At 39.2% G+C, this 72,089-nt stretch overlaps 1 protein-coding gene across 1 annotated transcript; it reads right to left on the bottom strand.

Moving 5' to 3' along the window:
- Positions 1-28,308: 28,308 nt before the first annotated feature.
- On the bottom strand, positions 28,309-52,824 carry dera (deoxyribose-phosphate aldolase (putative)). Its single transcript, XM_062443378.1, has 9 exons — positions 52,644-52,824; positions 51,248-51,345; positions 49,812-49,959; positions 45,837-45,932; positions 45,583-45,717; positions 43,141-43,269; positions 32,563-32,675; positions 28,938-29,087; positions 28,309-28,824 (listed from the first exon to the last, which is right to left on the bottom strand). Exons 1-9 carry the CDS (start codon positions 52,672-52,674, stop codon positions 28,768-28,770), a joined length of 957 nt encoding a protein of 318 aa, XP_062299362.1. The 5' UTR covers positions 52,675-52,824; the 3' UTR covers positions 28,309-28,767.
- Positions 52,825-72,089: the final 19,265 nt, after the last annotated feature.

Genomic DNA, 72,089 nt, shown 5'->3' with positions numbered 1-72,089 from the left:
CCAATACCTAACTCTGACTTTGTTTTCTTTGTAGATGGTTCAGCATCACGTGATCCTTCCACCGGAATGAACAGAGTTGGTTATGCTGTTGTCACTGACTCCGATGTTGTCTCTTCTGGCCCTCTTCCATGTACACTCTCTGCCCAAGGAGCTGAGCTCATTGCATTGACTGAAGCCTGTAAGGCCGCTGAAGGTAAAACAGTCACAGTACACACTGATTCACGCTACGCTTTTGGTGTAGTGCACGACTTTGGAGCACTCTGGAAGCATAGACATTTCCTCAAATCAGATGGAAAACCGATTTTGAATCACTGCCTAGTTTCTGAGTTGTTGGAAGCCATTCTCCTACCCAAAGCCATAGCTGTTTGCAAATGTGTGGCACACACAAACCACACTGACCCGATTTCCAAAGGTAATGCTAAAGCGGACGCTGCAGCTAAATGTGCAGCCTCCGTCCCTCTTTTGACTGATTCCTCTCACTCACTCATCTTCTTCTCAGACACACATGTGCCTCCTCCTGACCTAATTGATCTCCAAACTTTTGCTACTGCACAGGAGAAACGCCTTTGGCAACAGAGTGGATGCTCTCCTGATCCTGGAGGTGTATGGTGCAGCCCTAATGGCCCCTGCCTTCCAAGACATTTTTACCCGCATTTTTGTAAATTGACACATGGACTTGATCATGTGTCTAAGGGTGGAATGATGGAGATGATGAGAATATATTGGTTCACAAAAGGATTTACATCCTATGCAGAAAGATTTTGTAAAGCGTGTGTAACCTGCGCACTGCACAACACAGGCAGAGCAATTAAACCTACTGCATTGGCAGCACATCCACAACCAGAAGCCCCGTTTGAACACCTTATGATGGATTTTATTTAGTTAAGCCCATCACAAGGACAGAAACATGCACTTGTTATGGTAGATATGTGGTCAAAATGGGTGGAGGTGTTCCCAATAAACAGACAAGATGCTAGTGCGGTCACAAAAGCTTTATTGACAGAAATTATCCCTAGATGGGGAATCCTGAAAAGACTGTCCGGTGATAACGGATCACATTTTGTGAACCAAGCAATCCACCAACTAAGTAACTATCTTGGTATAGATTTGAGAAACCACTGTGCTTATCACCCAGCTAGTGGGGGCGCAGTGGAAAGAGAAAATGGCACACTAAAAAACAAATTGGCAAAGATTTGTGCAGAGACCAAATTAACTTGGACACAGGCTCTCCCACTGGCACTGATGTACAAAGAACGAGAACAGGACTCAGTCCTTTTGAAATCCTGTTTGCAGTTCTTCCTCCTGTAGGAATGTCAATCGCTGACTCACTTTCTCGTTTCTCTTTCCAGAAATTCAGATGCTTAGCACCAGCCGCCGATCACCTCCCGACTCAGGTCACTTACCATTTCCTGTTTTGTCACATCTGTCTAAAGATAACAACCACAATCCAAACATACATCAGCGGAATCAACCTTATCATTAAATTGTCCTCCGGAGCTCCATGTCCTAGCTTTTCCCACTCTCACATCCAAGTACTCCATAAAGCTGAACCTCATCCCACGGCAAAACGTTCACCTTCTCACACGTTGTATCAGAACCCTCCGCACCGGCTACCTATCCCCGTATAAGGTTTTAGAATCCATGTTCCTACTAGCATTCTTCAGTTTCCTGCGCTGTTCTGAGTTCACCACTTCCTCTTCTCACTACGACCCATCGCAAAACGCTGCCATATCTGACATATCAGTCCACCCTCCTGACACACTGACTCATCTTCCACCTCAGAAAAAGCAGAACTAATCAATCCGGCCAGTGACAACCCGTTTTCCTATTCCGTTCGAATTCATTCCTGAGCCCTTACGAACCCATTCATGACTACATCCGATTAAGAAAAACCAGCCGCACACCCCCACTTGATCTACTATTCATTACTGAAACAGGTATAGTAGACCACACGTTTTTGGTTCCACTTCCACCTACGGCAAATCCTAATAAAATCCGGCATATCCCCAGAATCATACTCAGGTCATTCATCCCACATCGGTGCCGCCTCCTCAGCTTCACAACAAGGTATCCCGCACAACATCATTAAAATTCTCGGACGTTGGAGATCACTCGCTTACTTAACTTACATCCGCCACAACACTACAGACATTAAAAACGCACACATGCTCCTGTCGTCTGGAAGACATTTTGGGGGTCTGCAACACTGACCAGATATCGAGACAGCTCTCCCACCCAGAGTCTCATCCCGCCCCAGTTCCCTTTATACACCCAACTAGAAGACGGGTACCGCGTCCTGCGCCTCCTCATCAACCCGGCACCCGGCTTCAACTTTCATCCACACTACACCGTACACCTTTCTTTTCCTCCTCCCCCTCATCCCGCCCCGGTTCCCTCCACACACCCCGCCATTACATACAGTAGCTAAATCCTCAAAAGACCTAAGATTGTCATTATTAAAAATGTCTGCCAGGATAAAATTACACCTAATTGATCATGCTGAGAATGAGAATAAGAAATATCCTCTTGTACAGTGTGCCGCATTGATAGTAGAAATTATATAATGGGACCTATTCAGACTTCAGCTTGTTTGAGTGTAACACCTGAATGAACTAAGTCTTCTAGTCTACAAGGAGAGGTAAGTTGTTCTTCAGTTGATTTCCGACACACTGATGCATTAGGATTAAATCAAGTTTCAATGCACATGACCAAAAATTGTTTTTTGAAATTGTGTACTGAAAGACCACGCTTAGATTTATTTCTATGTAAAGTGGACATCCTTACCTGTAGATTGTTTGCCCCACAAATAAGTTTGAGGACCAATGCTTGCATTTTTTCCCAATATTTGTGAGGGGGAGGTTGGGGCAATATAGATTAAATAAAACTGACCCTGGGAATGGTGTCCATTTTTATAACTGACATCTGGGCTTGTAAAAATTTGAGGAAATGGGCCTATCTTTCAAGATCTGACTAAATCCCAAAGGAAATATAGAAGGAAAGCACAAGGGGAGTGAATAACTTTAGCAGTATGTATAATATGAAGTAGCTTATTTTCTCTAACTGATTGTGTTTTAATAAATCCTGTTTGAGCACAGTGGACCAATTTGGTCATGTGAGGGTCTGTAACTATTATATACAGTCAAGCACGAAATTATTCATACCCCTGGCAAATTTTTACTTAAAGTTACTTTTATTCAACCAGCAAGTTTTTTCTTGATTGGAAATGACACAGGCGTCTCCCAGAAGATAATAAGACGATGCACAAGAGGCATATTTCTCAGCTTTTATTTACATTTGAACAAAAAGTGGCATGTCCAAAATTATTCATACCCTTCTCAATAATCAATAGAAAAGCCTTTATTGGCTATTACAGCAATCAAACGCTTCATCAACTCTTTCAGGTTGGAGGGTCTCCTTGCTATCACCCTGATATGTAGCCCCTTCCACAGATTTCTCAATTGGATTCAAGTCAGGACTCTGGCTGGGCCACTGCAAAACGTTAATGTTGTTGTCTGCTAACCTTTTCTTCACCACTTTTGCTGTGTGTTTTGGGTCGTTGTTGTGCCGAAATGTCCACTGGTGCTCAAGGCCCAAGTTTCTCTGCAGACTGCCTGATCTTGTTGTTGAGAATCTTGATGTATTGCTCTTTTTTCATTGTGCCATTTACTGTGATTAGGATCCCTGGTCCATTGGCTGAAAAACATCCCGAAAGCATTAGGTTTCCACCACCATGTTTGACAGTGGGGATGGTGTTCTTAGGGATGAAGGCTTCTCCTTTTTTACGCCAAATAAAGGATACATCATTGTGGCCAAACAATTACATTTTTGTTTCATCTGACCATAAAACAGAAGACCAGAAGTCTTCTTCTTTGTCCAGATGAGCATTTGCAAAGGCCATAGCGGGCCAGGCAAGGCAAAGCGGGCTTTTGTGTGCCTTATCTTGAGAAGTGACGCAGACCTCCTTGGTCTGCGTCCGTGGAACCCAGCAGTGTGCCGTGTCCGTTGGACTGTCTGCCTTGAGACGTTGCCACCAGCAGAGCCCAGATTCACCAGGATGGCCATGGTGGTTATGACGACCCCTCCCTCTGTTTTGGTTGTCATTAATTGTTTTGATGCAGGCTCCTTGCAGGTAGAGGGGTGGAGCTGCTGATATGAAACGACATGCACCTGGGCAGCCTGGGCCCAGGTTATTTAGTTGCCTCTGCATCTTCACTCTCTCTCTCTCTCTGACCCTTGCTGCCTGCTTGGTTTGTGTTTGTGTTTCTTTGTTTTGTTTTAAACATCACCACACTCCACTCACTTACACCATTGCATACATTACTGACCTTACAGATTACAGATCTCTTTATCATGATGATTTTTGGTTTGTATCTTTAAATACATTTTCAGTTTAATTTACTTTAAACTTGTGTGGTCTCCCCCTTTGTCTTGCTCTCTGAGCCAGGGCTATGACAAAATGGGGGCTTGTCGACCTATATTTAGACTTGCTATTTAGTAGATTTCAGTAGGTTTGTGCCAGGTTGTTTATCCATTTTGGACTGTGGATTGTTCAGGGTGGTAGATTTCAAAGTTGCCACTCTGATTTGTTACTGGTGCATTTGTGGGAGATTCACACATGTATGATTGATTTTGAGATTTTTGGTATTTGGTTGAGGGAGAAATTGTGGTTCTGTTGACTGTTTTGATTCATTGTGTTGTGTTATATATTTTCTAGATTTTCTGCTGTGAACTGGTAAGGAGAACCATGGTTTACAGGAGTTTTTCCCAGGTAGGAAAAGGGATGAATCCTGTTTAGAGGGTTCACCGTGCTCAATTCTAGGCCGGTAGTGAACGTGGGTAGAGCAAAGCTCGGGAGCATCTCCGTGGCTGTGGGAAGGTGGCCAGTTGCTGGTTATTTTCTCCACTCCACTGGTTTGGCTAGCATAAGTAGCCCCCACATGTGACTGCCAGAAGACTAGGGTTGAGTTAGTTAGGTACGTATTTTTGTGTGTGTTAGGTAAGGTTAGTGGGGAACTCCTTGTGAATTTTTTGGTTTTCCAAGTGCTAGTTTGCATAGAGAAATTGGGGAAATATATTGTATTGTGTTTGCTTAATCTATACCTTAAATCAGGGGTTTGATAATGACGTCAGTGGATGAGTTTTTTCACTCTTCTGATCACCTTCTCAGTCAGTACACCAAGGATCAGCTTTTGAAAATAGCTTCCCCAGGAAGCAGCAGTACTGGCAGATGAATATTTTCTGACACATATAAGTACTTTTTGTGATGACAGCGTTGCACAGAATAGTTTTTCGTCACGTGCAGGTAAAGGTTTTCTGCCCCATGGGGAGTCAAGTTCGTCCAGGTTTGAGCGTAGCTGGAAGACAGGTGATCCCAGTAAGGTTTGCAACTACTGTCAACGTAAAGGGCACTGGAAAAATGATTTTCCTGTGCTTAAAGGGAAATCAAAGTTCTCAAGTAGCACACAGTTCAAACCAGCTGCTTTGGCTGCCTCTGTTTCAACCCAGATGGCACTTCACACTCTCAGTTCCTTGGATGATCTCTGTCCGGTGGATGAATCAAAAAGGGACGAGGATGACTTTTCACCCTTTATTTCAGATGGTCAAGTCTCACTGTTCGGGGAGGAAGTCAGAATCCTGAGAGACACTGGGGCAAAACATAGTTTTATCTGTGAGTCTGTCCTTCCTTTCTCCTCAGAATCAGATACGGGAGATTTCATTTTGATGCGAGGAATGGGTATGACGATTATTCCAGTGCCAGTACATAAGATGGAGTTGTCTTGTGGTTTGGTCACTGGGGAGGTGGCAGTTGGGGTGCGTCTGGCCTTGCCTGTAGAAGACATTGATATGATTCTTGGAAATGATCTGGCAGGAAGTAGAGTTTGGGCTAATGTTCCACCACCTTATGTTATCACTCAGGTTCCTGTTCTACCACCAGTACAGACAGAGGTGAAAAAAACAGTTGAGGTTGTGCCTGAGATAGAGTTGTTCCCAGTTTGTGCAATAACTCGAGCCATGGGGCAGAGAAGAGATGACGCTGCACAGCAGGAAGTTGTCGAATGTAAAGCAGTGGTTATTCCTGTGCCTCTTGAGTCCATCTCTCATGGAGAGTTAATTGAGGGACAGAAGTCTGATCCCTCTATAAAGACTTTTTGAGTTGGCGTCTCCTGTGGGGGACATGGAAACTGCAGTTCAGGGTTATTTTGTGAAAGATGATGTCCTGGTGCGAAAATGGTGTCCACAAGCAGACAATGGTGTGGGAAAACCAATTGTACAAATTGTGGTGCCTGCCAAATTTAGAGAGATGGTGATGAAAGCCTCTCATGATAATGTAGAAGGACACATGGGGGTTCAAAAAACATACCATAGGATCTTGCTTCATTTTTTTTGGCCTAGGTTGAAAAGGGATGTATCTGCTTTCATCAAGACTTGCCACACTTGCCAGTTAACGGGTGATCCTTGGATTCTTATTCACCTCTTTCACTATCCTCCTGGCCAGCACAGGTGTCACTTTTGGCTTCCGACCACGTCCTCTGAGATTTTCCACAGTGCGGAACTTCCTGTATTTTTTAATAATACTTTGCACTGTAGTCACTGGAGCTTGAAAACATTTAGATATGGCCTTATAGCCCTTTTCTGACTTGTGAGCAGCCACAGATCCTCAGTGAGCTCCTTTGTCTTAGCCATGACTGTCCACAACTGCAGAGAGCTGTTGTTTTTCACTAGTTGAGTTGATTAAAACAGCTGTTCCCAATGAATCAGGGTAATTAGGATGCTTTAGAACAGCTTGGACTATTTGGAATGTTATAGAACTTTGGATTTTCCCATAGACTGTGACAGTTTACAAAGGGTATGAATAATTTTGGACATGCCACTTTTTGTTCAAATGTAAATAAAAGCTGAGAATTATTTTTTCCCACAATGATGCCTCTTGTACATTGTCTTATTATCTTCTGGGAGTCGCCTGTGTCATTTCCGGTCAAAAAACAACTTGCTGGTAGAATAAAAGTAACTTTAAGTCAAAATGTGCCTTTTCAAGTGAATAGTTAATCATATCCAATAACCGTTGTCCACGATTCAAAAATGTGGAATATACCTCAGGAGCAATCCCATCCCACCCAGGTGATTTACCCCTTTTCATTCCCACAATCACTGATGTTAGCATATTTCTCACATTTTGCAGTCTTACAGCTTAGTCTGGATCAGCTGAAGTAATAATTAATCTCCTACTTGCATCTGGAATTTAAATCTATTTTAACAGAGTCAATTTACTTTTTACTATCCTCTGAGAAGAGTGTTGGTCAAAATAAAATCAACTCATACTTACTTATTTGACCTAACCTACTTTTATTGTGATAAGATGAAAATGAAATTGTTGTATTCCCTTGATGTAGGCTACATCCCTTGATGGCATTCCAGAGAATTCATGGATCTTCAGTGGTCCTAACACAGACATAGAAACAGTGATGGTAACCCTAAAATAAAGCAGCCACTTTCCTGCACACATCTCCCACTGAGGGCCCCGGTTCAGATGGCTGATGGAAACGCCACCAGCAAAGAGCCTCATGGACAGAAGAGTTTGGTTTTGAGAATGTTGTGTGCAGAACGTCAAGTGTTAAGAGCGATCCACACTGAGAACAATATATAACATCGTAACGTCCTGTAAATAGCTCTGTAAGGACAAGCTGCACGCTCCAGCTGTTTCTGCAATTAATTATTGATGAGCTGTCACTGCTGTACGATGTATGGAGAAATAAAAAGCAAAAGAGTTCACAGGTGTGTGGTGATTCAATGTGTTGATCAGAAGTATTTTTAGACACTAGTTACTGTGATGTTTCAGTATTTACAGAACATGTGTGTGTAAAAGTGCACCGCTGCAGCAGTAACACACAGTATGAGCAAAGATTTGCTTACAGATCAAAACAAATTACAAGGACTGACTATTTTCATCTGCGTAACATTACAAGAATCAGACACATTCTGTCTCAAAATGATGCTGAAAAACTAATCCATGCATTTGTTATTTCTAGGCTGGATTATTGTAATTCATTATTACAATCATTAGCCATGAGTCTCTAAAGACTCTCCAGCTGGTCCAGAATGCAGCTGCACGCGTTCTGACAAAAACTAGAAAGAGAGATCACATTACTCCTATTTTAGCTTCACTGCATTGGCTTCCTGTAAAATCTAGAATAGAATTTAAAATCCTTCTCCTCACTTTTAAAGCTCTTAATGGTGAGGCTCCATCATATCTTAAAGAGCTCATAGTACCTTATGTACCTACCAGAACACTGCGCTCCGAGCATGCAGGCCTACTTGTGGTTCCTAGTATCTCTAAAAGTAGAATGGGAGGCAGAGCCTTCAGTTATCAGGCTCCTCTCCTGTGGAACCATCTCCCAGATTCGGTCCGGAGGGCAGACACCCTCTCTACATTTAAGAGTAGGCTTAAAACTTTCCTTTTTGATAAAGCTTATAGTTAGCCAGCTCCTAGTTTATGCTGCTATAGGCTTAGACTGCCGGGGGACTCCTACCTCCACGATGCACTGAGCTCCTCTCTCCTCCTCTCTCTCTCTATCCATCCATCTATATCCAATAACATTCATGTACTATTAATGCATTCAATAACCTAAACTTCTTCCCCGGAGTTGTCTGTGCTTTCTCATCTCACAGGTAATCTGGGCCTGTAGACGTCCGGATGACAGATTCCAGTCCCGGACCTTCTTGCTTCAATGTTTATTTTCTATGTGCTTCTCTCTCTCTCCTATTCTTCCTCTCTCTCCTCTCTACCCCAACCAGTCGAGGCAGATGGCCGCCCACTTTGAGCCTGGTTCTGTCTGAGGTTTCTTCCTGTTAAAAGGGAGTTTTTTTGTTGCCACTGTCGCCAAGTGCTTGTTCATGTGGGAATGTTGGGTCTCTTTAAAATTTAAACCCGACGAGTACGGTTTAGAACCTGCTCTATGTGTAAAGTGCCTTGAGATGACTTTGTTGTGATTTGGCGCTATACAAATAAAGATTGATTGATTGATTGATTACAAAATCCACTAACTTTGTTGTTGTTATTGTTTTACATTATAATAGAGAACAAAGTTCCAGCATCTTTGTAATAATAAGGACCTATATAAATAAATCTTGTCTGGGTGTCATCCTGCTCCGATTTATAGCGCGTCAGAGGTGAGAAAGGAGCAAAGCAGCATTAAAATAAATACACACTGCAACAAATTACCTGTAGAATTTACAGTAAGTAGCAGGCACAAAAGTTGCCAATAAAGTCCTGTAAAAGTGTTGTTAAAGTAAAAAATAATTACAGTATATTACTGGATACATTTTTACAGTTTTTTGATGTATATAAATTACAGCAATGTATTGTTTTTTTTATATTAGAAACAACCATTAATTGTATTTTAGTTTACAACATTATCTTGTATTCCATTCAAATTATATGAGTTACCTGGCAACTAATGTTGCCAGTAAATAGCTGTAATTTTTCATAATTCAATATCTTATTGTAAAATGTTTTTACAGTTAATTTTTGTTTGTTTGTCACATTTAGCAAATTAAGCACACTTTGATTGCTTATAATCTAAAATGTATCAACACTACATTAGATTATAGAGTCAGTGCTGCAACAAAACAACATTTATTAATACTCAATACAGTGAAACGTGTAATAACTAAGGCAAGGCAAGTTTATTTGTATAGCACAATTCATACACTGGGCAACTCAAAGTGCTTTACAAAAGCTGAAAACACATTAAAAAAATACAATGTTTAAACATTATTTATTAGTAGAAGAAAACAAAATCACTTGCTCTGTTCTTGAGCAGAGAAACTAACCAGGTTTTTGGAACTTTGTTAGTGAAATAAAGTGTCATTGTCCTGTCTTTTGTGACAGGATCAAAGCAATTCAAAGTCCATACATTTTTTGAGGAGTGCAGAGACATGAAGGCCTACACCGCTGTTCCTCTTCTGCTGCACCTTCCCACTTCTTGGACTGATCCACTTGTTCACCTTTGTGCCAATGATTGGGTTGATCCTGATGAAGCATCTGAAGTCACAAAATCTGAGAAAAAGACAATGAAATACATTGTTTACAAGCGACAGCAGAACCCATCAAGTTCTGGAGACAAGCTTTTCAGTTGATATAGATGAGACTTGAAGGCTACAAATTTTCTGAATAAACAAGAACATTCAGGGACACCACAGGTAAAAGTGCAGTTTGGAGCATTACTGTGAAGTTTCATATGATGAGTAAATCCTATTATAGTTTTACTCTCATGGGCACACTGTTTGCACTGGTACATCTCTGGGCTAGGAAGTAGGCCTACAAAAAAGAGAAAAGTAATGCCAAAAAACAACAACACAAATACAATAAGCAAAGCTTTATGTAACCACAACTTTAACTAACCACATCTGGCTGTGCCATCATTGGTGTTATAATGTAAAGACTAGTATTTCACTATCCACTTAGTACAGCAAGAATAGTAAACTTGGCTTACATGAGTTCGCTGAAATGCTAAATTAGCACAGAGGTTGTGCTGAATCTCAACTATGTCAAATTACAGAATCTCACAGAAAAGGATAACATGGTCAGCAATCTAAATGTAACTGACAAATTCTTACCTGAAAATCGTCTTCACATGTGTGGTGATGATCACTGTGCCACCTGCAGTAGCACTCACTGCTCACGGTTTTCCTCTGCACCTGTAGCGAGACAGCAGTTCAGCAGCAAAACATATGCTTAATTAGGCTTGGGCTGGTTACTGATGAAGTAGAACAATTGAACTGCTTAGCCAATGTTAATTGTGCCTTTTTCTATAACATAATTACGCTTTCACACACAGATGACTGTTTGACTGCCAACAACTACTTTTTAATGGACATAATTTTGGAGAGAATCCCAGGGATATATCAGATTCTTAGCAACAAAACTCTTCCAGTTCTAATTAAACCAAATTAAAACTCTGAGCCACAGTGGCTGCTGAGCAAAAGAGTCAATGTCAAGTATTAGCCGAGCTCAAGCTCGCACAAGCCTTAGTTTACATAGAGGTGTGGCTGAGAGACTGCTGGCAGAGCAGATTGAAATATGCCTGCAAGTTAGTGCTACTGTAACTGCATGGCTATGTTTGGTCATAATGCATTCCCTCAGATGAGTATCTGACACACATGATGCTACTTTCAAGCTGAAACCAGGTTATGTCTGCAGCATAAGTTACCATGGTGATCTAGCCAGGTTAAAACAGAGACACCTTCATAGGGTGGCCATTTCCACAACACCAAAACGGGGGACACTTTGCAGCATTTAGTGTAAACTGAATAATCGCAACATATAGGACTCAAGTGTACTTCTAACTACAATAGTTTTGTCCATTATAACGATGGTCTCCTGATACAGTGATTCTGATACTCACTGCAAGAACATTTTATCTATGTTATGTTATGATGTGTGTAACAACAGGAAAAATGTTCCTGATATGGTGAAAAGTATTTTGGTCACAGTATTTTATCCCATCCCATGAAAATGGCATCCATCCATTTCTAAGCCCTTGTTGTGAATAGACGGGAAAATATCTTTAAAATGTTCATGCATGTGGCCTATATGGATGTTTTTGTATTTTGTGTCATAATTTAACTTGGACTTATTGTTGATTATGACACACTCATTAACAAGAAAATAAAAAACTGGCACTCCATTTCAAAAAGATTGCCTAACCCCGCTTTAAAGTTACGCAGTATGTAGAAGATATCTATGTATACATCTATGTGTATAAACAGCACCTGAAATGTTTGCTTAGTATAGCCTCGCTTGATCTTATCTCCTTTTCAGGAATCAAGCATTTTAAAAGTAATTTGCGTGTTGCAGGCTTTTTACAAATCAGCATCATATGTAGTTGTTTTGATCCATTTATTGCAATTAAATCACAGCAAAATCCAAGTTTTGAGAGTTGATAATACATCTCTCAAAGCATATTTTAAAGTGGAATATCATGAATGGGATGATAATGAATTGATTTACATATCTACTGATGTAATATACATTTATATAGAACAGCAAGATTTATTGATGCTCTTGAGAAAATTTTAAAAAAATGTGTCAAGTCCTCTAACATCATATGTTAAGCTTTTACTTCATACAGCATTTTATCATTTATTTCCTAAATCAATCTTTTTTTGTTGACTTTTTCCCTCTCAGTTTGACTAAATGTAAAATGATACTTCACCCAGTGGACATGAGAAATAGGGTTAGGGTTACACACACTGACTGAAGTCCAATGGCAAAGCTGCATCCTGGTATATTATTAAAAGCATGCACATGGTGTTTCTTCAGCAGCCACAAAAAGCATGACAAATCAGAGCTGCCACTCATAATGGATAGTCAGGCCATTACTAACACGGTCCTTCGCTCTCTCCTCTTCATCATAAACTACGTGTGAGGTGTTTTTCACACCCACTGCAGGCTAAAGAAACACTGATGAATTAAACAATAGGAAACCAATCAATCTGAGCGAGACGATTTGTCAGTTGTGCAAGACTGGATCTCCACCCTGCTGCTTGGGGGTTTATCCAAACCACTGTGAACCTCTAAGAAGGTGGAAGTGCAAACAAGGCTGCATACTGTCAAATAACACACTGTCTGATTCACATCAAACACTCACATCAAGTTATCCAACATCCTATACTACTGCTGCACCTAACCAACACTGTGATCAATGTTAGGTCAGCGTTGTCAAACTCTAACTAGAAAACCTTCTCTGTGGCAGATTGTATAATAATTAATTTTCATGTATTCCTGTTTTATCATTTCCTTTGTATTGATTGTTATGGACTGTAATCTGTGGGCCCAATTGACTGTTTTGGACATTAAGGCTTTATTCTACTCTACTCCAAATAATTGAGATGAAAATTATATTTCCTAGGTTTTCTCATCAGTATTAAGCACTAAGAACAAAATGCATTCAATCCAATTCAGTTAACTAACAGAAGTTATATCAAGGCACTTTTCATATAGAGCAGGTCTACACCATACTCTTTCACATTTTCACATAGACCCAACATTACCCCATGACCAAGAACTTGGCAACAGTGGCAAGAAAAAAAATCCCCTTCAATGGGAAGAAACCTAAAGTGGAACCAGGGTAGGCATCTACCTTAACCATTTGGGTTAAGACAAGGAGAGGGAGAGAGGAGAGAGAGACAGTGAGTTAGAGAGAAAAAGAGAGAGATATAAAAAGAGAGACATACAGAGACATACAGAGAAGAACATTATCACAGTGTTTCTGGCAGACAAACGCCAACACGTGAAGTTTTCACTTCTATCAATTCAGTTGCATCAACTTCTATCTGATGCCGTCTGACACATCATCAGTGATCTTCCTGGGATCATTGGGTGTTTCAGGTCTTTCACCGTCATACTCCCACCCCTCAGGGAACCTAACAGAGGCTGATCAGTCCCCTGCCCTGCTTGTGTCCAGTTGGCAACAGCTAAATGCATCACACCCAGGATTGGTCTTTCTTCAGCCACTACCATGTAGAAGCTCTTCCTTCATTGCCCAGTGTGCTGAAGGCTCTGGCCAGTGAAGAGGTAGAAAATCCTTGTCTGCCAACTTTTATTAGCAGACAATACCCCTTCCACCCTGATTCTCTACCCTGACTGACTTTTCTCTCATAGGCTACACCAGGGGTGGGCAATTATTTTTTCCATGGGGCCACATGAACAACAGAAAATATTGTGGAGGGCCGGGCCAAAAGGCTCATCTCAATTCTGCATAATATTAATTGTATTTCTTTATAAAAAGCAGTAAATAGCATTGGTGAGGCCATGGAGAACGACTTCCGGACGGCTTCGAAGAGGTTCTGGACCACCATCCGGCGTCTCAGGAGGGGGAAGCAGTGCACCGTCAACACTGTGTATGGTGGAGACGGTGTGCTGCTGACCTCGACTCGGACGTTGTGGATCGGTGGAGGGAATACTTCGAAGACCTCCTCAATCCCACCGACACGCCTTCCGGTAAGGAAGCAGGATCTGGGGACCCGGGCGAGAGCTCTCCTATCTCTGGGGCCGAGGTCGCCGAGGTAGTCAAAAAGCTCCTTGGTGGCAGGGCCCCGGGGGTGGACGACCGGTGTCAGAGCTTGGTCCGCATAGCTGGTAGTAAGTCGGACTCGTTTCTGGTGGGGGTTGGACTCCGCCAGGGCTGCCCTTTGTCACGGATCCTGTTCATAATTTTTATGGACAGGATTTCTAGGCGCAGCCAGGGCGTTGAGGGGTTCCGGTTTGGTGACCTCAGGATTGGGTCACTGCTTTTTGCAGATGATGTGGTCCTGTTGGCTTCATCAGACCGTGACCTCCAACTCTCACTGGATCGGTTCGCCGCCGAGTGTGAAGCGGCCGGGATGAAAATCAGCACCTCCAAATCCGAGTCCATGGTCCTCAGCCGGAAAAGGGTGGAGTGCACTCTCCGGGTCGGGGATGAGATCCTGCCCCAAGTGGAGGAGTACCTCGGGATCTTGTTCACGAGTGAGGGAAGGATGGAGCGGGAGATCGACAGGCGGATCGGTGCGGCGTCTGCAGTAATGCGGACTCTGCACAGATCTGTCTAGGTGAAGAGAGAGCTGAGCCGAAAGGCGAAGCTCTCAATTTACCAGTCGATCTTCGTTCCTACCCTCACCTATGGTCATGAGCTTTGGGTAGTGACCGAAAGAACGAGATCGCGGGTACAAGCGGCCGAAATGAGCTTCCTCCGTAGGGAGGCTGGGCTCTCCCTTAGAGATAGGGTGAGAAGCTCGGTCATCCGGGAGGAGCTCGGAGTAGACCCGCTGCTCCTCCGCGTTGAGAAGAGCCAGTTGAGGTGGCTCGGGCATCTAGTTAGGATGCCTCCCGGCCTCTGTTCAGGGCACGTCCCACCGGTAGGAGACCCCGGGGAAGACCCAGGACACGCTGGAGAGACTATGTCTCTCGGCTGGCCTGGGAACGCCTCGGGATCCCCGGGAAGAGCTGGACGAAGTGGCTGGGGAGAGGGAAGTCTGGGTTTCCCTGCTAAGGCTGCTGCCCCCGCGACCCGACCCCGGATAAGCGGAAGAAGATGGATCGATGGATGGAGTAAATAGCATTGTTTTGACAAGCTAGTAAGAGTATATGTTATAGTTAAGCAATGAAAAAGTGAGGTACAACAAATGTCATTTATTCAATGGTAAACAAAAAAGGTTTTTTTTTACCATTTGTGACTCATATTAGTGAACATTTTCAGCCAAATTCACAAAACACATTTTGAGTTTCATATACTGTTGGAAAGTTGTGTAAAGTCTCTTAGCATTCTAAAGACATCACAATATTGTCTTTGTGCTCCAAACATTAAGCAAGATACTTCATATTGAACTGTCACTGAACATCACTGAACTGTGATTTTGAGAAAAAGGCTTCCAAAGAAAGTGTCCCAGTTCACTGCTAGTTGGTGCCTTTACATGCCTACATTTGTAGTCTAACCACCTCATTTGGTGTTTTTAAGTCTCTGCTGGGCTCGTTAAAGCCCAGCAGAGACTTGATTGTCTGAGGTGAAGCTTTGAGCTGTCGTCGTCCCTTTCATCGACCACATTGCTGCCAGCTATGCTGCTCCTCCGTAATCTTGAAGTCCGGCGTTATCCCACGGACAAATGCGAGTAACTGGGCTGTGTCGCGGACATCACAGCTCTCGTCCAAAGCCAAGTAGAAAAAGTCAAAACTTGCCACTTCACGTTGCAGCTGAGACTCCAGATTCCCCGCAATGTCCTCGATCCTTCTCTTCACAGTTCGCCTGGAGAGCGGGACTTGCTCAAATGCATTCTTTTTTTTCAGGGCATATTAGTGCTACAGAGTCCACCAAGCACTCCTTGACAAACTCCCCCTCCGAGAATGGCTTACTGTTTTTAGCGATTTTGTGGGATATCATAAAGCTGGTCTTGGTTGCTGCATCCCTGGATGTGTGAAGCTTGGTAAAAAAAAGCCTTGCTGCTTTTGCAGATTAGCTAGCAAAGCTTCCATTGTCCGCGCCCTTTCAGCATCAGTCAAGTTTTTGTATTTCTCTGCGTGTTTCGCTTTCATCTCGTAATTCCGACTCAAATTGTAGTCCTTAAACATGGCTTTATCTCCGACTTCAGTAAATAAATACTTAGCAGTCTAATTTATTTTTGAAAACCCTGCATTCAGCATCTACCTTTCTTATTTTATCACGAGCGGACATTTTTGTGGGGTAAGGTAAGGTCGTCTTGTGACCTGCTTATGACAACGATCCAATCTTCTTTTTTTCTTCTTCTCTTTTTTTATTGAAAAAAGAGCATACAAACAGTATACAGTGAACCGTATACAAGAAAGACATCAAATAACAGATGGGCCATTGTTTTATTTACATTAAACAAAAATGTGGTAATGGGTACAGATATTTAGCGTTTTAATAGCCTTACGATTAGTCAAATTATCAAGTAACTTAAAATAATTCTCAATTTCTTTCTGACAAACAACAAAACAAGGTTCTTTCTTATTAAATGTACTCTTATGGATATAAAACTTTGCCATAAACAAAATCAAATTTATTAAGAAATAACATTTTTCTTCCTTCTTAGGATAATTATGGAAGCCAAACACAACATTTTCCCAGAGTAGAAGGAAATCTTTGAAGAGATGATCAATAATAAATCTGCTCTTTGTAAAGGGACAGTGCCAAAACAGATGTGGAACGGTTTCAGGGTGTAAATTGCAAAAAGAACAGTTTGTGTTAATGTCTTTTTTAAATTTCTGCATATAATGGTTGGCAGGGTAGTATTTGTGGATAATTTTAAAGACACCTCCCTAACTTTGTTTGTGGGGGGGCATCCAAACTTTCTTCCAATCAATATTATTAACTAAGCAGTTCCAATATGCAGTGATATTTAGCCCAATTAATTTTAAAAGTATTATTCAAAAAGGTCAAATCTAGGAGTCGTGCCATGTTTCAGTTTGATCGAGCTATTGCTATTAGCATACAAAGACAACGATCCAATCATGGGCAGGTCTTGATGTACGTATTGCATCATTATGTGCGTGAATAAAAAACTTCAAAATAAAAGCAATTCAGCTTTAGTCCATGCATGAGGTAAAATTACAAGATATGTTTATTTTGTAATTTCCAATTAACCTTACACGGTCCAGTCAGAGTCAACCAAAGGGCCATATGTGGCCCGGGGGCCGTACAATGCCCAGGTCTGGGCTACACCCAGGTGCTCCTCCTCTAGTACCGGCAGCTCCAACAAGATGACATTGGTGGGGACTGATTAGAGAACAACATCAGGATGCAGGGTGGTAATGTGGAAGAACTTTAGCTGCTTCCCCATCTCCACAGATATCTTCTAGCATTTTGCAGAGGCCAGGATTCCCACAGATTTTTCCAGTAGTGGGTGTTCTGCCTCCCAGGCAGTTAGTTAACGTTTGTATTGTTATAGCGCCTCCCTGGTCAAATGTGGTATTGGAGTAAAGCAAACAGGAAACAGGAAGTAGGAGCACATGTTTTTAGTTGTAATTAAGATCTCAGCAGATCAACACGCTGTCCTCACATCTGTTGCAATCCTTTTGATTTGAGCCATCGTAAGCATTGCCTTTTTACACCTTGTTATGTCAACATGCTCAACAAGAGTCTACATTAAACCTGGAGCTAGAAAGCTACATCCTGACTCTTGTGTTGCTCATTAAGGGAGTTCGGCTGGCTGTCTAATTTTGGTTACACAACACCATTAGGAGGACAGTACAGTGGGTGTTTTTCCCCCAGCTCTGACAAAGTTGATGAGCTCGGAAGAATGGATGTGCTGTTTGTCAGCAGTCATTTGTTGATAGTTTGAGCAGTGGCCTTTAAAACCAGGTCGTGGTGCTAGTTATGTTTCCCTTCTGGGCTTTTGGACAGCCACTCAGTGTGTGCTTAAGTTTTCTATATTCTGAGCACAGTGACAGGTGACTCTGTTTTGCCCCACATGTGGAGATTAAATGGGCTGGGCATCAACAATCCTTTCAAAAGCATTGTCATATTGTCTGCAGAATCCTTGAAGAATCAAGCCAACAGCTATGTTTGTTCTTACTACATGAATGGCTGCCTCCAACTCCTAATGTACCAGGTGCTGGTTTTCTTGACCGCTGGTGTTCATGTAAGGGGTAGGGAAGGATCCCGGGCTGGATCTCCCATGTTTGACAACGCTTATCAGTCTACTGTGGCACAGCTGTGCTTTAGCCTGCTTGACCTCTTATGCTGCCTGCCATTTTCTACCAGTTCTCACCTCAGTTCCTGTTTTGTCCACCTTTGCGTCCTTTAACCCTTGGTATTGCAACACTTCTTTGCTCATCATTACCTTGGATTTGAGTGGAAGCTTGAATTTGTTTCTGTTGTTGTAGAGTGTGGTGTACTTTAAGGCAGCTTAAGCTATCTTCATAGGTGGGATATATTCTTTAAACAGTCTCTACAGTTGAGACAGGCACCTCATACACCAGGCGAGGCCAAATAATTCTTGGGAGGATTGCATGCTGGTATATCCAAGCTCTAAACTTTCCCAGCAGGCCTGTCCTGTCCACTGATTTCAGCCACTTGTTTAGCTCTGCACACACAGTCTGAATGGATGCTTTATCTCTCATTGAGCTGTTGACCAAGGCATAGGCTTCTCTGAGGCAGCGGGGTATCTTTTCCTATAATGGTGAAGGGCAATGAATGAACCACTTTCCCTCTATTGAGCACAAGAGATTGTGACTGTGTTGGTTTGAAGCTAATTCTGGCCCAGTCCCTTAATGTCTCCAGTGCTTAAAAAATCCACTGGCCACCTGGTATAGAATATGTCAGATCATCCATGTTAGCCTGTATGGGAGGCTGATGTAGACCAGATACCATCTTAAGTAAAGTTTAGATTAGGCTGTAAATAAACATGTTAAACCAGATGAGTACATGTACAATCACTAGACTGAAAAAGCCATGTGCTGTTTCTATGCTATGCTAGGCTGGGCTAGACCCAGTTGTTGCCAGTCTTTGAAGCAAGAGAGATGCTGCTTTCTCAAATTGGCGATGCCCATTTGCAGGTCAGAGGGAAACTGGTCACTCCTGTGGCCTGTGGGGTTAGCTGTGGACTCTGTGCCCCTAAGGATCAGCTGATCACTCTTTTGTTCTCAGCTTGGTGCTAATTCTGCTTCATGGCTCCTGTTGCTTTGAAATCTCATTGATTATGGCTGCTTGCACTAAAATAAACTAGTAAATTAACAGTTCCTCGCTATTTGCCTCTTTTCCAAATGTCTAAACAGTGAGGTTGATCATAATTGATGTTATAGCCTGTAGTTTCTTGTCAGCATCACCTTTTCCATCACCTCAACAATCTTATCAACTTCTTGATAAAACTGATTCCAAACTGAAGTCAAGTTGGATGCTGAAAACGTGATCCATTTTGTATCTGCCCTGATGCTGGTAGTCATTTCTCCATTCCTTCCATAGGTCTATTACAGGAGTTCTCTGCATCCCCTTGTGGTCTCCTTTGAGGGTATCCTTCCTTTTGGATTGATGTACCTCTTGGGACTCCTCATGGAAGATGCAGCCCACATTGCCCCTGTTGCTTCCTCTCCATGCATCAACTCCAGTCTTCACCATTCTCTTCATGGTTGTCAGGTTTCAGTTATATGACCTAAGACATTTATTTGATTATTTCACAAATTAATGATTACATTAATTTAATTTGTTCAGATTGTTTTATCCAGATATGTATTGTTCATATGTATTGACTTAAACCTTTTTTCACAATTGTAACACGCATGGTTCAATACTGAGTCCTTGTTCAGGCTCTAGGGCACAGAAAGTTAGGGTTCTTAGTATTTGGATACACACACAATTTAGAGTATAGCTGATGATATACCAGTTAATATATTGCAATCATATAATTTTCTATCTCACACACGTGTGTGTGTGTGTGTGTGTGTGTGTGTGTGTGTGTGTGTGTGTGTGTGTGTGTGTGTGTGTGTGTGTGTGTGTAGCATGCTGGAAATGTTATTTTGTCCAACCATGAAAACTGAGAAAATGTAGTTATTTTGTGAATCAATCAGGAATAAACCCAGTTGTTCTGTAGGTTTGGAAAAGGGGTCCAAGGCCTCAGTTTGTTTCAAATTAAGTGTTTAATGGATTGCCTGACAACTGAAACAGGAGGGGGTTGCATCTGACTATTTTTGGAACTTTCCAAGACAAAAGACAATGAATGTTCATAGAGCAGTCTGCTTTTATGCAGTGTGTGTGCGCATGTGCATGATAGGGATCTGTGTAGATGGACCAGGGAATCAATCAAGCAGAATCAAGTTCCAGCCTCAATGCCTCTGTCTTATCAAGTGGCAGAGTGCTGACCGATGGTCCAGATTTGAGATGATCTACATGCCTTTACGTAAGTAAGACTAATCCATCAAAAGCCAAGCCACAGAAGCTCACTATCATTCTTGCGCGCATACCTCACACAGAGTGGAGTTTTTTTTAATCTCTCAGGAGGGAACAAAAAAGAACTATTTCACTGCAAAGTGGTCAAACGGTTGTATCATGAACGGTTTCACTCAATCACACAAGTTAAACATTTGTGCCAGTTATATTTATGAATTATACCTGCAGTTAAAAATTAAAGGGGACATAACATAATAGGTCTATATTTTAGATTTGAGGCTCAGGGAGCAGTTTCAAATTATCTTTAATATAGAGTCCACATGGTAACTGTACAGGTATATGGCAGAACGCATAGGGGGACAGGCAGGGCTCAGGGTCACCAAAGACAGAGTTGGCAGCAGGTAAGGCAATGCCAGTAGCACTCACAGAGATGAGGTTGACCAGGTGGAAGTCTCTGGGCTCTCCTGACAGAATTGAAGCCAGAGGATGCCACACAGCCACAGGCAGACAGGAACAGGTGATACTCGAGGTCAGGGACAGAAGGCTGGTTCGTTCACCGGGGTAGACACGAGGAGAGGAGGTCAAAGGTAAGCAGTGTTGAAACCAGGGAATCAATCCATGAAATAGTGCTGGAAGGTCTGGCATGTAGTAAATGCAAATGTCGATCTGGCAAGGAGTAAATGAACAACAGGAGTATATATACTGGCTAGATTACAGATGGGTTGCAGCTGAGTGCCCAGGTGAACAGAGTTAACTGATGAGGTGGGTGTGGCTGATTAACAGGAGTGGAGCAGGGGTGTGGTGAATGGAAATGTACCTGCAGCAGGAGGGTAACAGAGCAGACTGTGACATTTTCAATCATGTTCCTCATTGAAAATTCTGTTCCCTTTAGGATATCTGTCCTATAATCTGTGGTGATAACATAGATTTATATGGGCACATTACAGCAGAATGTCATTCAAAATTATGTAGATTAAATCACGATTTTGAAGTTTGCCTTTGTCAAACCATCACCTACGCAGCATGGCCTCATTCCCAGCCCTTCCACCAGTGTCCTGAAACCAACCCTCTCCCACGAGTTTTCCATCAAATCCTACATTTACTCCAAAAAGCTCACATACCCTTCCCTCCACAATTAATTCACTCATTTATACTCTGTTCCAGTCAAGGTCAGGGCTTGTGATATCTTAATTAAAGAAGAAAAGCAAGAAGAAAGTTTTCTGTCTTCAAATGAAGCCTCAAATTTGTGAGCTGTTCAATCAGATCTTTTAAACTCACTTAACCCCTGATTAATCCCCAGCAGTCCCCAGTAGGCTGAGCTGCCCACTAATGAAATTAAGAGAAAGGAAAGCCTCCATAACAGATTCAGCACACATTACTGGGACAAGCCAGAGACTTGACAAGCATCTGTAGAATCACACAGGCGGTATGAACCAGAGGCTTCATGGATGTGATAGGAAGCTCTGTGGCTCTCAGGATGTCTGTCTTAGCTACCTTCTTTCCAAGCTCCTCAGTTATCAATGCTGTATACAAATTAATAAGACAACTCTGACCATACACAATATCTGTACAGCATGTTAAAAATACCATATACAAATAAAGACTGGACTAATATCATATTATTATCAGCCTACTATTAGCTTTTGTGATAAAAATCAATTAGTATTTACAGGGGCTGGTAACTGCATAACAAAACAGCAACTGAGACAAATTTACATTTTGGAAAACATTTTTACCTATCATACAACAAAATGACATGACCAAAACACGTTTACCAAGAACAAAACACTTTTAGGAGCGCTGAGACAAATTTACAAGTGGTGAAACACTTTTACCTGTCCTGAAGCACATTTACAAATGACACAATCTGCACGGAAAGAGAATGTACCAAATACCGTAAGTGATGCGAAATGATAAAGTGAGCGGCTACAGTCCACCAGTATGTTGCCTCAGCTGTTAAATAAACCAGACATATACACAGGGTCGGCCCAAGGCATAAGCGAACTAAGCAGCTGCTTATGGCCCCGTGACCACTAGGGGGCCCCCAAGAGCAATTAATTTAAAAAAGAAAAAACTAATTAATTATTTTTTTCCATGTGTGAGTGATGATGATTCATATATTATCAAATGTACATTCTTGTACAAAAAATACACCAACAATATTATGTTAACAGAGAGGCAGTAGGAAACTACTTCCTACTGCCTCTCTGCTCGAAATGTCAGAGCTGCGCTAGTAACGTGTGCAGTGCGCACTGAGCATCCAGGAGCTAGGAGCAGGTGAATAATGCCCCAGAAAGGACCTACCCTTCAGGGGCAGGAAAGAGGCTGAGGAGGGAAACGACAAGATAAAGGTATGTCTTGGTAATGTAACATTTGGTGTAAAGGAGAGTTTGAAAAGTTTCCTCAAATTAGGAAAGTCCCCAATTATTGTTGACATTTTGTTCCAACTACGTTAGCCTATAATAGCAAATTATCTAGCTAACGTTTTTGTGTTTGTGTAATACTTTGAATAAGTTGATTCTCAGTTTTATTCTTGGTCGCTTTTTGGCATTAAAACAACGTCTTTGATAACAACGTTTGATAGCAAATGTTTAATAACTAACGTTAATTACAAACACAGTGACATTTGCTAGCAATATGGTTTTGCATTAATGAATTAACTTAGTTAACTTATAGTTTGAGGTATGTTGTTTGCAATTGTTTGCTGCAGAGCACAGTCATTTATGTGAGTAAATAAACAAATTCCTTTTACATCAACTCCCTATTATGCTCCTACGTTATATGAAACTTCCCCAGGAGCACTGTTAAAGTATTTTGGAAGAGGCACTGACTCAGCCCAGGAGCAATCCACTTCATCAGGAAGAGGATGAATCAGGTGATCCAAAAACTGTCACCATATATATTTAATTTCTAGTCAAATTATCTCATTAAGATGTAATAATATAAGATATAATCATATAAGGGACATGTTTTTCATCTTAGGTCCATCTCTATCCTCTGCTCCATCCACTGTGCCCACTGTCCTCTCTGCAACCTCAGCTGTATCTGGTAAGTTAACAACAAAACAGCCTTTAATTGCTCAGTGTACTGCAGAACATACTGTGATTAATCTTTTTTTAATATAAGATATAATCATATGACAAGGGACATGTTTTTAGACAAATGCATATTATTTCAAAACTTCTCAAGCAATTTTCAGTTGTTCCACTGGCAGTTTGTTTTCTTATTACAAGCTATAGCTGTACTTTTTTATTTAGAAAATAAGCAGCATAATTGTCAAGTGTAATATGACTATAACATGGCTAGCTTTTGTTGTTGTTGTTTTTCATCTCAGGTCCATCTCTATCTTCTGCTCCATCCATTGTGCCCACTGTCCCTTCTGTGTCTTCTGCAACCTCAGCTGTACCTGGTAAGTTAACAATAAAACAGCCTTTATAATTGCTCAGTGTACTGCAGAATATTCTGAGATGAATAATTTTGTCCAAAAATATTAACTTAATTTCCCTATAGGTCCTTCATCTTTGGTCATCGAGACTGATGTTTCATCTACTTCTTCAGCATCCAGTTTGCAGCCTGTACCTCTACTAGCAGTAGACCCAGCTGAGTGTCCCTCTTTCCTGTCAGACTACTTTATATTTTATTTATAAACCGTTTGTGTTTTCTTGTTTCAGGTGCCCCTGTTGATTTACATCATTATTTAAGTATTTGTCTGTTATTTTTTTTAATTAATTGTATTTAATACTGTCTGTTTTTGTACATTTGCTGTTACAGTTTATTTAAAACAAAAAATAATACAGCAGATTGTGTTTACAGTAAATGATTGGTTTATTTTGTTACTTTTAGTTGGCCTAGATGACATTCGGTATCCCACTTAGTACTATATCACTTTGAATATTAAGTGTAAATGAACCCTAGGCTGCTCTTGTAGCTGAATTTGCTACCATTTCAGATTAAAAACCATAGATGGGTAAAACATGCCGGGCTGCTCGTTGAGGTTTTATGTATTGATTCTCTGTGTGGCCAGTAGGGGGAGTTGCTGACTTTCCCAAATATTAATTGAAAGATTTTTCTGTAAATTATAACAAAAAGTTCTCATATTTAGTTTTACAAGTGTATTCGTAATGACGGAGTAGAATAAGTAGAATACGTTTATAGTAGGTGTGTGAATGATCAATAATCATTATTATTGGCAGTAATGGAGGGCCCCAAAATCAAATTTTGCATAGGGCCCCATGGAGGCTTGGGCCAGCCCTGTATATACGTGTATATGTCTATGAAATAAACTAGCTGCTACTCTCATGTTGTTATGTACCATAGACATATCCAACACTCAACAGTTCTGTTCTTCTCTTGATGTTTTCACAACTCGTTCCTTACTGACTCTACAGCACAACCTGGTGGCGGAATTTATAGAAAGTAAAACTCATGAATGAACCAACTGCAATGCAAATTTAACCATGAACTGATGTCAACTGTCCCAGGAGTATATAAAAAATGCATTCGTTTTTTGTTATGTTATGTGTGTTTTCTTTGACAGGGTTAAATAAAACGTACTGCTCTGTCTTTACTTGTATGTTAAGCAAAAAACATAAAAGTAAAGACATACATTGCTTGTTCTTAATAGTTGTTCTATTGTGTGGCGTTACAGTAAATCAGAGGCAAGCAGACAACAATTCGATAAAGATTTATTTGGACACAAACAGGAGGTAGAGCAGTCGTCCACCAATTGGAAGATTGGTGGTTCGATTCCCGGCTCCTCCAGATCACATGTCGATGTATCCTTGGGCAAGACACTTAACCCCATATTACTCCCATTGCTGTGCCAACGGTGTATGAATGTGTATGAATGATTAGTTTCCCTCTGATGAGCCGGTTGGCACCCTGCGTGGTAGCCCCTGGTATCAGTGTATGATTGTGTGTGAATGGGTGAATGAGACGTAATGTAAAAGCAGTTTGAGTGGTCATTACGACTAGAAAAGTGCTATATAAGTACAGTCCATTTACCATTTACCATCCAAAAACCCCCTGGCTATATTCACTGTGGGGGAAAAAAAACAAGTAAAGCAAAGGGAGAAGACAGAAGATGAAGGGAGAGGAAGAGCTGTGACATAGATAGATGATTTGGCTGTAATCATTTTGTTTGATTTTAATAATAATATATATTTTTAAATGTTACTTGTATCTTTGGAATTATTGTTAAGATCTGAACAATCTGTTCAGAACAATCATCCATATTTGTATTTTTTTGTATAACTTAGTTCATTTAATGTTTTAAATCGCATTAAAATTGGTTCATTCATGAGTTAAGCATTGTATAAATTCCACCACCAGGTGGTGCTGTAGAGTCAGTAAGAACAGAGCCGTATATGGAGAGGTTTGTAAAAGGCTGTCCACACTAAGATGACACTTATGAACTATAAAGTCCAATAACAGCGGTGTCAAGCACGTGCTGCGTGCTCCAGCTGTGTTGGCAGCTGATGAAAATAGACTATTGATGATCTGTTATTGCTGTATGCTGTACAGAAAAAATAAAAAATAAAACCAGGCAGGTTCACAGGCAAGTGCTGATTCAGTGTGTTGATCAGAAGTATTTCAGAGACTAAATTAAAGAAAAGAAGATTCACTAACTTTGTTGTTTTTCCACTGAATGGAACAGAGGATGATGCTTTGTTTGACTCTGGGACTGACACGGAGTCCAGGGACAGTGAGCTTGGTGACATTTACAGCGACAGCTATGATGAAGATTGTTTGGGACAATCAGGTACACACTGTATTAAATATGTAAAGTTACTGTGTTCTTTTAAAAGGTTTAATTAAAAACTCATATCGTAACCCGAACCCAGTCTGAGTTAATATACCGGCCCAGTCCAGTTAAGCAAATCATGACAGGTCAGGTGTCATGCCAAGGTAGTTACCCCTGCCAGAATTTGTATCCCCTGGCCGTGGGAGCGGAACTAAAAATGTCTCCCAGGGCAAAAATATATTCTCTCTCCTATTGACAGTTTTACAGTGTACTTCTTATGTTATTAAACCTATTGTGGGGAATTTGTTTATACAAATGTACATTCAGTAGGTGCTGTACAATCAAGATCACTGTAATGATTTGAATATTGCTCGCCTCAGTTAGTTCCATCTACTATTCAGTCATTGTCAGCAATATTTAATTTTTGCCTAATTAAAGAGTTTATATAATAATCATCATGATAATCATATAGCCTATTGCAAAACGCCTTTCATAACTCAAATCCACTGGTCCGACTACAGTGGACATGTGTTTGATTTAGATCACTCTTAACTATGTTGAGGTAGCCGAGTCTTCTCTCCAAACTAAAGTTACAAGTGCATACAGATTTTTTCAGACTGTTTTCCTCCTGCCAAAAATGGTACACCCCATCCTAAATGTACAAATGTTGCACCACCATCATGTGTTTTGTTTTGTATACATTCCAGAACATCTCTAGTGACATTTCTGAATTTGGACACGTTCCCTCTCTCCAAACTGAAGTTACAGGGGGATACAGAATATTTCAGACTGTTTTCCTCCTGCCAAAAATTGTACCCCCCTCCAAAATCTGAAGTTAGAAAGTTTGATCGGGATTTTTGTAATATTGTAGTTACAGAGCAGAATGAATCTTAGACCACCTACTGTAAGTGTGAAAAGACGTAATGAGAAATAAAACTCCAGGTGAAAGTAGGGTTTTTAAGATATTGTTTAATGCAGTTTATTTTGAATGTACTGTTGATGTAACTAAAATCTGTGAAATTTAACCTGCCGTTGTTGTATGGATTCAGAACTACAGATTGTCACGGTGGGTTTTATTTTTCCATAAGAAATTGTTTTGCATTTTATCAACAGACGGAGTTAACATGTAATGACTGAGCAGAATACGTTAGACAAGAGATACCTTCCCCCTTAGTGAGCATAACTGCATTTCAGAGAAAAGTTTCTTTGTAATCACAAGTTAAAAACCCTCCATGTCTTTTCAATGATTGGAAATAAGTTTAGATTGTAATTAGATTCTATCTTTAGTAATATGGACACCAAGGTATGTAACAACATTTCTCACAGGAATATTACAGATTGAAGTTAGAGAACAATTATTCACCGGCAACAATTCACATTTATTCAGATTGAAGGAAAGCCCAGAAACCTTGGAGATGGACTGGATAGTGCTGACTGCTACTGAAATCTGAGAAGCATCTTTAAGAAACGGGTGTATCATCCACTAGCTGACTTATTATTTCCTTGTTTGCAATACTAATGCCTTTAATAGCACTGTTTTTAATGTGTAAATTGGGAAGTTGGGCAGTCAGAAGTAAGAGGTACACAGATAGAGGTGCCGCTGCTTAGTTTAATAGAGCTGTCACCACAGCCCAAAAGATTATCAGCCTGTTCTCTGTGTTGTAAAAGCCAACACTGACACGATCATTTTTCTAGATGATGGGGCAAATTTGGTGTTACAGCCGGGACCAGTGCTGGGACACAGTCAGTGCTCAGTAGATAACAGTAAAATTAAGACTACCTGCCAACCCCAATTAATATTCCCATAACGATTGAGCATTTGATCACTTCATTAACAGCACTAATGGTATCCTGCAAATCTATTTAAATTAATTTTGGAGAAAATATAATAGATCCCCGTTTTGTTCAGTTTTTTCTAATTTAACCGGGACCACCATGTTTCCCTGACCCTTAACACAGTTTTCATGACAGAGGTTGATGGTAGAGAAATACGCTTCAAGACCAGAATCATTGTTTCATTCGTCATAATACATCGGGCATAGGGTACTGCCAAGGACACAATATGTTTTTTGTTTTGTTTTTCTAATATTTGAACCAGTAAGTGCTATCTCTGCTTTGTATTGCAATTGTGTATTTAAGACTTTAACTTTGGGCTGAAGTGAGGAGAGTAACATGCACAGGAGTCAGTTGACGTTCTTCATATATTAGGTTTTATTTTTTCTAAGATCAGTGAGTGCCAGAGTTTAAGGTTTAAGGCTTTCAGGATCTGAAGGACAAAACAAAAGTATCGTTTTCTTCTTTCATTAATTCATCTTGAATCATTAAAGTGTTTCCTGCTTTACATAAAACACAGTTTAACTCAGCACATTTTAACACTGACAAACATAATTGGTTTACTCTGTCTGTTACAAAACACTGTTTGCAACTGTTTTTATTTCTTCATAAGTATACACTCTGTATGAGAACATCAGGGTACCTCTGTATAAACACTCATACAGCTACAGTATAAACTAGTTTTCTGTCACAGGCAGTAGTCCCAGCTTTTTAAAAGCACTGAATATGAGCAGTCAGTGTGCTCACACAGTAATAGGCTTGTGTGGTGAGCTTGAGATTCTGATTGGTCTTCTGAACAGCATCTCCAGAGCTTCAAGCCATAGGCAGCTCATGATAGGCTGCATATTGTCCAGTCACATGATGGTAAATCTGTACAAACAAAAACAGATCCAAAAGTTGGAGCCACAGTTGGAGCCAGACCTACTCAGGTATTTGCGTTCTAGTTACAAAATATATATGTGTGTGCACGTGTGAATCCCCACCTGCCTCTCGATGTCAGCCAATAGGCTGCTGGCTCCCAGGCGGAACATGCGAGGGCAGAGCCAGTCGTTGCCCAGCTCCTCTTTGATCAGAGTGAGCCACACCAGGGACTCTTGGGCTGTCCGGATCCCCCCTGCCGGCTTAAAGCCCACCTGAGGAAACACATACACCCCTGTTAACAGGACACACACTATTCACTTTAGAAACTTTGAATGGTTCATTTGTTTAATTGTTTAACTGATACACAGACATAAATACTTACTTAGGCCAAAATGCCTGTCAAAAAAACTAAAATGGAAAAAAAACAAAAACATTTTGTGGCAGAAATGTTGCCTTTTTGGCAATGCCTTTACAGTATGTAACATGGTAAATACAATAATATTACATGTATTTGTTAAACAAACTTGAAAAAATGTTTGACTGAAATATGCAGTTAAAGTTTTATGAATAATATAGATATAAATGCAAATGATTGAACAGTGTTTTATTTTTAGTATTTGTTGTTTCATCCAGTAATCAAAACTAACATAGAGCTAAACTCAAAACATTTAGACCATGGCTGAGGCTTCAAACTGCCACAGAATGTGAAGGGCTACAGAAATTGCAAACTCTGAAGAACCTAAGCAGGACCTGTTCTGTGCAGATCTCTTATTTTTGTGCCATTGTTTGCTCAATTTGCATCAAATTTAACATGCTTAGTGCACATAGTGGGTGTGCTTTTCTTTTTCTTTTTTTTTGTAAATGACACTGTACAAAAAAGAAGCAAATTTATGTTCCAAGCGAGCAAAAAATATATAAAAATGTTTGAGGTAAATACTGAGTAGCAGGTTTCAGGGATCTCCTGACACCAATTTTGTCATGAATGCAAAAGCAAATTTCGATCAAACATTTTACAGGCTGAGATTGACATGGCTTAAATTTAGAAGATGCAACTTGATATGAGGAACAGAAGGATATGAAGAACCAGAAGTACCTGAATGTGGGATGTATGGCTAGTGAGTTATGAATAAAAACATTTTTGTCTCATTATTGTTGACCTGAGTCATTTGTTTTCTGCATTTTCAGCAAAAATTCAAACAATATCAAACCTTCAACAGTTTAGGCTGTACAATCAATTGTATCAGAGGAAAATGAACAATAAAAGCCAGAGCAAATAATAATAGTAATAGCTCTGTCAGCATTAACGCGTTAATCACAATGTGATTACGTGCTGCTCACAGACTCATGCTGCTCACTCAAAACCACTGTCACAGATTGCTGTGGCAATCAACCTGTAAACTGTGCACAGTGCACAGCATATGTTCATTTGGCAGGAGTCTTGGTGCTGCTGTCATATTCCTGTACTGTCTGCACACATTGTTGTGACTTAACTTGCAATGTCCCATCGCGCATGCATAGTGTCATGCAGTTGTGCATATTTCTCAGTGTGGCAAGTTCCTCAGTTTTCAACTGCATTCAAAGTTAATGGAGCTATGGAGTATTTGTTGTTTGTTATGTACCTCATTATAATGTGCTGTACATTTTGTGCATGCACCTCTGCATATTTCTCAATGTGGAACAGTGTAATCCTCCAGTGTAATGTGGGACAGTGTAATCCTTTCAAAAAATGTATTTCACAAAATCAGCACTTTGAAGTTGTCTCCTACCTCAAGACCACACTGTTGTTGTAGCATTCCTTATCTGTTTAAGGCAAGCTATAATAGACAGTAGACATTGTGTTACCTCAGGCTCATTGCACTTCTTTTGATTGGAAATAAATCTAAAAGTTGGCCGCCCGACCAGCCAAAAAAGTTCATAAAGCAACATTCTTAGCATTAATTTGATTCCCAATCAAGATACACTAGTAAGAACTACTAAGAATTCTTTACATCGTTAATATGGATTAAAAACTTGAGAAATGCAAAATAATAAAATTATATAGATAAAATAAAAAAAGATAAAAATTGTCATTAATCGTTATTAACTATTGAAATTCAGCAATTAATCACACCAAAAATAATTAATTAAAGCTGCAAGCAGCGATGAACGGGCCCTCGCTCTCCCGACCCGAAAGAGCGAAATTCACCACAATGCATCTACATGGTCATAAGATGACACAGAGTGAACATGAAGTTGGTCGGATTAAAATTGCAAGAGGAGTTTGTTAAAGTACGTGGCGTGGAAATGGCAAACGGTACCAACATTGAAAATTTGAATAAAAATGGCCGACTTCCTGTTGGAGTTAGCGTATGGGTGCAAGAGACTTTTTTGTGCGTCCTTGAATGATACATATGTGTACCATGTTTCGTTCATTTTCGTCAATCTGGAGGGATTGACGAAAATCCTCAATTTTCTTAATTTTTTCTATGGGGTGCAGTGGCACCATTTGGCCAGCAGTTCCTTTTTTATGGCGAAACATCGAAATTCCCCCCATCGCCATGGCAACCAGGTATAACAGAGGAAAACGATTTTGATAACTTTTCATCTGTGCATCTTCACATGATACATATGTGTAACAAATTTCGTTTGTGTACTTCAATCTGGAGCTAAGTGGTCAATTTTCTTTATTTTCTAAGGGGTGCAGTGGCGCCATTTAGCCAGCACTTCCTGTTTTATGGTGAAACCTCGAAAATGGCTGCATCGCCACGGCAACCAGGTATGATGGAGGAAAAAGATTTAGTAGTCAAACTGGTACTTTAAGTGACAACTGAATTGTAGCTCTATTCTTTCCAGCATATTAATCATCACTCTCTCAAGTTTGCACTCTCAAGAAAATACAGTTGCTGCAAAAATGTTGCTGTTAGTTAAGTGAGTAGTTAGGATGTTATATGAGGAACAGAGCACACATATTACAGGATCTTTAATTTAATTTCAGACAAATTTGGTGATGATTGAATTGAACTCAATGTATGTTTAAACCAAGGCACCAATGGGGAGGTACTTCTAAGGCAAGCATTATTAATAGCATGCTATTTCCTTCAGCAAAATTATTTTATCTAAAGTAATCTACAATTAATAAAATTAAGAAATTACTAAACAGTGTATGATGTGTGGTGGTAGTCACACCAATGCCTGGAATGAAGTATCAATCAAATGTTTCAGTCTATCTTCTATTGTCTCTTTCTGTCTCTGCCCACAAAACACTACCCACCTTTTGCCATGATAACTATGTATATCAGCATGGCAGTGTCTACATTGTGTTGGTAGTCACTTATTGTAATAATGATATATAAAAAGAGATACATAAAAAAAAAAAAAGACTTTATTTTATTAGGACGTATATGGTTATAAAGATTAGCCCAAAACCTCATATGGATAACTGTGGAAGTTTGCATTTAACTTTTAAGCACACATAAAAACAAAGTATGTGAATACTGTATGAACAGAGCTTCATAAATTGAAAGAAAACACTGCATTTGCTTGTTTAAGGTGATTTTTGGTCTTGACCTTCACAAGTATTGTTGCATCTGGTTACTGAAATTGAGCAGGGTTCAAATTTGTGCCCTTAAAAATCCTATTAAATAAATCATAGAATTCAGCTTGAACAGAGGACTCCATCCAACGTATCTACAGTGTGTCACTCATAAGCTCTTCTCATTTACAAGGAAATATTTAAGTCCTACAGAAAGGTAGCATTAAGTACTGTACCTTGTGGCCTGTGCACAGGAAGTAGTCACGAATGGCCCTCACCATCACTATGGCGACAGGGTAAGTAGCATTGACGGACTCCTTTCCAGTAGACGTCTTTATGAAGTCAGAACCTGTGGGTTTAAGCAGGGGACACTAAGTCTTCAACACATGAACACAGAGCTTTCTATTTAGCTGCTCCACATTCAACACTTTACAGGAAGATTCAACATGAGTGAGCAGCTAGTAGGAAAGCAGAGTCAGACAGTGTTAGTGTGAGGGTGCAGACAGTGGATGGACGGGGCATTACTCTGACAGTCTGGTCTAGCCAGACAAGAACATATGCTGCTGCTGATGGCTAACAGAGGGCAGCTGCACGCTCATCAATAAAATCCTTCATTTTTCCTTTGTTCCTTCACAGGCAATTATGTTTTATCAGTTTTCCTGATAAAAATAGAAGATGAAATGGCACTCTTTTAATAGATTACCCACAAACTGCAGACTGGAGGCAAGAAAAAAAAAAATCAGCCCTTCTGTCTCCCTGGTGTATAATGACTGTTCATTACTGAACAGAACAAGATGAACATTTTCCAGTTCATTAAAGACATGTTCTATGTATTTTTCCAGTCAGGTCTTTTTTTCTTTTTTTTCTCCCCTCTTCCTCAAACTGGCATAATCCTTAAGATTCGTTATGGGGAGTCTTAATTACCAGATAATGGATAACGGTTATTAAATGCGGGTGGCGGTAATGAAGCTCTATTCATTTGCGTGGGCAGGGGGATACTGGCGGGGAACAGCAGTGTAAAATAGCCTGCATCAGAGATTAATAGGTGAAATTATCATTCAATTTCAGGAATCTCATACGCAATTCATAGGAACAAGGGGAGATTAAGGAGCGAGTGTGGCGACAAAAGCAATGCATTTTAATAATGATCTCTATCAGAGCCTCTGACAATTTGGTTCTGTAATCGGCTTATTATGTGATGGCTAGTTAAGCAGTGTGTGTGTGTGTGTGTGTGTGTGTGTGTGTGTGTGTACGAGAGAGAAAGAGCTCTACTCATCAGGTTTACTTTTTCAAAAGGCTTGAGAATGATCTAAGCAGCAGCGCCCCAAACCGGACGCCAGCAGGAATTACACCCAGCCTTCGACTGACTTTAACTTAAGACTTTCTAAAACCTATTTAGTGCCACATCAGAAACAGACCAATGTCAATCAATGTCCACTTAACAGCCAAAACACATGCATGGTGTCTTCTTCAGACTGCAGCCTCTAGTTTAATAGTGGTGTGGTAATGTTGTATGTGCAATTGCAACAGTCACAAGACTGAAAAGGAGTAGCTGATTAAATATAGTGAGCTGCTTGAGTTGTCTTGTAAACAGGAATCAAAGCTACTGATATCATGAGAGCCTGTTAGCCTTGAGACAAACTCAAATTGAGCCGCTGACAACAAGAGCTTCGCGAGTAAAAAGCCAAGAAGAGTCATTTATTTATTTATCAGTGCAATCCACGGAAAATTTGGGCAGACTGAAAATGAGGAAGATTACCGGGTAAAGAGTGTGATTTGTGCAACAACAAAATGAATGATAGATCATAATAGGAAACAGAAAAATGAGAATGAGAATGGCCACTGATCTCAGAACTGCTGTTGAAACACAAGAGCCAGTAACTGAGAAAACTGCCACTCCTAAGTTCACTAAGTAGGCTTTCAAATGGCTTCCTCCCTCTTATAATGCTGTTCCTTTGATGTCTAATTGTGTCACAGATATAACATAATATATAGCCTCCTCAATTCAACTAAAATGTATTTATAAACTACATTCAAAATGGGATTTAAAAATAGGGAGTTTATCCAACATATGTTTTGCCACATATTTAATGTCTCTAAGCATTTCATTAACATGTAAGCTGAGAAAATAATCATGTCAATCCTTTTCAGCATCATAGAACACACACACGTCATATATATATATACTTATATATATATATATATATATACATATATACATACATATATATATATACATACATATATATATACACACACATACATACATACATACATATATATATATATATATATATATATATATATATATATATATATATATATATATATATATATATATATATATACAGTGAAATAAAAAAGGAAAAGGAAATCATAAAACAGAAATTGTGTTAATAATAATAAGAAAATAATAGGTTTCAGAATTTTATATATTACTAATTTTACACAGGTATCCTGCAGATATTAAGAGGTTAGGTTCATTACTTAATTGTTCCATGCCGCTGTTGGGGGGGGGGGGGAGGGGGTGTCACCAAAGTTTGCAATGGTAAAAATATGGCTCCCTCAAGAGAAAGGTTGGGAACCACTGCACTACACGATCTTAGTATCTCATTTTATCAAAAGGACAGTGTCACAATTTTTCAAGTCCGTCTTATGTTTTTATTGTAGTGATCATTCCTCCTGTTCTTACTGACCATAGAAGAACCCTTCATAATGCACATGTGATGGGAATATAAGTGATGGGAGTCAAAATCCACAGTCCTCCTTCTCCAAATATTTATTCAAAAGTTGATCAGAAGCTAATATTCAGCTTCAACCGTCCAAATGAGTCATATCAAGTCTTCTATGTTTCAACGTTACAATGTTTTTAGTGGCTCTTTTTGTTACTATACTTCCACCACAGCTCAACATGTAAACACTAAGAGGGAATTTGATGTTAAAAAGACTGTAAATAATGGAGTGGATATCGTTACGTTAGGAGTTTAGAATAATGATGAATAAACTACGGGTCTGCACCTGGAACTTAAGAGGGATCCACAACCCCATAAAACGAAGGAAAATAATTACCTTCTTAAAAAGAGAAAATATAGATATTGCGCTGGTGCAAAAAACCCACCTTGATGACACAGAGCATCTGAAGTTACAACACTGAATGTTTGGTCAGGTATTTTTCTCATCATTTACATCCAGGAGCAGAGGTGTTGCTATACTTATTAGGCAGACTCTGCCCTTTACAGTGACCAATTGTGTTAAGGATAAAAATGGTCGATATGTTATAATTAAAAAGGTAGTTTACAAGGACAGGGGATTCTAATTATGAATGTTTATTATCCACCAGCTAACCCTTCAGATTTTATTACCAATGTTTTTCTGGACCTAGTGGAAATGAGAGCTGATATAGTAATTATGGCTGGTGATTTTAACTGTATGCTAAACCCACTCATAGATAGATTCCCCCATAGTACTGTAGCTCCTTCTCCCCAAGCAAAAGCTCTTCGTGCCATATGTGAAGACCTCGGATTTGATGTTGTGTGGAAAAGTCTTCAACCCTCTAATAAGGAGTATACTTTCTTCTCTGCACCTCACGGATGTCAGACCAGAATTGACTACTTTTTATGCCTAGAGTTCAATTGTACTCAGTTTTGTCTTGTAACATAGGCAATATAATTATATCTGATCGTGCTAGCGTGATTATGGTTTCGAAAATTAAAGCCCAAACAGATCAATCTCGACAATGGAGACTTAACATGGTTATCCTTAAAGATAATACTTTTATATCCTACTTCTCCAATGAATTTAAGGCTTCGATTAACTCACAATCAACAGATAATCCCTCACTTTTGTGGGAGACAGGCAAAGCCTTTACAAGCCTCTTGTAAAGGCTTTGCCTGTTTGTAACTTTTACCAGTACAGAAACTGCACTGGTAAAAGTTACAAATGACCTCTTAACTTCATCAGACAATGGACTTCTCTCTGTCCTCGTCCTGTTAGATCTTAGTGCTGCCTTCGATACTATTGATCATCAAATCCTGTTAAAAAGACTTGAACATTTAATTGGCATTAAAGGAACAGCATTAAACTGGTTTAAATCATATTTATCTGATAGATTTCAGTTTGTAAATGTTAATGATAAATCCTCCATGCAAACAAAAGTTAGACACAGTGTTCCTCAGGGTTCAGTGCTTGGACCAATACTATTCTCCTTATATATGCTTCCTTTAGGAAACATTATTCGGAAACACTCAATAAATGTCCATTGTTATGCAGACGACACTCAATTATATCTATCAATAAAGCCTAATGCAATCAACCAGTTAACTAAACTACAAACATGTATTAAGGACATAAAGGCCTGGATGACCTGTAACTTCCTGCTGTTAAACTCAGAAAAAACTGAAGCTATTGTGCTTGGCCCTAAACACCTCAGAAACACATTATCTAATGATATAACTACTCTGGATGGCATTACTTTGGCCTCCAGTACTACTGTAAGGAACCTAGGAGTTATGTTTGACCAGGATCTGTCCTTTAATTCCCATATAAAACAAATTTCAAGGACTGCCTATTTTCATCTGCGTAACATTTCAAAAATTAGACACATCCTGTCTCAAAATGATGCTGAAAAACTAATCCATGCATTTGTTACTTCTAGGCTGGATTATTGTAATTCATTATTATCAGGCTGTCCTAACAAGTCTCTAAAGACTCTCCAACTGGTCCAGAATGCAGCTGCACGCGTTCTGACAAAAACTAGAAAGAGAGATCATATTACTCCTATTTTAGCTTAACTGCATTGGCTTCCCGTAAAACCTAGAATAGAATTTAAAATCCTTCTCCTTACTTTTAAAGCTCTTAATGGTCAGGCTCCATCATATCTTAAAGAGCTTATAGTACCTTAAAAGTCTTTAAAAGTAGAATGGGAGGCAGAGCCTTCAGTTATCATGCTCCTCTCCTGTGGAACCATCTCCCAGATTCGGTCCGGAGGGCAGACACCCTCTCTACTTTTAAGAGTAGGCTTAAAACTTTCCTTTTTGATAAAGCTTATAGTTAGGGCCGGCCAGGCTTGTCCTGGACAGCTCCTAGTTTATGCTGCTATAGGCTTAGACTGCCGGGGGACTCCTACCTCCATGATGCACTGAGCTCCTCTCTCCTCCTCTCTCTCTCTATCCATCCATCTATATCCATTAACATTCATGTACTATTAATGTATTCAGTAACCTAAACTTCTTCCCCAGAGTTGTCTGTGCTTTCTCATCTCACAGGTAATCTGGGCCTGTAGACGTCCGGATGACAGATTCCAGTCCCGGACCTACTAGCTTCAATGTTTATTTTTTATGTGCTTCTCTCTCTCTCTCCCCTCTACCCCAACCGGTCGAGGCAGATGGCCGCACACTTTCAGCCTGGTTCTGCCTGAGGTTTCTTCCTGTTAAAAGGGAGTTTTTTCTTGCCATTGTCGCTAAGTGTTTGCTCATGTGGGAATGTTGGGTCTCTTTAAAATTAAAACCTGAAGAGTACGGTTTAGAACCTGCTCTATGTGTAAAGTGCCTTGAGATAACTTTGTTGTGATTTGGCGCTATACAAATAAAGATTGATTGATTGATTGATCATATCATATTCAGCCATTAAAAGACGCCAAAACAATAAAAAACAAAAGTCCCTACAGAACAAACTGTCCGCCAAAGAAAAGCTTATATTAGTTCTCCAACACTAACTTTGTTGAAAGAAATAACCGCTCTCAGATCAGCTTTAGATTGTCAACTTACTAAAGAGGCAGAGAAAAGAATCAGATATTCCAAACAGAGGTTCTATGAGCATGGCAACAAACCAGGGAAATTTCTCGCCTACCTTGCCAGAAAAAGAATAGAGTCCCAATCTATAGCATCCATTGTCAATGATGAGGGCAACAGGGAATATGAAAATAAATTGATAAATGATCGCTTTAAGAAATATTACACAAACCTGTACTCCTCAGAACAGACAAGTGATGCGTATAAATTGTTAGAGGATTTTTTAGCCCAGATTAGTCTACCAACTTTATTGGAAGAACAAAAACATTTTCTCAATGGCCCAATTACACGAGACAAAGTAATCAAAGCTATTAACAACCTTCAGAGTGGGAAGTCAGTTGGGCCTGATGGGTATTGTTCTGAATATTATAAGGAGTTTAGGGACTTACTTGCAGAACCGTTACTTCAAATGTTTAACCATTCATTTTCAGTTACAGAACTACCACAGACACTTAGGGAGGTTAACATATCACTTATATTAAAGAAAGGAAAGTGCCCAGAGTCTTGCTCTTCCTATAGACCAATTAACTCTTTTAAATGAGGACCGTAAATTGCTTTCTAAAATTCTAGCTACTCGCTTAGAGGATCTTTTGCCTTGCCTTCTTGATCAAAGAAGATCAAACTGGTTTTATAAAAAGTCAGAATTCAACTAATAATGTTACACATAGTGCTGTGCGATATGGACAAAATTTGATATCCCTATATAGTTAATTTTATATTACGATAACGATATATGTCCCGATATAGTATTTTCGTCACCAATTCCTCTTTGGGTTCTGTTTCCACTGTGTTCTCCGCCAAGCTCTCCACCTCTGCCATGTTGTTCACATCTATGCTCCCCTAGCAGGGCCGTAAACGAGTCTTAGCGGGTGACGTAAAAATGCTACCGCAAAGTAGTAGCGTTGCTGCAGTTACATTAGCCATCATTCATTGTTCATACAACATGAACTCACATGATACATCTTGATTATCCGACGGTCATTCCGACGTTGAGTTGTATTTTACACTGCGTACCTAAACCACAACCGTAGTAACGTTAACATTGGTTAGCGGTGTTAGCCGCTAACATTAACGTTAGTGTAGCAACAGAGCTAACCCAGTAACCCACACGTTAAAATTACGATATAAACGATATAGGGTTATATCGTACAGTATACATTTTTATATGGCACTACGATATATATGTAATATCGCACAGCACTAGTTAGACGTCTTCTCAATATTATACAATTCTGTGAACAAAATCTATAGAGGGCCTTGTGCTTTCTCTGGACGCAGAGAAAGCATTTGAACGAATTGAGTGGTCGTTCTTGTTTTACACATTAGAAAAATTTGGTCTCGGCGATAATTTTATAAAATGGGTCAAAGTTATATACAATAAACCTCAAGCCGCAGTGATGACTAATTAAGGGTTAAGATCAGAATGTTTCCCTACATATAGAGGTACAAGACAGGGTTGCCCCTTATCACCACTCCTATTTGCACTGGCCATCGAGCCACTGGCTGAGGCCATCAGAACGGCACTCTCTATTCAGGGTTTACAAGTCGCAGACAGATGTCATAAAATAACTTTGTATGCGGATGATGTGTTGATGACCCTGAGACATCAGTTCCAGCTTTCATTAGGATGATTAACACGTTTGGTAGATTTTCTGGGTACAGGATTAATTTAAACAAATCAGAGGCCATGCCCCTGGGTAGTCTTACGATGATACCTAACACTATGCCACCATTTCATTTTAAGTGGTCACCCTCTGGTTTCACTTATTGAGGTATTTTTATCACTCCATCATTTAGTAAGTTGTACAAAGCCAATTTTGATCCATTATTTGGTAAAATAAGACAAGACCTAGAGTGTTGGAACTCACTCCCTGTCTCTTGGCTAGGATGAATAGCTCTGATAAAAATGAATGTGTTACCCATCCAAATGATTCCTTTGTTGTTTTCAAAGAGGGTCCTAAAGAATTTGAATAGCTGGCTCAACTCCTTCATATGGAGTAAGCATAGACCCAGGTTTAGATTTGCCAAACATCATAACATATCAGCTGTGTGCCCACTTGAAGTATATATCTGAGTGGGTACAGAACAAAATCTCTTCCATTTGGCTAGACATTGAATCATCTTTATCAAAATGTAGATTACAAGATTTACTATTTTATAAGAATGCTAAGAACATAAGAGATAACTGTACAAATCCCATAACAATAAATACACTGAAAGCATGGCAGTCAGTTTGCCGCTTAGAGGGGAGGCTCAAACTAACCTCCATATTTACTCCAATAGTTAAAAATCCTGTTTTTCTACCGGGGATGTCAGACTTTTCCTTCCAGCAGTGGCAAGACAAAGTTATAACCAAATTAGAGTTGTTCAGATTCCGATACCAGAACCGAAAATACCGAAAATGCTGGCATCGGTATCGGCAAGTACTGGAGTCCAGGCACCGATCCGATACCACGTAATTTATTAGAAATAGGAATCTATTTACTGGTTAGCTCTGTTAGTTCTGACACAGTTCTTCTTGGCCGCTCTTAAAACAGTTATGCTGTGCTGCCATCGGCAGCTGCTGTTTTAGCGGGGCGAAGAAGAATTGATCACCTGACACCTGTTACAAGGAGCTAACATTAGCGCATCATGTCGGCAGTTTGGCAGTACTTCACAGTGGATGTTCCTACCAGTAAGACGGCGAATAATTATTCCTATATTTATTTAGTTAAGTTTCTGTTGCACTACTGTTTTATACTGCTTCCAGTATAGCAATATGCGGGAGTCTCCCGCATATTGATAGCGTCTCCATGATGCTCGCAAATGAGACGTAATCTCCCGGAATCTGGAGTGAATAAGCAAGAGTGCGCTGTAGAGAGTGACTGCGTGCGTGTGTGTGTGTGTGTTTGTGTGACTGTCAGTGACTATTGGTGAGAAGACGTGGGAGGACATTTGGAGTTACGCTAACAAAATATCCATCTGTACTCAGACAAAAGCAACCAAGTTGAAATACATATATTACATATATCTCCCAATCGCAGGCATTCTTTCAACCCTTCGCTCGCTCCTCTGTGTCTTAAATGTAAAATTGAAATAGGTACCTTAACCCATTTCTTATGGTCATGTTAAAAGTTACAGAAATATTGGTCTGACAAACTTTGTGAAATGAAAAAAATATTTGGCAAAGACTGTGTGCCTGATTTTGGGCCTCCTGAGCAGACTCCTAACTGCTGCATCCAGTAAAAGATTATTTAATATTCTTACTTTTGAAGCTAGAAAAAATATATTATTACAGTGGATCAAGTAATAATAGTAGTGGATCAAGCTTGCACCAATCCCTACTTCTAAGGATTGCTGCAAGCTTGTTCTTGGCGTAGGCATGGGCCGGTTACCGGTTTAAAGGTATACCACGGTATGAAAAAGTCCCGGTTTCAAAACCCCTAAAATTTTCCGTCATACCGTTCCTGCAGTATGAGCGGGGTTTTTTTTATGTGATGTCTCGTCAGAGAGAAAGTGGAGGTCCCTCAGGTCGTGTGCAGCTGCAGTGTAAAGTACCCCTCCCCCCGCGCACCTCCAGTTGCTGTTACAAGCAGGTAGCTCTGCCGGCTGTATGATGGCTGAAGGAGGCGAGCCCCATGAACTTTTCCCCCCGTTTAAACGGACCAAGTCGGCTGTATGGGAATACTTCTGCTACCGTAAAAAGACAGACGGCCACGGCTTGGAGGAAGAAGGTTGTTTTATTCACTAAAAATAATTCATTTATGTCGTGACTTGAGTTGCAGGTTTAGCCTCAGTTAAAGGACTGCATTAAGGACTGCACTTATTTTGACTGTTCAATGGAAAAGTTTTCTTTTTTTGTTTTTAAATACAGACATTTCAAGATAACACATTTTAGAGCTGTAATCATAATACCGTGAAACCGTGATATTTTTGCCTACGGTTATCATACCGTCAGAATCTCATACCGGCCCATGCCTAGTCTGGCGGCCCTATTTGGACTATCTTGGACTGGACTCTTCCTCCATAATTTGGCATGGAATCTCATGAATCTAACTGGTGGTGACTGCTTCCTATGGACATTGATATATATTTTTTATTTTTATTGGTTGACCTTGAGCTGTTTTTTGTTGTTGTTTGGGTTATTGTCTGTGTTGATATTGTTCTTATGTCTGTTTAGTTATTATTGTTAAAAATAAGAAAACCCAATAAATATATTTGAAAAAGAAAAAAAAAAGACTGTAAATGTGTCAGATATCACTTGATATGACTAACTCAGACTGCTGAAGCTCAATAGAAGCTTCACATCTACTCTTAAATGATGGTGTGGACACACTTTGGATACAGTCCTCCATCACTTACACTGAAAGCATATTTGAAGAGTATCTTTTAATAGTCAGTATGAACACATGTAGAAAACATCTGTCACTGTTCATATGGGCACCTGACTTGAGAAAAGGTGAACCTATCCTTTAAGCAGCTTTTTTTAAGCAGTTCCAATTCTTTTTGCATAAACATATTACGTCTAAACATGAAATGTGTTATTGTTTATGTCTGATATATTTTATGAGGGCAATAGAAGTTTCAACCGAAGTTTGTCAAAGAGGCATTTGTCACAGAAGCTATAATACAGGTCAGAACTAAACAGATGGAACATTCATAGAGCACCTACAGTAAGAGCGCTACACCCAGTTCAGTGGTGTGGACCAGCACAAACACAAAGCTTTCAGCCTCCCTCATCCTACATGTCCTATTCACACACCTGCAGGATATCACCACGAGATGGTACTTGTTGACAAAATGCAGTCACACACACACACACACAGTGCTTTGCTATACTACAGTACACTGTGGAAACTGTTTTTTTGGTATTTCCCATACTTAAACATACCAGTATAAGTTACTCTTGCATATTTATTGTACAGACAGACTGATAACAAGCTACTCATCTCACCCTAGGACAGAAGAAAAGTCTATTTGCCAAAATGTTCACTTGACATCAATGTTAACATTTCAGACAGGTTCTTGAATTGTTGTGAAACTAACCAGCCATCATGGCGACCAGGCTGGCCTTGTAGACATTGGTCAAGGTACCCAGCTCTCCAATAGCCAAGATGGTCTTCATGTGGGCATCACCACAGGCCTCCCGAAACTGACGGATCTCATCGTACATGGCTGTAGAGAGACACAGACAACAATGAAATGAGCATCTTTATCCATGATTAAATAAAATTGAAAACACTGAATTGAACCTGCCATAATTCCTATAGTCTTAATACATGGAGAAGGAGTGTGCTATGCTACTTCAAACTAGGTATTCAAGTAACAAAGCAATGCAACACTAAGAATCTTCTTTATTTCACCAACACGTTCCATCACTGGGCCTTGATCAGGGTGATTCACAGAATGTGTAAAAGACCTTTTAACTTTTTAATGCATTCACCAAAGAAAACAAACAATATATTCAATTATGATCAGTTGAAAAACACATAAAAACCTTCTAAAGATCTGATTAGGATTCATTCTTAAGTGTCAGCAGGAGCTACACTGTGACGGCAAAATAATAATGTGTACTGTTTTTCATTAATATTGTGCCTTACCAATTTTGTTACTAGTCAGATTTATTGTTTCAGCAGTGCACTAACATTTTCTTTCAAGGTTTTTTTTCAAGAGTTTTCCTTTAATGCACATCAACATCAAATTAACAAAATAAAATTGTGAATTCGGTCTAAAACATCCATTGTACAAGCAAATAGAGAGATAAGATGTGCTGTAATACAAGAAAAAGTTTAAATATAAGATAAACGTGAATTTAGCAAAAATGAGAATCAAGAAATAAACCTACAAAAAAAGCAGAAAACAAGTCATACACACAAACGGACACACACACAAATAAACGAGAGAGAAAAACCCCCAAAACAAAACAAAAAGGGGGGGGGGGGGGTTTGAGGGGTGTCCAGCTGCACCTTACTTCAATTGTCGTCAGCCACAGTATGTGAGGGTGAAATGAATCTGTTATATATATATTTATTATAATAATCAGTCTAATTGTAGCCCATCTAATTGGTTTACAAATCTAATAAAACTATCCCATGCCCTGTGGAAATTCTGAAGGGCAACAATTAAACAGTTAACCCTAACCCTAACCCTAACCCTGAGATTAGACATAATATTCCTGATAAGATGAGTGTGGGTGGGAGGAGCAGCATTCTTACAGTTAAGAAATATCAACCGCTGTGCTAATAAAGAGGAAAAAGTAAGAGCCTTGCATTGATGAGTGGCTGCAGATATGTTTTCTGAGGTCACACCAAAAATAGCAGTTTTAAATATTTTAGAGAATAATTCAAAGAAGGAAGACCAGAATTGATCCAATTTAGAACATCCCCAAAACATATGATAAAGGGTTGCAGACACTGTTTGGCATCTAAAGTATAATGGGTCTGTATCAGGGTATATTCTTGCCAAGGTAGCTTTACAATAATGTAGGCGATGCAATACTTTGAAGTGAATGAGACTGTGACGTGCACATATCGACGAGGAGTGTATGTAATCAAGGGCCACGTCCCAAATATCTGTGATGTCATAACCAAGCTCATCCTCCCAGCATTGTTTTATGTTGTCTAGAGAAGGTACATTGATTGAATCCATATAATATATATATATATATATATATATATATGTTGCTGCAGTGCACTGACATTTAAGTAAGTAGAACAAGTTGTTTGAATATTAAGTGTGAGGTTTGTTCTTGTCAAAATGATTCACTGTTTCAATTAGAATATTTTTAGTTTGACAGATGACAAAAAAAATCTCCTCTCAAGTTTGACCTTAAAATTACTTCATCTGCTGATGAAGACCATATGATATGGTCAAAAGCTGAGGCACAAACAAGTAGATTGACCTTGAGTGGATAGTGTTTTATCAACTGCTGTTTCAAAGGTCAAGAATAAACTGAAATGGACTAAAGGGACTGCATTTATATAGCACCTTTCTAGTCTTCTGAATACTCAAAGCACTTTACATTACACACCAACATTCACCAACATACACTAAACTAATGGCAGAGGCTGTGTCAACCTGCTCATCAGTACGAGTCTCTATTACACACACACACACACACACACACACACACACACACACACACACACACACACACACACACACACACACACACACACACACACACACACACACACACACAGTGTAAGGCAGACAAAAGCTGCAGGAAAAAAAACGAGTGGACTTTGAGTGTTATCAGTTTTCATTTTCCTTTCTAATGTTGATCTATTCACATAAAATGACAGATGTTCCAACACCAAAACACAGATGGAAATACATTTAAATTAAAAGGGTAAAAAAACACTTCCTTGCTCTTTACAAAAGGTTTGGAAAACTTTTTAAAAGTTGTAACTCAAAGCAGATCTTCCCTGTGGACATGCAGGCAACAGTAAGACTTCCTGTGTCTCTCATTCTGTGACCTAAGCCTACCTTCCCACTGTCCCGTGAGAGCGAGCATCCTGTTGATGACGATGTCAATCTCAGTGGCACCGTCAGCCACAGCTATACGGACTTCCTGCAGCCGGGTCTCCAGTGGTGTCTGGCCTGCTGGGAAACCAGTAGCCACTGGGCGAGGAGGAAGCACAAACCAACAGTTACACACTTTGTAACTTTTTGTGAAATTCATTATTGCATCCCTGCATCAAAGGGCCACTATAGATGAGATTCAGTGTCAGGTGACTTACCTGAGGCAACAGGAAGGCTGGAGTTGGCTGCTTTTATTGACTTCACAGCGTCAGCCACACGAGATGGATACACACACACTGCAGCTGTTGTCACTCCTGTCACACAACACAGGCAGCAGAGCAGTGAAGAAGAAACACTGGTCTGTGGCACCCTCTACAGGCTGAATTAGGTCTGAGCAGACAATTGGAGATTCTGATCAGACTTCAGAGCAGCTGAGGGTCAAAGTTTACCACCGCACCCAGCTATCTGACTTCTTTTTAGTGATGTCACTGTGTTCCCAGTTCTCTGCTATTTACCTGATTGACTACAATGTTATTATTACTTGTCATGATGGACAAAACCTGAAATATGTATTTATGTAATATACTTAGCCAATTAATCAGTTAGTCAATCAACAGAAAATTAAATGGCAACACTTGATGACTGAGTCATTGTTCTGATCATTTCTCAAACACATCACGAAAACGATCACAAAATTAATTAACACTGAACACAATCATTGTAGACCTGGTGTAATGTGTTAAACACTTGACTACTCGATTCTCTCTAGTTTCCACAGTAGTTTCCACAGTAGGAACATTTGTGTGGAGGTGTCTGTGAAAGAGTTCTGTGAGTTGGTGAAGTTGTGAAGAAGGACGAGAGAAATCTCTGCACATCTGAGGTACACCACATGCTTATCTTGCTGGACCTTGTCAACCTGTTAATCATTAGAGTGCCGGTGTAAATAAACACATCACAGGGCATTTAAACACTCAACAACATAGTCAGATAACACACCGTTTTGTTTAGAAGAAGCTCAGCTAGTAAGCTAGTGTTACCATTTCTAGCTATCTACACGCAAGTCAAACACCAAGCTCCTGACTGAGCAAGTAACAAAAAGCATCCTTTACCTGAGCAAGGTGCATGCCAGCACTCACAGCATTTCTGATATCTTTCATGTTATAATATCAACACAAAAAACACATCAAATCGTAACCCAGTAAGAACAACACTTAATTGACTACTGTACTCAGATTCAACTCAAGGAGTGAAGGATGGTTTAATGTAAAAGGTAAACACAGGGATGTTTATTTTAAGTAAAACAAAAAGTGGAATCACGGTTCAGATTCAAATCCCCAATATATAAAAGAACTGAAAGTAAAGTGTCTCTTTACAGCTTACTGCTGTCTGATATCAATGTTCGTCAAAGTTCAGTCCAAAGAGTTTAGTTTGTATCCATGTCCGTCCAAGTGTATTCAATGTATATGTGCTACCCGGGTAGTGTGTGTGTTTGTTTGTTTGTATGCTTGCTGCGAGCAGCTTAGATCTTTCTGCTCCAGGCATGAATCTTCAGGAAAATGATGAAGATGGAGAATTCCAGATACTCTCTAACCCTGCCTCGCATCAGACAGGAAACCTGGTTGGAATCGATGCTGTCCCAGAATGCAGATCCAGCAACTCAAAAAAAACAAAAATCGGAGTCCTCAATCATATAAAACAAAAGAAAACTAATTCTCCGGTCGCAGGGGTCTGGAACCCTCTGGCAACAAGTTCGGTGAAGTACAGACTCATAAACATGAGAACAAACAGTATTTCTTCCATAAAATGCCATCAACTTCACTCTTTGCTGTATCGTGAGTTGTTAGCATCAGGCTTAGCTGGGGTGTTGTTTGATCCCACCATGAAATGCTCACGTCTACTGGATTTACTACATATCACATACATAATGCGCCCTCTAGCGGCTATTTTAGGCAACTACAGTCATCTTGAAACACAGTTTCCCTCATAAATTCAGATATTAAAATGAAACTTATTAACTATGAGGCCAAACAAACAAATAACAGTCAGTTAACCCAAAGCTGTACTTTCATAGGGGTTACAAAATCAATTCTGAGATTCAACAGATTCCAGGAATATAACTCCCATCACTGTCCAACCAAAAACTCAAACTTCCCTATTAGAGGTCGACAAATACAGATTTTTTTATGGCCGATGCTGATACCGATTTTTTTTACATTAGTCTTAGCCGATGACCGATATGTGCTGCCGATTTTTTTGAGCCAATATTTGGAGCCGATATTGCTTTTTCTCCCTCCATTTATATGATAAAAATGACACAAAGACAACAAATGTTACACATGTCTCAATTTAACCAAAAAAAGAAACATTTATTTACTAAATTAACAAATGTACTTTAAGCAATAAGTTGTTTAAGTTTCTGCTCTCAAAACAAGCAACATGTTGCACCTATGTTTGGTGCATCATCAACATTAGCGCAAATAAATATTCGACCACGCATAAACCATTTCTCCCATCATACTTCTAAACGCTCTTCTTGAGGTGGAGCAGCGCACACACACACACCACTGTAATGGCTCCTCTGTCCCACTCTCAGTCGGAGAGTGAGAGAGAGAGAGAGACAAACACACACACACACACCGCTGTGATGACTGCTCTGTCCCGCTCTCAGTCTGACAGAGAAGACAGGCTTCCAAAACTTCCAGCTGCACACTGCCAGCGAGGGAGGGGCAATACATGCGCTGCACGTGCTCTTCAGCATCTCCAACAACACAGGGCTGCCTGTGGATGCGCCAGTCTGTAAATCAGGCCGAAATTGTTTTTATTTTATTTTTTAAATCGACGAACGCACTGCACATCAGCCGATGCCGATACCAGTAAGAAACGCAAATATCAGCACGATATATCGGTCGACCCTTATTCCCTATGCACATTTACAACTACAAATTGTGTTTTGCCTTTGCTGTTTTGTGGTCACTAGTAATGGTAATTCTAATGTCTTTGGGTCATTTTGAGTCGATTTCAGCCATTTTCTATTAATAGATTCCACCTATATATGTCTCTACTAAAATCTCTCTGACTTCACTCAGCTTCACATTATTAGCATCAGACTTGGCACAGGTAATGTTCAGATATTGTGCTATGGTTTGAAAGAAGTTTTGGGCTGCAGATGTATAATTCCAAAGGGGTTATTCACTCTAAAAGTGCAAAAGCAGAAATTAAATCTTGTATTTATGCTATGTTCCATCTTAATTTACTGTGAACCAGAAATATCTATGCTAATGCTTTCACCTCTGCCATAATCTCAGAGGATTTACCTTTATTATGAGACCAATATTATTTATATAGACCTTGTAGTTGCAGAGATATAGTATAATAATTTTGGGCCTGAGTCAGAGGCCTAGGGATTAAGAGATTAAAAAGCTCCAACTGTAACTGCTCATCACTCAAGCTCATCTTTGAATTTATTTAAAAAATCATCATTAGAATCTGTACATTTACATGCACCAAAGTAACCAGGTTTCTCTGAGAAACCAGGTCAAGTGGGTAATCAGGGAATGTGTTAACATGCACTGTAGTAACCTGATTACTGTAAACCTGCGTATACATGCAGTAAATCCCTAACCACATTCCTCTCCATTAACCTTATTTTGGAAGCATAGCTTACAGATTTGAACTATTAGTGACAGAAGACACTGGTTCCTTTCCTCTTTTGTTTTTTTTGTGTGTGTGTCTGTGTCAGCAGCTGGACAGCCCACTGAGAGAGCCAGGCAACAGACAAACAGAGCAGAGTTTGTCCTCACAACATGAAAGTGTCTAATTTGACAAACGATCAAATGTTCAGTTGTGGAAACGGACCTATTTAGACTTCTACAGGCAAGTTTGTTTTAGTTTCAGTTTTAATCAGACTCTGGATGCATTTATTTTAAATTTGCGAACACGTAGCTCCGTGCAATGATCTCTCCTTTCATCCAACTGCTCCGCACTGTTCTTTCTTATATGCAGTATGTTCTTACACACATGCATACTTGTAAAAAGTTGATTACAAAACTGGTTACATACGGACATGTAAATGCACCAGTACATTGCAACCAAGTAAAACACCACAGTACATTGAGCATTACTGTTAACTGTCAGCTGCAGTGACTGCACCCTGGTGAGTGTGTGGTGTGTGTGTGTGTGAAGCAGCAGCAGACCTTTGTCATGCATATCCATCTTCTTGAGCAGGTCGTATCGGACAGGCTGGATGGCCTTCAGACACAGCCGATGGACGTTGGACGGTGTATCATCTCCAGCCAGAGTTGTCAGGTCGATGCATGTGACAGCCCTCAGCAGCCAGGCGGCCTGCAGGACAAACACAGACATGACACCTAACATGAGAGCAAATCATTTTAGTTTGTCTTCAAACTAAAATGTCACTGTTGTCAAATCCTTTGTCATACAAATACTGTGGACATTCGTGTGACATCTGCTTTTTTAGACTATTTTGGAAGGCTGGGTGATACAGTGTTATTTGTGATATTTATGTAATTAACCGTTAAAGCGTCTGTATGTGATGCTAATTTCAATGGTTGCTCATGCTAAAGCCCAAAGTTGTGAATTAATGTTGAAATTAGGTGGCGACTATTCTTATAAGAGCTGCATCGATTGATCAATTAATCTCATAATTGCCAACTATTTAAATGATCTATTAATCATTTTTAAGAAAAGAAAATCCAAATTCTCTGATTCCAGCTTCTCAAATATGTTCCTCTTTTTAGTCCTCTGACAGTGAACTGAACATCTTTGTCTTGTGGACCAAACAAGACATTTGAGGTCAGCTAAGGTTGTGGGAAGCACTGATCAACATTTTCACAAGAATCACCCATCACACATTTTTTACATTTCATGGACCAATCCATTGATCAAATAACCAACAGATTAATCAATAATGAAAAGAATTGCTAGTTACAGCCCTAATTTTTACCATCAATTGACTGTCATTATTAAGTTAATGAATCAAATGTTAAGTTACCAAGACCAACCATTCTATAGCTTCAGCTTCTAAAATGTGAAACATGTAACTTCATAAACTGAATATTTTTTGGTTTTCAAGACATTTGGAGACGTCACCTTCAGTTATAGAATCACACTATTTAAAAAGTAATTACGTTAATCAATAATAAAATAACTGTTAGTTGTAACCCCAAAGGGAACTTGTTTGCTATTTTACAGACTAATGGGTGTATTGTATAATCAAAAGATAATTAATTATAATGAATTTATATTGAAAATATTCAAGAATGTCAAGACACAGCAGAATAATCATTAGTTGTAGCCCAACAGAACAGAGTGTATGATATTCATCAGATGACCCATATTGAAATTGTTGCAGATGCAAATTATTTTAGCACCTTAAATGTTATCAGCAATATCAAATATAATACAATTATCATATATGTAAGGGATACTTTTTTTTGTTTTACATTGTACATAAAGCAGAGGACTGCACAATATTTTTTAGCATCTATAATTCAGAGAATTTCACATTTCTTCTCTATGTCTTTATGAAGAGATCCTGTTACTCTATAGATCTCCATGCTTCACATTCATACCATCCCATACTGTCCCCTACTGGACTTCATTCATTTACCTGCCACTGCTTCTTGGGGATCTTCTGTGCTTGGATTTGCTGAGCTCTCTTCAGGACAGCCTGTGTGTTCACTCTCACTTTGAATATCTTCTCCAGGTCTGATGCACATGAACAGAAAACATGTTTTTAAGTATTGCTTCCCTTTCTTTTGCTAAACTTTGTGAAACAGCTTTGACTTTCCACTGACTATCTTTCTAAATAATCATTTAACTATTTTTCAGAAGCAGCAATTTAAACATTTTTGGACATTTGTTCAGATAGGAAAAACTATTAGATAAATCCTGATGCATCATCAAACATGTTTAACCTAGCTTTGTACAATACATGTAAATAAGGGAGTTTTGGGAAGTTGTATTGTTTTCACTTTGATTCTGCTGCTTCCTGTTTGTTGTGTTAATGCTAGGCTAAGCATGATTCTACTGGACAGAATAAAGGTCAATTGATAGCCTACTGACTTCCTCATGTGAGTGGGGAAAAACAAAGTTAAACAGGAGGATTTCCCAAAGGGTGACATGTGTTTATGATGCATTAGGACTTTAAATAAATACTATACAAAACATATGTGCATAAACACTCAAATTTCACTTTAGGGTTGGAGAATGTTTTCACCCATGTGGTCTGGCATATTGCATAGATGGGCTGAGAGTCAATGTTAAACATCAAACATTTACCCAGTGTGTAAGGTCGACCATAAACACACCACTCTGACAGGGAAGGTAAAGAAGTGAAATGTTGACAAAGAAACTGAACTGAACTTCTATGTGTGAAAGAAGTGTCACATATAAAACATGTCAGACTGATGTGTTATGCGTGTGGAGGTCAAGTTAGCTGCTGAATTTATCACATCATATCAGAGATTTGTTTTTTTACAGTAAAACCAATACAGAGCTGAGGTTAAGCAGGGTTTAACTAGTCAGATGAGCAGGAAGAGAAGAGCTGTCATGAGTTCTCAGTTAAACGGTCATGAGGAGTCCTGACTGCAGCCCAGCACTCATACCACAACATATTAAGCTGTATGTTGCCTGTATGTTATAGTAAAAGTGCAGTTAGTTACTAATATATAGCTAACACTAGATACGACCTTTACCCAGCAGGGCCTGTTATGTAACACAGTAACATTTCTATGTTCAACAGGTCAGTTACCTTTTTAAATGTGACTTACCACACTGACCGGAGAAAGAACGCTGCTCTGAACCTTTTCAATACAACACATTTCTACTTAACGCTGAAAGGTGAAAATGAATGTAAGGCGAAATACAGTTATTCATTGACCGTTAGATCATTTTAATGTCACGAAAAGTTGTGTTAAAACGGAGATGAGCACGTTTTGACATGTTTTGACAGGACATGTTTTTTAACGAAACAGAATTAGCTTCCAGCTAGCGTTAAGACTTACCAAGTTTCGTCCCTGGGTTTCTGGCGGACATGTTGCAGGACAGATTATATATTATTTACCGAAAAGCGGATATTCACAATAGTAACTTTTCAACGCACCACCTCTGGACTGCGACAAAGATCGTTGGTGTTGAGAAGAGGAACCCCTTCGCAGTAAAACCACAACCAAATAGCTGCTCGTGTTTCCTGTACGTTGAATGATTACGACTTCCGGTATGGCTTCTATTGCAGTCGGTCATTCTGATTCCCAAATAACACAAATACATATTTGGAATAACACATTTTAGCTGGACAGGTAAATGAGAGAAGATCATATGGAACAATTGTTGCACTTCAGGAATATATTACGCTAATACACATTCTGAAAGCAACGATTCTATTCGTATCAAAGTGCAAATGCAAATTTATAATAACGCAGGCCTGTATATGATTGTCCCAATTTATAAATCCATGCTGTTCCATATTTCAAACCACTTTTTCTAAAGAGGAACAGTGAAAATGACTGAAATATTATTAATTGAATTTTTTTTTTTTTTTTAAACGAAGCATGTTTTCGCCATATTATAGCATATTATGGAGTAATAGTCTATATCAAAACAATCTGGTAACAGTTGGAAACAGTGCTTATATAATGTTCATATCCTCAACACTAAATTACTCTAAATATGTAAAAGCCTGTATATACACTCCTGTTGTTCATTCACTCTTTGCCAGATCGTCATTTGCAATTTCTACATGCCAAACCTTCCAGCATGTATTCACGGACTGATTCCCTGGTTTCGACCCTGCTTGCTTTTGATCCTCTCCTCGTGTCTACCCCGGTGAACGCACCAACCTTCTGTCCCTGACCTCGAGTATCACCTGTTCCTGTCTGCCTGTGGCTGTGTGGCATCCTCTGGCTTCAATCCTGTCAGGAGAGCCCAGAGACTTCCAGCTTGGTCAACCACATGTCCGTGAGTGCTACTGGCATTGCCTTACCTGCTGCCAACTCTGTCTTTGGTGACCCTGAGCCCTGCCTGTTGCCCTAGACATTCTGTCTGTACCTGTTCAGTTACCTTGCGGACTATAATAAAGATCATTTAAAACTGCTCACTGGTGTTATGTGCTGCTACTGGGTCCTACCACCTCCACCCGTTACAATGCCTCTACCAAAACAAACTATGTCACCCCATAGATATAGCTAAATATCACAAAATCTTAACAAAAGTTGTAACAAGTTGTATTAAACTACTATTCCTTCTGCTTTGGTGATTACTGGTCTTGGACTTTTCTTCCTGCGGAAGCTGAGGAGAGCCAGTCTGCCACAGAACCTGCTGGTTAACTTCTACCGGTGCACTGTGGAGAGTATCATCACGTACTGCATCACAGCGTGGTTTACCAGCGGACCAGAGGGCTCTGCAAAGACTCATCAAGACGGCACAATACAACACTGGGTCCCAGCTTCCTGCATTTACCAAGCCCAATGTCAGGGCAGGGCCTTAAATATAATTCGTGACCCAACACATCCTGGCCACCACCACTTCCAACTACTTCCCTCTGGCAGGCGATACAGAACAATTCAGTCACACACTACAAGACTGAAAAACAGCTTCTTCCCCCAAGCTGTTAAACTAATGAACACGGCCTGATCCCCTCATCCCACTCACTCACCCACACACACTCACTGATTGGGCCTACGGTTACTATGAGAATTGTTACTGTTTGCACTTTTTATATTGCATATTGCACTTTGTTGCTCTTATAGATTGTTAATGTTGTATTTATGTCTTAAGTTTTTAATTGTCTCAATGTTGTTATGGCTCAGGGAGTGCTATCTAAATGTCCTTATATTGTTGTCTGACCCTCAATATAATGACAATAAAGCTACTAATCTAATTTTAAATCACTATCTTGACATTAGGGATAACACTATTTGTTGAGATCTTAGAGACCAGGGCCCTGTACCATGAAGCAAGTTCAACTCAGTCTGGCTCTCTTTGGGGATCCTGGATAACCAGTTTCATGAAGCTAGTTATCAAATAGCTAAGTCAATTCATATATACATATATTGTTTACATTGAATATGACTGCTTCTGTTGCAATAACCAGAATTTCCAGAAGGTATCTGATATCTTGTATCATATTAAGTACTTTACTCATAGTTCTGATGATCACTGCTGATTGCTTTTAATGAACAACTCTGCCCCTCTCACATGAATATGCTTGTATGTAGTTGATCTAGTTAATAACCAGCTTTGTGATACCTTTTATCCAGGATGACCAACGTTAGGCTCAATGAAACCACATAAGACAGCTGGACTAAGTTGAAAATGCATAGTGGTACAGGCTGTACCACTATGCATGAGATTGAATTTAGGCTCTGCCTGAGAAGGCCTTGTCCCTACCAGAACAGGTCCTACCCCCCCCCCCCCCCCCCCCCTGCATTGGAAAACAGTTACACACAGCCCCTACATAAATCAAACAATGAATTATAAAGTTAAATGGTTGAATTAAATTAATTTGATTTTCATTTCAAGGATTTATATTAAAATACATTAAAATAATTTAAATGACATGATTTAATTGAAATATTAAATTCAAGACTTTTATGGAAATATGAATCAGAAGAGATTTTAAACTATGTATTTATCTTTCAGATTACGAAAGCCTCTTTAACAGCACTTATAACTGTGTCCTATTTACTTTAAGTTACTTGCATGATTGCTTTCTTCAATGGCAGGGCCCTGTGGGACTGCAAGGGTCCCCCTGCCTCGTGGGGGCTATGGGGCTATACTGTAAGAAGCATGTAAAAAAATTGGAGAAAAAAAAAGTAAGTTTAGCGAAAGATTGTGGTTTTGGTTAAATGTTGAAAGTAAACATTGCCAGTGACTGATTTGCAAAATTTTGACTTCATTATGTTAAACAAAACCTATATACATTGTAATAAATAAAACATAAACCATTTTAAAAACTGTTCAGTCCTTAAATGCTTTGTGATGCACAAACACAACACGTTTCAATTGGTCTCATTCATATAAGAATTGTGGCTTTGGCCAAAACTACAGACTACCACACACATAAATGTAGACTTTTCTATTCCACACCCAAAAGCAATTTTCAATTATTTTGTTTTGTATGCATAAGCAATGGATTACATGACATCTGTTTGCATAAAGATAACCAGATAATAATAATAAGAAGGTACTTTAGATTTTTGTCTGACTAAAAGCTGTGCTCTTTCTCTTAGTGACAGCAGAAGCCACAGTCATCAATGTTAAGGAAGCTTTTCAGTTTCATCAAGAAATATTCAGTTGTTGTTTGAGCATCATCTTATTATTTCCAAAGACCAATAGGGAGAGGAGAGGCATCATGTTCAAGTTAAAGGGCTACTATGTGCAGACAGGCTCTCTCCAGGCAGTTAGCAATCCTGCAAGACCTGACCCTAGCACAGTTTTACATGTTTGAGTAACTGTTGCATACCAGAGTTATGCAGTGGCACATATAGGATCTGTGCCTGGGAGAGCCTAGGCCTGAGCCAGCATGGTTGCCATGGAGCTGCTGCATAATATTATGGAGACATATGTTAGGGAAGGCCTTGTATGTAGTCTTTGGAAGAAAAATGTGAGAGGCCACTATACTATATTCATTTTCAGCTTTGCCTGGATTACTGTGCTGTGTAGAGGGGGTGTGACACTCATGTGACACACATGTTTGTGTGTGGTCCAACCCCAGGAACAAGCTAGTGCAAAAATATTCAATAAAATGTAACTATTTATGAATGCAGTTTTCAAAACAATCTAGTTAAAGTTAGTGTAGTCTAGTTAAAACTGAAAAATGTATGAAAGATTCATGTCATTGTTCCTTTCACTTTAGTTTTCTACTTGACCACATTACCTGTTTTAGGTCTTTTGGAGATTAAAAAAAACAACAACACAGTTCTATGACAGAATAAATCAAATAATAACTTAACAATTGTGCTCCTTCTTTTGCAATAACATAAACAAGAGGCTGTGGATGAATTAATGATGTTCCTGAGCTTCCACTAGATGTCAGTCCAGCACTGTGGCAAATACAGCACATTTTAATGATGTTTGAACACCAGTCAAGGAGACAGAAAAATCACATTTTTGTCTTTACACATTCATGTCATGCAGCCAAGCTTTGTTCATATCCTCAAATCTAAACATTTCCACATATACCAAATATGCCAAGCTGAATTTTGGGGAAATGTGTTTGCATGAGGATATTTCCAGCTGTAAAAATCTGGGTTTTGATATTTCACCCAGCGTATGCATCAACAAAGTACATACACACATTATGTAGTATGGGATACTGTCACATACTGTCACTGTAAATCAAAATTAACTTAAGGGGAAATTGAAGTGAATTAAAATAAGTGAATTTGTATGTTTTCAATGTAAAATACCTTCTTCAAACAATTTTCTAGAACTAACCCTACTCTTGGTATGACAGCTTTATTCTGTTGGGTTTCAGGATACTGAAAATGGCAAAATAATCACAATTCTTTGTTATTTTATCAAACGTTTGCATGGTTCAAAAGGTGCATGTTTGTTTTGGAGTGATCATCCCATGCAGGAGCTAGGCCTACTCTTCTCAGTATGCCTAGCTCCTGACTATGCAGCATTCTAGAAATGTCCTTTGGGTTTTATCATGAGAATTCCCCCAAACCAGCTTCAGTATGTTGCTGCAGTTTTTTGCCAACAAATATCTTTCTCTGCCATCTATACATATTGGTCTTCTGGGTGCATAGCAATCTCATTTTTCTTTAACCCACAGAGGATGTGTTTTTTCCCTTCAAGTCTTGTTGACTCATCTTGCTGTTCAGATGCCACAGAATTTGCAGATGCATCTCTGAATAGGCATGTATGTCTTTGATTCTTGCAGAAATATGAATGGTGCGCAATTATGCCACTTAGGAGTAGTTTTCAGCGGCAAGTGGAGAGGGAGGCTCCTTGCTTCATTAAACTGAGGTCATGTTCAAAGCTGAGGAGGAGGAGGAGGAGGAATGGAGAGACCACTGTAAGAAGTGAAGCAGGGGGCAAACTGGAGCCCAAATGAATTGCAGATGTCAAAAGAAGAGAGAAAGATGACAGGGAATTGCTCCTCGATGACTGGACTTGGTGATGATGGGGCGTTGAGTCACTAAGGAAAGGAACTGACTGGGTGTAAGTCAGTGTGTTCCTGACACTGAGTTGCTTGTCATTTGTGTGTCATGCCCAGAGTCCACTCACTGCTTCAAGACTGAAGACAGCCACATTATGTAAGAATTGGCCAGAATTTTAGTTTAACGCATTCTCAAATTAACTAAAATGATCAACAGAATGTGAGGAAATAACAGTTTTAAAGTAATACCATAGACCTATATGTATTGTATTGATCTTGTGTTGTATAGATCTACTGAAGTTAGCATGCTAACAGGTTAGCTTCAGCCCATACTGTCTATCATGTAGACTCCCAGTATGTGTATTTATTCAAATAACACCAATTTGCAAAGTTGCACTGACGTAGGAGCAACTGGCTGCTGCTGCAGACGGGAGAGACATCAGCTAGGCATATCAGCTGATCCAACAAACTGCACTTGCACAAGTTAAGTGTAAAGTAGCATGAGCCATTAGTTTGGTAGCACGTTGTAATAAGTTTAATGAATATGGAAATATCATATCAATAAATATGGTCCTGAGTGCCCCTTGGACATTTTCACCTTTGCTTTGGCTCCATTGCCCAAGTGAGCAAACTTTATCTACCACTGCAGGGGCAACATCGGCCGCATAGGTGGTCACCTGGGGTGCCAAATGAGATGGGGAACACCAAATGACTGGTGCTTTTTTGTGTGTTTGTATACAAGTTTTGGAAATATGCACTTGTTCCCCCTTCTTAGCATTCTCCTTCTCTTTTTTCCCCATTGTCTTCCATGGTTTTTGATCTAGTTTATTTTTCTACTGGTGACAGCTACTAAACTCTATGTGCTACTTCTGGCCATGTCACCAAACACTGATCCCCACTTGCCTTTTTTCACTGCTGTGTTTCTCTCTAGGTCTCTATTTACTCTCACACTAAGACCTCTGGAAATACATTTTGAACTCAAACCACCACATACTTCAGACACCACAAATCCTCCCACCAGTATAGCCTCAGTGCCTTCACACACTCACAAACACACTCACCTTGCAGCCGCCCAGGGACAGGTTGCTGTGGTCAGCTCTGACTGTGGAAACCAGAGACAAAAACATCCTCTCAGTTTTAGGGTGTGTAGGAGTGAAACAGTCAGAAGACTCTTTAATGTCACCTGATTCATACCAGTAAACAGCTACTTCCAATAATCACACTGGAACCAGCTACCAGAGTGGACAATATTATAGCAGAAGGCACCACATCTTATTCATTCACCAATACTTTTATGCTTTACCAAGAAAATGTTTGTCATGCTGTCAATATGAGTTTGAACAGCTTGTTTTCTCAGACTTCAGTGCCAATTTCTCCAAATGGATGAAGTATAAAACAGTTCAAATAAATACAGCTGCTGATGAAACCTGTGAGGAACTAATACAGTTTTTTGAAGAAAATAGCTGTTACATTTTCAAATATCATCTGTGCAGCTCAAACTCAATTTCATTGACCTCCATTGTCTTAGGGTGGTTCTGGGGAAACCTGTGCCTCTTTCTATTTTTCTATGTTTAACTCCATAAATATCTCAAAATGTTATGAATTTAAATTAAAAAAAACATAAAGAGAGAATGGTTGAAGGATTCTCTGATAGTCACGAATTCATTAGAGTCAAACTGAAATTAATCTTCTGCAGTATACATATCTGCTCTGTAAATGACTTGTCCTCTGTTTTCCTTTGGGGAAAAGCAGAAAACAAAGGACAAGGCATAAAATAAATAACAAAATAAATACAATAAAATAAAATAAGTTTCACAGCTGCTGTAATGCATCACTTTAATGTAAATCTTTAAAATATGATGTGAAAATGATATACTAATTTGGATTGGTCCATGAAATGCCTGCTGAATAATTGATAAGACAGACATGTAATCTTAACCTCATCCTGTTCATCCTGGGCCTCCTCACTCCCAGAGAGCCTTTCCCAACACACAGTCCTCTAAGATGACAACACTAACCTACCTACCACACTGGAATGAGAAAGTCTTTCAGGAGCACTAGCTTCTTGCATCAACAGAACATATTGAACAGACACTAAAGTTCAGAAGATTTCAAATCACACTCTAGCCAGAAGAGGAAAAACACAGCAGAAAGGGACAACTACTGAAACTATTATAGTGCCAACCTTTTTTACAAATTGCAGAAAGTAAATTATGAATTACCTGAAATATTTCAACAACATCAAAAGTCTCATAACTTGTTCCTTAGAGGCTTTAATGTTGCAATTACAGGTCCACTCATATTCCTAATATTGACACCAGAGTTGATCTGAATCCAAGTCCAAATCCAATCCACAACCATGGAAAGCCCTAAGGGGAAAACATGTTAGTCACAACCTGCACTTGCTTAAAACGGCTAAACCTTATCACACAGTACTCCCATTTTCAATACAGTTTGAGGATTTTATCATTGGCAGCTTGTATGGTAATATATGAAACTGAGTAGGTGCGAGAGAGCAAGGGTTATTGTTAGTGTCAAACTTTAGAATGCAAGTACATGGTTGCAGTACCGGTGCAGACCCGGTTTGCACCAAACCCCAAAAAGAATAAGCACTTAAAAATTGTTTTCTCATTTTTTGAAAGCACACACACACACACACACACACACACACACACACACACACACACACACACACACACACACACACACACACACACACACACACACACACACACACACACACACACACACACACACACACTATACTGCTGCCAAAATAATTCACTAGAGCACCATAAGTGGATTAATCTGTCCAGCTGTTTTAGGATATCACCAAATAGGAACAAATAGAATAACAATTCATTAAACCATAATGAATACTTCTTGTGAAAATTAACCAAGATACTGCACGAAATCTTGTCTTAAAAAGTAATATTTTAAAAAATATTGCAAGAATACATTCTTGCAAACAGGTCAAGAGGTGTTGATCAGATCCATAGCTTTATAAAACAGAAATTTGATTCATTGAATGAAAGTGTTTATCTGTTACTGTAAGTTTGGCTAACTGTACTATTATTGACTGTCTTTTAAAGAGCCTTTATTGGCAGAACTGGAGTTGACCTCTATGCATTTTATTATATTACATTTATTGACACTTATAATAGTGCTTTCGTCACAAGTTCATGATGAAAGATTTAAACTTTTATAAATTAACAAAAATAATTAAAGCTGGAGCAATCTGTCCCAAAAATGAATTTAACCCTCTGATGACCCATTACCTCTCGTGGCATGTAAGTGATTTTTACAGAACAGAGCAGCTGGGACAGTGATTGGCTGCTGTGCATTGTGAATGACACCAGGGGGGAAAGTTGAGAAATGCTCAACTTTATGCAAAAGTCCTCTGACACAATGCAAGCAACAACCAGGCAAGAGCCAATCATAACAATGTTATTCCTGTTGAAATTGAAGCATAAAATTATACTGCATTACACTACGGTACATGACAAACCTTTAAACAAAGCCAGAGACTTCCTACTACTGTGTGACTGCATAGACTAACACTGCAAGCACAGCTTCTGAGGGCTCAGCAGTGGGATTTAAGAGACCATGTGATTTTGTTCCAGACAACAAACATTTACAGCCATCTTAAACCTTAAATGGCAGCTAACATAATGACCGAGCAACAGCCACAAAAAGTTATAGTTAATTCTGTGTTTCCAGGAAAACACATTTATCATCAGTGTAGATGACTACTGTGTTTTGTTTACAGTTATCAATACACAATAAAATCCTGGAAACAAAACAGTATTCATCTGAACTGTAAAATGCCCAGAAATAAAAAATCACACACACAGATGTTATGTATGCCATACTTTTTATTGTGCTGAATAAAACGTAGTGAATATCTATAAAGACTTTGTTTAGCAAGCAAGCAAGTTTGTAGTGTAATCCAAGACAGTAATACTATGTGGATACAGAAAGAAACAAAAGTTAGATACTGCAGAGGACATTTGAAATGATGCAGAAGGAGCAAGGCAGAGGGAGAGCTGGAAAATCCCTCCACAGCTTACTACATAACATTGTATAAGGTAAGAAAACTCCTTCTCAGAGGTAACATGTCCAGTCTTACTGACAGGGACTGACTGAGAGGAAGAAAAAATCAGTTTAAAAAATGTGTCCCCCCACAAAAATAGACTGTGTATAAATGTGTGTGTGTGTGTGTATATATATATATGTGTGTGTGTGTGTGTGTGTGTGTGTGTGTGTGTGTGTGTGTGTGTGTGTGTGTGTGTGTGTGTGTGTGTGTGTGTGTGTGTGTGTGTATATATACATACATGTACATGTATATCATTTTAAGATGTTCTCATGTTCTCAGACACCTGAAATTAAACAGTATTTAAGTTTGAAAATGAGGTAAAAAAGTAGGCCTTTGTGGAGGTAGTAATGTGTTTTTGATTGTACTAGAACAGCATGAAGAGAAAAGATCAACTTCATTAAGACTCCCAGAGCTGAAGGTTCATCAACAGTGGCTTCTACAGTTGTTCGGACAGCGAGGTAACATCACCTCCAGAGAACATGAGCTGGTGTTTTATACTCTACTGAAGTCAAGTACACATCTCTGAAGGAAATGACAAACTCCAAAAGCTCAAAACTTCTATAGATAAAGATCACGTTGATATGTCTACACGTGATCTTTCTGACTGATGGATGGTGTGGAGTTCAATGATTCTTTAAATGATAAAGCCTGTCTGTTTCAAAGCCATGTGTTCAAAGCTACTGATCAGACTGCCTCAGTGCAAACAGTTTATACAGTACAGCAGCCTGTGATTCTCTCTGTTTTGATTGGTTAGATTATTAAATAAAGCATAACCCGCACAGTGTCTCGATATCTTTTACTAATTTATCATACTGGTGGAAATGTAGCATCCCCAGATTATTTTCTGTTTTTCAAACCGTATTGTAGACCCTGATGACAAAAAATGCCATTGCAAACTATGGGCCTGATTTACTAAAGGTCTGCGTGTGTAAAAACGTGTGCAAACTTGACATCACCAGCAATGTGCAAGCTGATCTACTAACGCAGCTCACTGAGGTTTGCGTCTTACAACAGTGCAAGATAGTACGCGCTGTCCATTTAGTACGTTTGTCATAATGAATATGTAATATGAGACGTTTTAACCCCAGTGTGCAAAATACAGGGAGGAGAAAATGTTAATATGTTATTTAGCACACGTATTGTGATTTAACAAACCTGAATGTATTATTTCTGAAGCTAACTGCGTCTATAAATAATACCTTTGAAGGACAGGTATTAACCAGCTGTTACTGTAGAGAGGAGGAGACGGAGGCACAATGACAGAATACACACAGGACAGAGTTTTTCCACCTGTGTTAATATTGTTGGAGTGGAATATTTGTGGTTTTACTAACAGCATTGACTTCATCACTAATATTTTCCCATATGTGGGTTTTTCTGGTAATTTTAGTTTTTGTTATAACTCAATATATTAGTTAACCTCTTCCACTAGAACCTGATCACATTTCATTTTGTTCTTGCAGCTTTCTGCTCGTCCAAACTCTCCATAAAGACACAAAACCCTCATTTAAATACTGCTGTCTGCACCTGTTGCACCTGTTTTCATTTACACAGTTATTCTTAGTAGATCACCTGCAAAACACACGCAAACGAAACGCGCAATCTATTGCACTGTGCACGCAGTTTAGTACCCTTTATTTGGGATCTTAGTAAATCAGGCCCTATGACTGCTAATAGTGGGCTACCTGTTTCTCTAATATTATTGTTGAACATTTAGGGATAGACACTTGTCTGATGTCTGCAAGACAAGATATATTTTTCCTTCCAGGAAATAGATTGGTCTGAAGTGTGTTTAGCATAGTTTTAGCCTAGTACTGGACTGGAAGCAGAGGACACTGTGAGTCTTACTTTGTGAGTGGATACATTGATAAGTAATAGGAGCTATTTCAGATACCTTGGTTCTGGAGGTAAAAATCCCATTTATGTTTCCCATAAACAATGTTATGTGACTCATAAGTATATAGTACATATATAGTACATAGTATAGTATACATAGTATATAGTACATAGAGTGAATTTAGTAACTATGGTGACATGGTTTGTATGCAACTTCAGCTGCATCCACTGTTTCCTGTATACTTCTGCACACCAGCAGCATTACAGGCTATTATCAAATGCAGTGTGTTTTCCAATTCCAGATATTGGTCATTAGTCACTTAGCCTCAGTACATGTGCCCAGAAAAAAAAACATTATCTGTAACAATTGCACATGAAATAACTTAAACACTGTGAAGATTGCTGGTTAGTAAGAGTTTATCACAAACTCTGTTAAACTGGCGTCTCTGATGAAATCAGGCTGACAGAATCAACGTAGCTCCTCTGAGGCTCTACCTCTGGCCCAGTTCAAAATAGCAAGTTACCTTTAAAAGTTTTCCATGGTGACAGGTGAAAAATGGTATATCTATCTATCTATCTATCTATCTATCTATCTATCTATCTATCTATCTATCTATCTATCTATCTATCTATCTATCTATCTATCTATCTATCTATCTATCTATCTATCTATCTATCTATCTATCTATCTATCTATCTATCTATCTATCTATCTATCTATCTATCTATCACTAAGTAAAAAGCAATTCCATATATATCTGGTTCAACCATATAACAAGAAAAGAAAATCACATTTGTGTAAGTACACAAAACAGCTAATCAAGTATATCAATATCTACTAATAAAAACAAGAAAACATATTCATGAATATAATATACAAAATCCAAACATATCTGTTTCAAAACCTGAAAGTCACTTTGAAGGTGAAAATCCAAATGTACTGAGATTAGAAGCTTGAATGATCTGACACAATACTTTAAGTAAGGAGCTTCTGCAGTCCTCATATAGATTACATCATGTGTTAATGTAACTCATACTTAAAGTAAACTGGCATAATCATTCCTTTTCAGGACTGGAGGTAGGTATTTGTCAAATGATAAGTCCATTTTTATCGGTCTGTTTGAGGTATTGTACATATATAGGTAGTACATAACTCAGGAAAATCAACTCTAAATATTCAAAGCCAAAAAAACATTTTTGTAGTTATATCATGTAGTGTCATACAAAGACTTGATCCTGTTTAAATCACTGTGTAAATCAATACAAAATAAATTCAAGTTAACAGTTTGTCAAATAGAATCCCAGTTTGTAGATTATGAAAAATGTCATTACAAAGTTTAGATACAAACTAACATTACGGTACATTAGAAAAACAGTACTTAATACATTAGCTGCTTTTGTGTTTAAGTATAAAAAACAGACCACTGAATCTAGGCTTTTTCCAGGAATCTTTAAAGAAGCAAATGTCAGGTATGTCAGTACCAAGTACATGAATGCTAATGGAGACAAACTGTATAGACTGCAACGTAACAGTAACTTCAATTGAGAAAGTTTAGATTTTACTCATATTCATATATTATATTTTTAATATGTTAAAATTATTTGGGGATATGCCCCTGCTTAACAAGAGCAGCATCAATGTTACGAGCAAATATTGTATTGAAATTAGACCGTTCACATCAGAAAAATAACATTTGAAGCATGGCCTTAAAATGGACATATGGACGTGTGAATGGATTGGACAGGTTTCAGAGTTTGTCTCCAATTAAAGGAAATTTCAGGGGTCTTTATAGCAACCTATGTCTCTTCATAGTTTTGATCTTTACAACAGAGTCTGGGTTCATGAGACAAGTGATCAAGTTGTACAACAACTCCTCAGTTTAAACATTGAATCTATTAAACACAAACACATTTTAATTTTTAAACTTACAGGGTAGAGAATTACTGTCCATGCTTCAATATCACTATAATACACTGTATGGAATTTTTATTAAATGTTGTTCAGATAATGTGGTTAAAGGTGAAATCCACAACTTTTTAAATTTCAAATATTGTAAAGTTATGTTGTCTGCATGGACAGGTTTTGGTTGATGTTCAAACTTTGTATATGTACATTATTATTATATTTGTTTTGGACAAAAGACATGAAATGAAGAATATGTAGCTCTCCATTCAAATAATAGCCCTTATTTTCAAATAACATTGTGCTAACCAGCTAGCTTTATCTGCCAATCAATAACATTACATATACATTACATATGAGATTACTAAACAGAAGTTTCAAAAAATGGATATAGGCCTTGAACATTATGTGGAGGGCAAAAGTAAGTTGCTGGCTGAGGGTATTTCCATTGAGTTACACATATCTTTAACAATGTGTGACAACATCAGAAGCACATCTCCAAATGCTCTGCCACCATTGCTGCAGTTTGAAAATTGTTTAATTACCCCTCATTCTCACAGAGGGCAAAACATGTGGAATTCTACTAATTCAGCTTTAATCAAAGTAAAACAGCTTGTGTGGCCACAGGAATGATGGCCACAACTGGAAAAAATAAGGCCACTGTGGTAAAATGCTATATTTTCCCTTAATGTTGATGCACATGGCTCTGTCATATCTGACTTCTGCTTCTTTATGGATTGCATTGGGTTTACCTGACTGGATCAAACAAAACAGTTGCAGACAAAATGCTGTTCCCCATGACAAAACAACTGGCATGACCTCGCTTTAATGTACAATATTAAGTTACACATTATCAAATATCTGAATGCACACTGCCTGCCTGTACATTGGTTTGTGTGTACTAAGCAACAGCGTGCACTTCATGAGCTGGTTGTGCTGAGTCAGAGGTAGTTTGAAATCATGAGAAGATATTGCATATCAGTGACCAGTAAGATCTGGCATACCATCAGTTTTCCTTAAATGCAAGGTTCCCTGGAGTTACAGTGCGAGATGAGTCACACAGTGTCACGCTGCTACTTAATACAGGTATCAAGTGTGTTTTGAGGTAACGTGTGTGGTTTGCTCTTGTGGTTTTTGTTCTTGAGGTTTTTTGCAAGGCAGACTAAGTGTGTAGATTACTTTGCATCAATAATGGAGTTAAGTTTTTAAAGCTCTGTCGCACAGACAACAACATTAATGAAGCTATGTATTCAAGCTTGTTAATGAGAATTTGAGGAAGTGGTATACAGTAGTCTGATGCAATGTTTGACAGTTTTGTTGTGGAGTAATGTTATGATGTATAGAGGTTCTGTCATTTTCTAGACCAATAAAACAGGTGTGTTCTTCCACCAATAACAGGGAGACAAAGCTGAAACCATCTAGGGTCAGGACATAAGACCTTAGGTGTATTATTATTAAAGCTTTAAAGACATGCATAAGAAAATACTTGACAAGACTATTTACTAATTTTACTGAACAAAATAAAAGAACTGTAAAAGCAGCATGGATAAAACATTAATATTTAGGTCTGAATTTCAAAGCAATGCTTGTCTGTCTTCTCTGATAAAGGATGTGCAGAAGAAATGATATCAATCATTTAGGGCTATCTGCTTAACAGTACTAGTGTTATTTCAATGTGCCAAATCATATTTTATCAGCATTTCATTACTTGTGCTACTATGAACATATATTTTACAGTTTACAGTTAGTTATTTTATACTGAGCATCTTTGGCATAAAAATGTATTTTGTGATCCTATCTTATTTTCAAGCTGCAGTTACACGTTGTGAACTTTAATCAGGCTGCCACTTAAAACTGTTTCTTTCCTCAGAGCATACAGGTTTCAGTCATATTTTTTGAGTTGTAATTCTCCAAATTTGAATGGATTCAGATTTTAAATCAATACTGAAATCAATTTCTCTTAATACTGCCCTATGATTTGACATTGTGGTAGAGATATTGGTATTATGCTTATTATTGTTTCCATCTAGCATTGGCGCTGCTTGCATTAATCGTATCTTTACTCGGACACATCACACCTCAGAATTTACCTGACAGGTTTAGAATATTTTATCCTTTATAATGAACATTATTCCATTAAGGGAATTGTGTGAAATGTGCCCCTAGTTTATGTTTGATTATAGATTCAAGCATTTAATCCTCATCTAACGTTTAATTAAGGTCAAACTTGTATATTGACCATGGCTAAATGAGATACATTTGCACCAAAAATTCAAACTTGAACTTATTTTACATAATGTCATGAGACTATATCACATTGCATTAGGTGATTATTATCAGAGAACGGAGATACTTGAAGATGCCCTTTGTGCAAATATAAAAGATGATGTATTGGGAGTCTGATGTCTGATGCTACAGCTAACTCTGAGCCAGTGCTAACAACTTCATCAATCTCTTTTTCCAAAATGGCTTAAAGCCAAAATGATGGATAAATTACTGCCCTGAGGAACAATATCTGCGTCTCCCTGTCTTTGGTGGTCTCACACCAGCTTGGGTAAGGGGTGGGAGAGTGGGTTTGTTTTACAGTCAACACTGAAATATTGGAACAGCAGACATGTGTTGTACATTTCTGTATGACAAAACCAGACTTTTTCAGGATGATCAGTCATCAATGGTTGGATGTAAGACAGAATGAGCGTGTATTTGTTTGTGTTTGTGAGAAAGAAATAGAGTATCTGCTGCTCAATGTAGTCTTTTGAATGATGCAAACCCTGCTAATGCTCTCTCTCATTTGAAGATAATGATGCTATGTAGACCCTGAGCCATAGATTTGATACATCTGGGGTGTGGCCACACTTAGTCATTGTGTCTGTCTGTCTCTGTTTGTGTTTAGCAAATTCTCATTGAGGAGTGTCAGTTCATTGTACAGGGCTGACAACTGGTCTGTCTCTGCCAAATTTCTGTCTGTTGGTGACAGACAAAATGCCTGGAGCTTACTTTCGGATGAACTCATTTTTAAAAATCTGTTTAGCCAATGGAGGCTCAAAGCAGCATATGTTTCTTTCCCATGTAGCTGCATTCTAAATGGATCAAGGGAATTCAACCATACAAATATTCAATATTTCTGTCTGTTCAGTGACAGATCTATGTGGCCGCACCCAAAGACAAACTGAAAGAAAAATTGGACATGGACATTCTCCAAATGAAATTAAACCAAACTTTTGAAAAAGTCAAAAATAAGTGGTCAAGGCAGTCGTTTCCCTTTGAAAGACCTGACAGCTGAATGAGGTAGAGGTTTCACGGTGCAGAAGCTTAATCTTCCTCTGGGGACTCTCCAGCCTCTTCTTCTTCCTCCTCTTCTTCCTGTAAAGAAAAAAATATGGTTTATGTAATTTAAACTATTTCAGTTCCCTATTTCATACCACACTGACTCACAGTCAGTGATAGACGAGGATGACCACAACCATTAATGAGGAAGCTACCTGAGCAGATACATTCAACATGGTCCCAGAGTGAATGGTTAATTGCTGACAAGAAATAGTTATATGCATGATGGGACAGGGCCATGTCTGATGCAGACATGACACAGAAACATCCATTAGCTCAGTTCTAAATCACTAATTAAGCGAAGCCCACATATCAGTCATACTTCTGATACATATGTCTAGAGTATAATTTGTATTTGACCACTACCCCCCACCTTTCACCCCGCCATCTACAAAAAAGTTAAGTCTAAATGCAAAATGAAACTAGATATCAAATGAATAATAAGTAGGAATAAGTTAGAGTAGCCCTGGGCCATACTAAACACATTACTGTAAGGAGATGGGTTTGAAACAGAAAATTAAACATATAGATGTTACTCAAAATCTGTACAAGTATAAAAGAACATCTCCAAATGATCCCTGTGTACAGTGCATCCGTATAGTATTCACACCCTTTCACTCTCCCCATATTTTATTTTACAGCCTTATTCCAAAATTGATTAAATTCCTTTTTTTCTCATCAATCTACACACAATACCCCATAATGACAAAGCCAAAAAGGTTTTTTAGAAATTCTTGCAAATGTATTAAAAAAAAAAAAACTGAAAGAAATTTCTGCAGCATAGAATGTCCCGAATAGCACAGTGGTCTCCATCATTTGTAAATGGAAGAAGTTTTGAACCACCAGGACTCTTCCTAGAGCTGGTCCCTCAGCCAAACTGAGCAATCAGGGGAGAAAGGCCTTGGTCAGGGAGGTGACCAAGAACCCAATGGTAACTCTGACAGAGCACTAGTGTTCCTCTGTGGACATGGGAGAACCTTCCAGAAGGATAACCGTCTCTGCAGCACTCCACCAATCAGGACTTTATGGTAGAGTTGCCAGACGGAAGCCTCTACTCAGTAAAAGGCACATGACAGCCCACTTGGAGTTTCCCAGAAGACACTTAAAGGACTCTCAGACCATGAGAAACAAGATTCTCTGGTCTGATGAAACCAAGATTGAACTCTTTGGCCTGAATGCCAAGCGTCACATCTGGAGGAAACCAGGCATCATGCTGTGGGGATATTTTTCAGCAGCAGGAACTGGGAGACTAGTCAGGATCGAGGGAAAGATGAACAGAGCACAGAGAGTACAGAGAGATCCTTGATGAAAACCTGCTCCAGAACGCTCAGGACCTCAGACTGGGGTGAAGGTTTACCTTCCAACAGGACAACAACTCTACGCACACAGCCAAGACAACGAAAAAGTGGCTTCGGGACAAGTCTGTGAGTGTCCTTGAGTGGCCGAGCCAGAGCCCAGACTTGAACCTGATTGAACATATCCGGAAAGAGCTGGAAATAGCTGTGCAGCGACGCTCTGCATCTAACCTGACAGAGCTTGAGAGGATCTGCAGAGAAGAATGGGAGAAATACCCCAAATACAGGTGTGCCAAGCTTGTAGCTTCATACCCAAGAAGACTTGAGGCTGTAATTGCTGCAAAGGGTGCCTCAACATAGTACGGAGTAAAGGGTGTGAATACTTATATACATGCAATATTTCAGTTTTTTATTCTTAATAAATTTCCATACATTTCTTTAAAAACCTGTTTCATCATGGGGTATTGTGTGTGTAGATGGATGAGAAAAAGGATGAGAAAAAGGAATTTAATCCATTTGGAATAAGGCTCGAACATAACATAATGTGGGGTGTGAATACATCGGATGCACTGTATGTTAGACTACAAGCAGATGAGAGAAGTGTGTTTAGGTTGTAAGCTTTAGTTGAGCCATTTGAATTTAGTTTTGCTTTACATTTTAGCAAATCTACATCATAAAAAGTCTTGTTCCTGTTCACACTGTAACCGTGGATGTGCTGACAGCTTTTACCCTAATGAAGCTTAGGCTCCACTCAGCATCAGCATCTAGACTCCGGGGGATCCATTTCATTCTCCTGTTGCCATGTGGACCTACACTTAATGAAGATGCTTCACATCGATGGATTCAACTTGCCAAAATCTTTCTTTCTTTGTAAACTCAATAAATATTGGGATTCACTTCCAATTCATTGTTTTGAATTTACTCAACCATTAAAAACTTTGAGATTATTTATGAAGTATATTTACTGTTTTCTTTCTGATTTGTTTACACAAAAATTCATAATGTAACTAAAAACAGGGATGTTAATGCTTCAGTGCAACAGATGGCTCCCTAAATTTCATAATTTCACAACAAGTGTAGCTTGATATTTTTTTATTATCACTGTGATAAACTAACATAAGGAAATAAAAAAACATGTTCCTCCTCCCTCCTCGATGAAATGGATTTCATTTTCCACATGGCTTCATTTTATATGCGGAGGATAACTGACATTTATAACCTTCGTTCTTTCCCAGGCTGTGGTGGTGCACCCATTCAGTGGCCGAAGCCTGTCTGCGTTCTGCAGCTGCAGCTCCATTCATTAGTGCTCACAGACTTTTCAGTCTTGAAGGGCCCACTAAATGCTACCATGTGTGACAAGGGGCATATGAGAAGAAGAGAGAAAAAAGGTGGTGTTGGGGTGAGCGCTTTTACAATAAAGTAAAAGCTTTCTGATCTGATACACCTATCTGCAGGACTGCATCTTTCCAAAACAATTATCAATTACTGTTAGAAAAAGATTAATATTAGAGATGTGGGATGTGATGATCCCATTCATAGCATTTAGTAAAAATCTGCCTACCTGCCCTGTCCACGTTAATAATCGACATCATACATTCCTCACTGACTTCTGGTGTTGTCCCAGCATCACTAAAGACTGCTGCAATAACACCAACACTCAAGAAACCTGGCACTGATCCGAATGATTTGAACAACTTCCGACCCATCTCAAACCTGCCATTTCTCTCCAAAATACTAGAAAGAACTGTTGCAGCCCAGCTCCACACCCACCTATCCGACAATAATCTCTATGAACAATTTCAGTCTGGCTTCCGTCCCCTTCACAGCACCGAGACAGTACTAGTGAAAATCACCAATGACCTCCTGATGGCATCTGACTCTGGACTT

The sequence above is a fragment of the Scomber scombrus genome, chromosome 22 (genome assembly GCF_963691925.1).
Source record: "Scomber scombrus chromosome 22, fScoSco1.1, whole genome shotgun sequence".
In the NCBI taxonomy this organism is placed as follows: Eukaryota; Metazoa; Chordata; class Actinopteri; order Scombriformes; family Scombridae; genus Scomber; species Scomber scombrus.
Note: the sequence above shows the minus strand (reverse complement) of the source record. Positions and strands in the feature narration are given on the sequence as shown.

Coding starts and splice junctions, on each gene's coding strand:
- dera (XM_062443378.1), bottom strand. CDS start 52,674: ATGTCCGCCAGAAACCCAGGGACGAAACTTG. Junction 43,270..45,582: donor TCTCACGGGACAGTGGGAAG/GTAGGCTTAGGT, acceptor GTCTCTCTACAG/CCATGTACGATGAGATCCGT. Junction 29,088..32,562: donor TCCTGTGCACAGGCCACAAG/GTACAGTACTTA, acceptor GTGTTTCCTCAG/GTGGGCTTTAAGCCGGCAGG.